At 42.1% G+C, this 72089-nt stretch overlaps 1 protein-coding gene across 1 annotated transcript; it reads left to right on the forward strand.

Annotated features, from left to right (window-relative positions):
* Positions 1–283: 283 nt before the first annotated feature.
* Hpse (heparanase) lies at positions 284–41597 on the forward strand. Its single transcript, XM_048364520.1, has 12 exons — positions 284–582; positions 6547–6692; positions 9299–9424; positions 18207–18380; positions 19701–19869; positions 20408–20455; positions 21217–21310; positions 22022–22128; positions 23787–23901; positions 27067–27185; positions 28566–28712; positions 41242–41597. Exons 1-12 carry the CDS (start codon positions 362–364, stop codon positions 41399–41401), a joined length of 1626 nt encoding a protein of 541 aa, XP_048220477.1. The 5' UTR covers positions 284–361; the 3' UTR covers positions 41402–41597.
* The last annotated feature ends 30492 nt before the right edge of the window (positions 41598–72089 follow it).

Here is a 72089-nt window from a genome sequence, read left to right on the forward strand (position 1 = left end):
GAGACAGGAGGACAGGGGGACAGGCACAGGGGACAGGAGGAGGACAAGGGGACAGGAGCACGGGGGACAGGAGGACAGGGGGACAGGCACAGGGGACAGGGGGAGGACAGGGGGACAGGAGCACGGGGGACAGGAGGACAGGGGGACAGGCACAGGGGACAGGGGGAGGACAGGGGGACAGGCACAGGGGACAGGGGGAGGACAGGGGGACAAGGGGCCAGGAGGAGCCCGGGGGGGGGGGCAGGAGCACAGGCGTTCAGGTGGACAGGGGCTGAGCAGGACGGGCCCCGCGCGGCGTCCCGGCGGGGGAGGCCGGAGCTCTCGGTGCGCGGCCGGCGGGCGGAGCCGCAGGTGAGCCGGGATGCGCGCGCGCGCCCCGCCGGCGCTGCGGCTGCTGCTGCTGCTGGGCCCCCTGGGTCCCCTGTGCGCCCCGGGCGCCCCGGCGGGACCCGCGCAGGCTGAGGACGTGGCGGAGCTGCTCTTCTCCACCGCACGGCCGCTGCACCTGCTGAGTCCCGCGTTCCTGTCCTTCACCATCGACGCCAACCTGGCCACCGACCCGCGGTTCCTCGCCTTCCTGGGGTAAGCGCGGCCCCGGGCCCGTCCCCTCGCCGGTCCCCGCGGCGCTCCGAGGTAACTTTACACCGGCCTTGGGACCCAGAGCGCGCCCGCTGCAGCTGCAGGACCAGGCTGGGACTTGCCCCAAATCGTGGGCCCGGAGGAAGACTTCAGTGAGGTTTCTCTTGCTTGTTGTGTATGTTGTGAGTTAGGAGACTACAGCAGTGACTCACAGAACCCTAATAGAAAGATGTCTCTCCACTAGATTATAAAATGTGTAAACTCGGCTCTGTGTGTGTGTGTGTGTGTGTGTGTGTGTGTGTGTGTGTGTGTTAGAGAGACCCTAAGACTGACAAGGGGCTTCAGCTAACAATCCCAGGTCATCTAGACCACTAAAACTTCCACAGAGGACCACATACTTTGTTGTTGTTTTCCTCCTGCTTCAGCACTCCCGTGCTGAGTGCTGGTATTACAGATGTGTGTCCTCATGCCCGACTGCTGACCACATCTGCACCGAGCCATTATCCAATGTCAAAGACCAGAACACCATCACGGTCCCTCACCAATGACACAGGTAGCTTTATGGTGAAAAGAGAGGCAGGCAGACCACCCTGGCTGGACTCCAAACAGTGGTAAACCTCGTGAGTTGGTTTTCACAGGCCGTCTGGACACTCCAAGCCCTGGTGGAATAGGCTTCCTAGGATGGGATAATAAATACTTAGACAAATACCCATCTTAGAATGTCTGAGCTGTTTTTTTTTCTTCCTAGGAAATGGTGCTTGCCAGTTTCCTATTTCTTTCATTCTCTTGTCTCCAGCCAGTGGCTGTAAAGACCTCACTGGTAGAGAGAAGTCCTGCTTTTGCCTTTCCCCTTAGGAAGCTGAACCCAGGCTGCTGCTGGTTGGGGTAGGGGAAGGCGTGACTTGTTGAACCACAGACCTCGAGATTGAACCACAGACCTTCAAATCTGAGAAGCCAGGGGTAGTGCTGGGGGATAAGGGAAGTGCCCCACTAGAACCAGAAGGTTGTAGGAGATGAGCTGAGAGGCCTCCAGTCCTCGGCTTCAGCCAGCTGAGGCACACCACCCCTTCCCCCCAAGGGCTGGTGGAGTTTGCTCCCTAGAAAGACAGCTCTCACAGAAACCTTGTGGGGTGAGCTTCAGGGTCCAGACCTGATCCCTGAGCAGTCATGCTCACCTCACTTAACTGGCACTTCCACCCTGAAGACACCGCCCTTCCTCTTTGCTCTTCCTACATATCTTGCAGCTTTCCATGGGGCTTCCGGTTATTTGTCCTTGCCAGTGGCAATGCGATGGATACAATGAGTTTGATGAGGCTGGGGTTTTGGAATTTGTCTTGTTGTTGCTGTTCATTTGTTCTCTGGTTTACAAAGCAGTTCATTCTTTTACATACTGTTCAACCCCCGCCCCCCAACACACACACTTCTGGTCCCTTCTGTAGAATAGGCCGGATCATCCTTTTCTGAGTTCAGACTTCACTCCCTTCTTAGCGGCTGAGGGTCCTTGTCCCCAGCATGGTTAGCGTTCTGCTCCGCAGAGCCCAGCCATCTTGGACAATGAGGTTAAATAAAGTGAATGCCTGTCCACAGTAGAGAAGGGTGAGATGGGAGTTCATCCCAGTTCCTCATTCCAGGGCTGAGCTGTGTAGCCAGGTGGTCAGGATGGTACAAACAGCTGGACCTTACAGCCATGTCGTCGCCAGCCCTGTCCCAAGCTCCTTCTGGGTGCTGATTCCTCCAGGCCTTGCCTCTCTACACTATGAAGCAATTACCATGATCACCCTCATTTTAAGAGTGAAAAAAAGCCAGGTGCTGGTGGCTCCCACCTGTAATCCTAGCTACTCAGGAGGCTGAGATCTGAGGATCGAGGTTTGAAGCCAGCCAAAGCAGGAAAGTGAAAGGATATGTCCCAGCCATCCCAGGGGACCATGCAGAGATAATCACAGACAGGAGAAGAAGGTTCATAAGGAGGTTTATTAGTGGGGCCATAGCTCCCACGGGAGAGGGAGCTACGGGGGGGGGGGGGGGGGTCTGCACCTTATCCAGGTGGCAGCTTCTCTCTCTCTAGGGATGAAAGGGGAAGTAGGTAGGTCTTAATAGTGAGTAGGAGTGGCTCATTAGGTATGGGTGGATCTGGGGCTAATGGGAGGAGCTGAGGACCTGAGGCTAGGGAAATGCTAACAGAAGGTCCTTGAGACTTATCTCCAAGTAACAACAACAAAATCCTGAAGTGAAGCTAAGACTCAAGTGATAGAGTTCTAATCTTGGGGGAGGGGGAGGGCTGGGAAGGGCTCAAAGGCAGTGCCCAGGCCCATGGACTGGCCCCAGGACAAAGAAGGAAAAAGAGTGAAAAAGCCCAAATCTCCATGCAACGGAATAACTTGGCATTGGCCATAGTCAACCAGAAGCAGTCCAAAACTAAATTTTGATTACAAAGAAAAATGTACACAAAAAAGAAAACTAGTTTTTTTTAAGAAAATGCGGGAAAGTATATTAAGAAAGATTATTGGGGAGCAAATTAAGAGACTTGATATAAGCCGGGTGCCAGTGGCTCCCACCTGTAATCCTAGCTACTCAGGAGGCTGAGATCTGAGGATCTCTGTTCAAAGCCAGTCCAAGCAGGACAGTCCATGAGACTCTTATTTCCAATTAATCACAAGAAAATTGGAAGTGCTGCTATAGTTCAAGTGGTAGAGTGCTAGCTTTGAGCAGAAGAGCACAGGGACAGTGCTCAGGCCCAGAGTTCAAGCCCCACAACCAACCAGAGAGAGAGAGAGCAAGAGTGAGAGGCTGATAGGGTGAAAAGAACCATTCAATTGAGGCAGGGGAACACAGCCCAAACCTATACAATACTTCAAAGGAAGCTAAAGCAAATTTAATCAGATGCTATGGCTTTGGCTTCCCAGAATGACAAACAGATTTATCATGTGTTTGCACATACACAAATCTTAAATGCTACTGACAGGACATTCTAGAACTGGAAAAAGCATTATTTAAATTTTTCTTCTCAGAGGACTTAGCAAACCAGTCAAAATACATCTTTAGCCTGGCTTTGTACAGGACATCAAAGAGGCCCAAGTCCTAGAAATATGACATTAAAAAAAAAAGAAAAAAGATGTGAGCTTTATATGCAAGGCACATGAATGTCCTAGGAGCCATATTTTTAAATTAAAAAAGCTAAACCAAAATGAATGACATCTTAAGTATTTTTAGCTCCATTTATCCAAAATATTACTTCAACTTGTAATCACCATAAAAGTGTTAAGATATTTAATGTTTCTTTTCTTAAACCATGCCTCCAGAATCTGGTGTTTGGGATGCTTTTAGAAGTTCTCAATTCAGGGCTGGCAATATGGCCTAGTGGCAAGAGAGCTTGCCTCATATACATGAAGCCTGGGGTTCAATTCCTCAGCACCACATATATAGAAAATGGCCAGAAGTGGTACTGTGGCTAGCCTTGAGCAAAAAGAAGCCAGGGACAGTGCTCAGGCCCTGAGTCCAAAGCCCAGGACTGGCAAAAAAAAAAAAGATATATTCTAAAAAAAAAAAAAGAAGTTCTCAATTCAGACCGATTACTTCTCACCTAATCTGCCCTGGAATTAAGGCACAAATACACACACAACCATAATTCATTCATACGAAGAATGAGAGTTGGTGGAGACATCATAAGGACTAAGAGCAAAAATAGAGCCAGGCACCAATGGTTCACCAATGGCCTGTAATCCTAGCTACTCAGGAGGCTGAGGTCTGAGGATCACAGTTCAAAGTGAGCCCAAGCAGACAAATCCATGAGACTCTTGTCTCCAATTAGCTATCCAATAGCCAGAAGTAGAGCTGTAGTTCAAAGGGTAGAGTTCTAACCTTGAGCAGGAAAGTGCCCAGGTCTTGAGTTCAAGCCCCAGTACTGGCACGCACATGCTCTCTTCTCACTCCTTTTCTCTCCTTTTCCTTAATCATCTTTAAGTAGTGGTACAAAAGGTTTCTGTTAACAAATAATAAATCAACTTATATCACCCCTTCCGTTGCTCTCCCCCACCTTTCCTAACTCTACACATCTCTTTGAGTTTCTTGATTCCATTTTATGAGTATATTGACTGCATTTACCAACCCTTGCTTGCTCAATTTGTCTGCACCCCTCCCCCCGCCTTGGCCCCCAACTCTCTTCATGACAACTAACCTTTCAATATCTGAAAACTTAAATTCAATCCTTCCATTCTCAGAGCACAACTTGCCCTCGAAGCTCCTTCATTTCATGGTAAAACCAAGCTCTCATCATAGCTCTTGTCTTAAGGCTCTCCACCATGGGCCCTCATCCTCTTTCCTCCTCTTCTCTATCTTGTGGATTTATCACCCTCCTCTCTCCCTTTCCAAGCCTCTGCCCCATTGTCATTCAAACTCCAACCCATAGTTTAGCTATACTTTCTCCCTGTCCCCCACATGGAAATATTACCTCATGTTTACTGAAATTAATACACCACCCCTGCCTTTGTGTGAAAGATAAGCAACTTACTTTTACACACACACAAAAATGAAAACACCTGTAGACTTCTTTCTTTTCTTTTTTTTCCGAACAAACTGGAAATCGTTTTGCTGCATCTGCTTTTATGCATTCCTTTTGTGGCTGTGGGTGTTTGCCCCTTTCTTCTTTCTGTGTCTGATTGAAATACTGTGCCTTTGATCAATGTTGTTTTTATGGAAAGTTTTACAACTTCTTAAATCTGGCCTTATCAGAGGAGATCAATATTTTAGCCTTACAACACAAAAATATTCCACTGCAAAAGACACAAACAAAAAGGTCCTTAATACCAAAACTGTGAAACATGTGATTGCTTTTATGTGGCAACAACCATAGCATGAAGTCTTAATTTGATTTTGTTCACAGAACAGTTCTTGTCTGACCTCCACTTGCCCTTTTATCAAGCTGGCCTCCCTAGGCATTCACTTAACAAATATTCATTACAAACTAGCTGCATGCCAGGCATTTGTCTAAAGTACTGGGAAGAGTCCTATAAATCATGCAAGATTTGGATCTTGGGGAGTGACATCAGGGGTGATGGCTGGGACAGATAAACCAAGGAAGCTGACTTCAGGGAGGAGTGAATGCTCTATAGGAAATGAATCAGGTATTTGGAAGTGATGGAGCCACAGGAGGTGATAGTCTGTCTCTCTAGGACCAGCCTGTTGTCCGCAGGTACCTGGCTCAGGCCCTCTTTCAATTCTATAGCAACTTTTCCAGGTGAGATTCCCTTTTCCTGAGGAACACTAATCTCTTATTCACAGAGACTAGCTACACAAATCTAAACAATATCCCTCTACCATCAAACATAATCAGGATGCGAAGGACCAGAGTAGTGGCTGGCCAAACAAAGGTAGACTGGAACCAGGCCTGAGTGACTCACTGAGGAAGCTCCTCGCAGCTGCTTTGGGGCGAGGTCTTAGGACCCGTGGGCTAACGGTACTACTCACTCACTTTAGGCTCAGGATTCCCTGGCCTAGCTGTGTCTTTTGAGTTCCACATACACACAGGACCAATATCTGGATGGAGACATTGTTTTTGTTATACTACTAGCATCTCAAATTCTACAACACTGATCCCTTTGCCCTCCTCCTTCATCCTTACCTGCAGTGTATCACCTATTCTTCATTGCAGCAAGTGATGTCACCATCTTCTAAGGTACTTCCTAAGTCTAACCCTTGACTCCTCCTCCCCATATAACCAATTACCAACCAATTTTTTTCTACCTATTAGTATATCCTGAATATATCCATCTCCCATCCCTCCTAAGCAAGGTAACAACTGAAAATTAAGAAATATGTTTATCAAGGGAGAAGGTACATGCCCATAACCATATCCCTTGAAAAGAGCTTGCCAGTTCAAGACCAGTCTAAACTATAAGATGAAACCCTGTTTCAAAAAACTGAAAATCAATAACAGTTATAGTTGCACCTTCTGTCTCATCTTCCAAACAGTTCTCCGAAGCTTCGTACTTTGGCCAGAGGTTTGTCTCCTGCATATTTGAGATTTGGTGGCACCAAAACAGACTTTCTTATTTTTGATCCTAAGAAAGAACCAACCTTCGAAGAGAGAAGTTACTGGGAATCCCAAGTCAACCAGGGTAAAACTTTTTAAAGATTATATGCTTTAGTTCATTGTGTCAATCTTAAATGTTATAGTTCATGCACACAATTAAAAGAGGTAAAGGATACCCCCCACCCCAACCCCCAAGTTGACTTGCGGCGGTGACCAAACAAGAAGCAGCAGCTGTGGGCAGGTTTATGACTGTGAGACTTTATAGACAAGCATGCTTGGCAGAAGTGGAGTTCTAAGTAAATACACCAGGGGTTGGTGCTGAAGGACAGAGCGGCCAGGATGAAGCATGTGGGTGGAAAGACATCAAACTGAAGGAAGTATTTCTAGCCTGCAGTAGTATTTGGAACAACTCTTAATTAGATATTGGGCCAACAATAGATTGAAACATATTTATTCTGGAAGATCCAAGGAAGGCTGTAGAAATCCACTCTGCTTCTAAGAATTGAACTCGACCTGATTTAGTGGCTGATGTTTCTCAGATGTCCATGATTATACACATCTCCTGAGGGAAGTTTGGACTCACCTTGCATTCAAGCAAGCGTGTCAGATGATTTGGATATTGGAAGTCTACCAAGGACTGGGAGTGTGGCTCAAGTTGGCCCAATTGTGAGGGCCTGAGTTCAAGTTCTAAGGCTCCAAGGTCAAATTTCCATACCACCAAAAAAAAACCTGTTCTTGGGTGTCATGAGGATTTGTCCTAAGACTTTCAAGAGTGCTAACAGACATTAAATAGTTAAATCAATACCTGAACAATTGTTAAATACATTGTAATGTTGACCTGTAATGACGATTGCATAATATGCATATTAGTGCATGGGAATGATTTCCTCTATTATGTGTTTTCTTATTATTTATTTCCTTCAGTTAGAAAGCACAACAGTTACTCAGGTGTTGGGCTAGAATTGGCAGAGTAGTAGTTAGGACATCCAGAAACAGGCAGGAAGGGTCTCTTTGAATAATACTTGGAATAGTTCATTACTACTTGGTACTTTCTAACCTATCATATACTTCAAAATGCTCCTGAGTTCTGATAGGAAATGGTCCTTTCCACATCTTTATTCTTTATCCCAGTGTGGGGGGGGGGGGGGAACGGAGGGACATGGTGATTAGCCCAGCTGCTCTGAAACATCCCTTGTGAACACAGGGATGGATGAGGTATTCTTGCTTCCCAGGAAGGAAGTCATTGGCCAGTCAGCGGGCTCTGACAGCCAGGGCCTGGATTCCCTGCTGCCTCGTGATAAGGAAACGCACAGTTCCTGACAGGATGGCGGTGGGGTTTTCTTAGTGCACATTCTGTGGTCCTTAAGCCCTGGATGCTATTAAATTTAAATAGAGAAAAGCCAGTCAGGTGTGAGGGCTCACCTATTCAGGAAGTGAAGACTTGCAGGAAGAAGGCCTTGAACCTGTTCAAGGCCAACCCAGGCAAAAAGTTCCTGAAACTCCATCTCAACCAGTAAGAAAGCTTTGCACAATGGTATCCCATCGTCCCAGTGATGCTGGAACAGAAACTCAAGGACCAGTCTGGGCCCACTTGACAGAAGTGCAAGACCCTGTTTACAAAAAAAAATCCTTGAATCCTACTACTAGTAAGGAATTGGGCTAAAGCGGGAGATGAATGAGGATGAGTAGGGTACAAGTAGTTTGTGTGTATGAAAATAGAACCTATTGAAATCGTTTTACGAAAGGAGAGAAATTGTTTTAGGTGAGGGAAAGTGATGCGGGGGTTGAGGTTGCTCTAGATACACCATATACATGTGTGGAAATGTCACAGTGAACCCCCCATTGTACAACTAATGTATATTAATAAAATGTTTTGAATAAAAAGAAAGAAAAATAGCAAGCAAATGGGCTAAGGGCATGGCTAAGGACAGCTACCTAGCAAATATAGGGCCCCCAGTTCAAATCCCAGTACCATAAAAAATAATAAAAACAGAAGAAAAGGAGAAGAGGAGGAGGAAAAGATTCTTGCCCTCTGCTCGTTTTAGAGAGAGAAAATCACGACAAGGCAGATATGTTCTGTCACAAATGTGTTGGTATTTAGGGATATTGTTTTGTTTGCTAAATAGCCAAATTAAACCTTGAATACACAGTCTTCCTGCCTCATCCTCCCTCCCAAGTGCTGGGATTACAGGAAGGCACCCCTAGACCCAGCTATATTTTGAAAATAGACCATACAAGACCCCAACTGTTTGTTTTTGTTTTTGTTTTTGCTTTTTTCTAGGTTACTAAATAAATAAAAGTCACAGGGAAGGAAACTGGGAGAAAACAAGGAAGGGGGTAACAGTGTTCAACAAGAAATGTACTCATTTTCTTACTTACGTAACTGTAACCCTTCTTTACATCACTTTTACAATAAAATTTTAAAATAAATAAATGACCTATCTGATGTCGTACATCTGATGTATGGCCAGTGTTTCTTAGGAAAGCTGTCTGCCCTTTGATTTGGGGGGTGACTGGTTAGCTAGGCAAGCTTAGCACATGTGACAGAATATATCTTGCGCTGACTTCTTACTTAATAACCAGAAGCTTACATATTCTGCTTCAACCACGTAGTAACTAAGTAAATATGTGTACAGGATTTCAACTCCCTCACTGTAAAAAAACATTTTCACTTCTCTTTTCCCCTTGCAGATATTTGTAAATCTGGATCCCTCCCTTATGAGGTGGAGAAAAGGCTTCAGTTGGAATGGCTCTTCCAGGAGCAGTGGCTGCTCAGAGAACAGTATCGGAAAGAGTTCAAGAACAGCACGTACTCAAGTAAGGAACGCGGCTGCCACGGGCCTTCCAGTCACGAAAAGCAGCTGGCTCAGCTGCACGTGGAGCATTCCTAAGGCACCCGTGGCAGTTGTGCAAAGCCCTCCAGTGCAATCCTGTCAAGAGTTCACAGGGTGCCTGTGGAAGGCTGAAGTGCAACTCAGTGGTAGAACACACACTTAGGGTGTGCGAGGCCCTGGGTTCAATAACCAGCACAGAAAAAAAGAAGAGTGAATAGGAAATCTTGAGCTCAGATCTTCTAGACTTTTCCATGTTTTCTAACTTTGCCTATCTATCAGTTCCAGAATGAGCATCTCCTGACTTGGCCTCTTAGATTCAGAGTAAGCTGCAGCAATTTATGAAGTAGTGCTGGCCTTTCCTACTCTCAGGAGCTAGAGTCAAGCAGGAGTAAGAGCAAACCATGAAAGGGAAAATGTAAAAGCTCATTGTTCTTTGTCTATCTCCCCTCCCAGAAGTAACCCCTATAGGTTGGAAATCCCTAATCAGAAAATCCCAAATTCGAAATCCTACCAAATCCAATTATGTGTTAGGGATGTTTAGTTGGTAAAGTTTATGTAAATATTCCAAAGTTTAAAAAAACAACAACTCTGAAATCTGATCCTAAGCATTTTCAGATAAGGACTAGTCACATTGTGAGTTGACAGACAGCCTTGGTCAGAGCCAAGTCATGCCTGACAATTAGGAGGTGGAAACTAGGTCAGTTCATAACCTTGCAGTAACCTCTAAAAAGTCACATCTTGCCCACCAGGCACCTTCCTTCCTTCCTTCCTTCCTTCCTCCCTCCCTCCCTCCCTCCCTCCCTCCCTCCCTCCCTCCCTCCCTCTTTTCTTTCTTTTTCTTTCCTCTTTGGTTTTACCAATGCAGGACTCACTCAAGCAACTAGGCATTTATTCTCATTCACTGAAATATTTCCAGTCCTCAAAACAGAATGACATGTCCTACGGGGATTTAACACAAATGAAACAAGCATTCTGGAACTTTGAATTACACTTTTATCTGAATGTTGATATTTTATGACATTGCTCTGGACCTCTGTTAAGGGAAACTCTAAAACTGTCTCATATTCTAGAAAAGACATCTTGACTTGACTTATTTGGGTTAGGGTGTGTGTGTGTGTGTGTGTGTGTGTGTGTGTGTGTGTGTGTGTGTGTGTATGTCTGTATGTGCTAGTACTGGGGTTTGATGTCAGGGCAAAGCTCTGTCCCTTAGCTTTTCGTCTCAGAGTTGGAACTCTACCCCTAGAGCAACAGCTCCACTTCCAGATATTTGGTGGTTAATTAGAGATCAGAATCTCATAGACATTTCCTGCTTTAACTGCATTTCTCAGAACTCAGCCCCAAAGTAGCTAGGATTACAAGTGTGAGCCACCAGTCCCTAGCTATAGTCATATATACATACATATTTATACATATATACATATTTGAAGTATTTGCATGCTTTATTTTATCATGCCTTGCTTTATTGAGCTCCACAAGTATCAGTGATTTTTCCAAATTGGAGGTTTATGGCAACTCTTCATCAAACAAATTATTCAGCACCATTTTTCCAACAATGTGTACTATTTGTGTTGGATTTTGGTCATTTTTGTGTGTATGTTCCGATACTAGGGCTTGAACTCAGGACCTTGCTCATTGCTTGACTTTTTCACTCAAGGCCTGCACTCTGCCAATTGAGCCACACACACCTCTACTTCTGACTTTATGCTGGTTAATTGGAGATAAGAATCTCTTGACTATATTTGTCCCAGTTGGCTTTAAGCCACAATTCTCAGATATCAACCTCCTGAGCAGGATTATAGCCAAGAATGAGCTACCAGTGTTCTGCTACAGTTTGGTGATTCCTGAAATATTCCACCTCTTTTATTATTCTACCAGTTGTGGTGATCTGTGATCACTGATCTTTGATGTTACTATCATAATTGCTTCTGGGGTACTATTAAGCTATAAACCATAGCAAACTTGATAAATATTCTGACTGCTCCACTCACCCCCTGATCCCATCTCTCTCCCTCTTCACAGGCATCTAATTTTTTTTTTTTTTTGCCAGTCCTGGGGCCTGAACTCAGAGCCTGAGCACTGTCCCTGGCTTCTTTTTGCTTAAACTTAGCACTCTACCACTTGAGCCACAGCGCCACTTCTGGCCTTTTCTATATATGTGATGCTGAGGAATCGAACCCAGGGCTTCATGTATACGAGGCAAGCACTCTACCACTAGGCCATATTCCCAGCCCTTCATTAGTGGATGAAGAATTGTTCCTATGGAAGAGCAAAGAAAATGATTTCTTGAGATGGAATCTACTCTTAGTGAAGATACTGTAAAGATCATTGACATGACAGGGATAAATTTAGACTATTACATAAACTTAGTTGATCAAACAGCCTCAGGGGTTCAGAGGATGTATTCCAACTATAGAAGAGTAAAGTGCTGTCAAAGAGCATTGCATGCTACAAAGAAATCTGTGGACAGTGGAAGAGACAATTGGTGAGGTCAACTTTATTGTTTTATTTGAAGAAATTACCATAGTCTCCCAACTATATCCTGATTGGTCTACAGACATGAACATCTCAGAAAGACCTCCCACCAGGAAAATAGAAAAAAAATGATGACTTGCTGAAGATTCAGGTGATCGTTAGCATTTCTTTAAGCAAAAAAAAAGTGTTTTTAAATTAAGGGCTGGGAATATGGCTTAGTGGCAAGAGTGCTTGCCTCATAAATTAAGATGGTACACTTTTAGACCTAATGCTATTGCACACTTCTTACAACACAATGTAGTATAAACATAATTCTGTGTGTGTGTGTGTGTATGTATGTGTGTGTGTGTATGGGTGTGTCCTAAGGCTTGAATTCAGGCCCTGGACACTGTCCCTGAGCTTTTTTGCTCAAAGCTCACATCCTACCACTGAGCCACAGCTCCACTTCTGACTTCTTTTTTGGTAGTTTATTGGAAATCAGAGTCACATAGCTTTCCTGCCTGGGCTAGCTTTAAACCTTGATCCTCAGATCTCAGCCTACTGATTAGCTAGGATCACAAGTGTGAGCCACAAGCACCTGGCTAAACATAACTTTTATAAATACTGGAAAGCCAAAAAAAATTGTGTGACTATTTCATTGCAATAATTGCATTTTTGTAGTTGTCTGACACCAAACCTACAATATTTCCAAGGCATGCCTGAACAATGTTTAAAATAAATTATTTGTAAGGTACAGGTGATTCACATCTGTAATCGTAGCTCCTCAGGAAGCTGAGAACTTCAATTCAAAGTCGAATTGATAAGTCCATGAGACTCTTATCTCCAAGTAAACTACAAAAAGCTGCAAGTAGAGTGTGGCTAAAGTAGAAGAGTGCCTTGAGTAGACACGCTAAGGGACAGTGCCCAGGCCCAGTGTTTGAGTCCTAGAAGCATCAAAAAAAAACAAAAATCAGTCAATAAAAATAAAATATTTATCTTTGTAATGTTGATTGTACACCAGCTCACCTAATCAAAATAGCAAAAAAGAGCAACCCTTGCAATTTATTCAGTCAATTCTTTTTTTTTTTTTTTTTTTTTTGCCAGTCCTGGGGCTTGAACTCAGGGCCTGAGCACCGTCCCTGGCTTCTTCCCGCTCAAGGCTAGCACTCTGCCACTTGAGCCACAGCGCCACTTCTGACCATTTTCTGTATATGAGGTACTGGGGAATTGAACCCAGGGCTTCATATATATGAGGCAAACACTCTTGCCACTAGGCCATATTCCCAGCCCCTATTCAGTCAATTCTTTAGGTTCATTAGCCACATTCATTATCCTCACAGTTCTCACTATCCTTGCATTTGAAGTAGCTTTAATTCAAGCATATGCATTTACACTTCCTGTCTTTAGTCACATAATAATACATAATGACACACCAAACCCACATTTTCATATAGTTAATCCAAGTCCATGATCACGTGACAGATGCCTGAATGCCAGGATATTTTTTAGATTTTTTAGTTTTTGCATATTTTTTATTCATAACTTACCAAAAAAACAGTGTGGAACATAAATAATAGAATGGGTTATATGCTAGCAGTTAACATAGTGCTCTATATTTTTTGGTGTTCTTAAGTGAAGAGGAAACAATTCTGACATTTAATAAACATGATTTCTTATTAAATATGGCATCACACATGGCCACCTCAGAGCCCATTTAAAAAAATAACAGGGTTGCACCAGTGACTCACTCCTATAACTGAAATACTTAGGAGACTGAGATTGGGAGTGTATGATTCAAGACCAGCAATAGCTGGAGATACAGGTGCATGCCTGTCATTCCAGCTGTTCAGAAAGCATGGTTCAAGCTGCCCTGGGCAAAAAGCAAGACCCTATCTCATATATAACCAGAACAAGAAGGGCTGGAAGCATGACTCAAGCCGCAGGACACCTATCTAGCAAAGCATGATGTCCTGAGTTCAAATCCAATACCACCAAATGAAATAAAATAAAAATAACGAAATGACAGAAAGTATGAGAGAGCTATAGTAGTAAGTTTTTATTTGTAATAATCTGTTAGGAGAAGGTCCCCTGATATTAGATAATCAATGAATTCCTGATTCTTTGGGGAGGAGGTTAAGAGTAAACATTTTACCAGTTTATCTTCAGTTTTTAGAAAGGTTTGCTACCTTATATGATCTTCCTGTTACCCGGATAGTAGGTTTCCAACATCTTTACTAGTGTCTGCTACTCCGACCTTCCTAGTTCCTACGGCAAGTGGTGATCTTCCTTTGCCAACTGTGCCCCTAAGCTATTGAATAACTCCAGTCACTCCACTGGCAATGCTACAATGTGTAACAAATACAGACATTTTCTTTGCATTGGGAAACATTTGATCTCTTGTTTTTGAAGTTTTCAGTTTTAATTTGTCAAGGAAACATAGTTAGAAATCTACCATGTTCAACCTGGGCATTTATTCATTATAGATGACAAATGCTTAAGAAGTTAATAAGTGCTTCCCCTCATTGTTTTGATCTGTGGCTGAAGCTGTGTGTCTTGGGGGAGTATCATTCAATGCATTCAATGGAAGAGAGAGAGAGAGAGAGAGAGAGAGAGAGAGAGAGAGAGAGAATCTTCTGTAACAAGAACTGTAGTGTTCAGTGCTTGGTTAATGGCCTGTCCCCCTTCACACAGTCTTCTGGAAGGCAAGTTTTCTAACCCCAAGTCTTGTTGGGTGGTATGTTCTGCTTCAGCAGAAGATGACAAAACCAGTTGTCTTGAGAACATACATCATAAACCTGTTGGGGCAGGAAACAAAGTAAAATTACAGGTGACATTCTGGATGTCACCATGAAAAGGAGTGCTCCCTTATTAAACTAATCATATGTAATGAGCTATTGCTATGCTTTACTTTACTTCTACCTATTTCTTAGCACTCCACCCCAACGCAGCCTTCTGGATGCAAGAGCCATTCTGAAATTCCATGCAAGGAAAGGGGTCACTTCTATTTTATAAATGTGCTATCTGGATTATTTCATTCCAGGGATCTTTCCTAGTAAGAATTCAGAAAATAATTAAGAATAGGATACTTGTGAATTTCCTTAATTTCTCCTTCTTGGAGGAGAAAGTAGGCCGGGTAGGTTTTCTTAGTAATTTTGTTTTATTTTGTGCCAGTGCTGGAGCTTGAAACCAGGCCTTGGGCACTATCCCTTAATATTTTGCTCAGGACTGGCACTCTACCAAACTGAGCCACAGCTCCACTTCTGACTTTTTGCTAGTTAATTGGAGATGAGAGTCTTACAGACTGTCCTGCCCAAGTTTCTGGGTAACATGGTACACAGCTACAATATCAGCTTTTTGGGAGGCAGAGATACAGGGATAATGGCTTGAAGCCAGTCCAAGTCAAACTTAGAGACCTTATCTTAAAAAAAAAACAAAAAACAGGGAGTTTGGAAAAGATGGGGGAGAATGTTGAAAGAGGTGACATTGATCAAGATGCCTTGTATTCATAATCCTACTTGTTGAATTTGAAACTTCTTTGGATAACACTTGAAATATTTTTTTAAAAGTATATTTGAACTCAGAAATACTTAGTTTTTATTCTTGGAGACTTCATTGTTTATATTGTGTTATAGGGTATGGATAATAGAATCTCAAGGTATGTAAGTTCCAGTGTATTTGGAAGAGTAAAAAACAGAGGACTAGTGGAAGTGGAATGGACTACATCATCTAAAACCCAAGCTTTCTCGGCTTTCTGAAAGTGCCACTGTCTTTCCAAGAGGCGGTGCATTACATCTGGAAGGGTTTTCATGGTGTACAACTGGTTTTCCCCCATGTCCTTTCTGCCTCAGTTTTCTGGGGTAGATTAGTGCTAGTGCTCCTTCAACACTTCATCCGTGTGACCAGGTAGCTGAGGCACCACTTTTTAATCAGCTCTGCTGATGACACTCTCTCTGATCAGAAAGCTGTGGCCTTCGTTGAAGCCCTTGCCTTGCTGGGAATCAGTTTCCTCACAGGAGAATGGGGGTGAAGGTCTGCGGTAGGGTCAAGGATCCCCCAAGGCCGTGTTGTTCTAAATTGTAGTTCTAAGACCCAAGGGACTCCCAAGCTTCAGACCCGGATGTGTGTCACTCCTGATGCCTGGCCACAGCTCTGTGGAAGTGGGTGACACACAACACCTGGGTGGCACCGGTTCAGCAGGCTCTGTTGGTTGTACTGTGTCTGCCCTTCACTGCTGATCCTCCCAGGAATTCAGGCCAAAGTTAGAAACAAAACTGGAGCAAGCTTTCCAGATGAGTAGAGGTTTTGGGTTACTTTGTACCTAGAAGCATTCAGGAGTGAATCCTGGTCTCACAAGTGACTCTGAAATACACATGAAAATCACAAATCGCAAGGACTTCCTAAGCACACAATTAGTGATTTAAACATCACACTTAAAATTCTGTTGTTGCCACTGTAATCATAGACCAGCTAATGATTCAAAATCTGGATACAAGAGTTCCCAAACTTGTATGGCACTTAGCATCACCAATTTGTCTGTTTTTGTTTGTTTGTTTTTGTCAGTGGTGGGACTTGAACTCTGGGCTTGGGTGCTATCTGAGTTCTTCAGCTCACGGCTAGCGCTCTACCATTTGAGCCACCATGATGCTTCTGGTTTTTTGGTGGCTAATTAGAGATAAGAGTTTCATGGACTTTTCTGCCCGGGCTGGCTTTGAACTGTGATCCTCAGAGCTCAGCCTCTTGAGTAGCTGGGATTACAGGTGTGAGCCCCAGCACCTGGCTATTTGTCTGTTTTGTGATAATAATGGGGCTTGTTCTCAGAGCCTGGGCATTATCCCTTATCTTTTTCACTCAAAGCTCATGCTCTACCACATGAGGCACAGCTCCACTTCCAGCTTTTTAGTAGTTAACTGGAGTCCCATTGATTTTCCTGCTCCAGCTGGCTTCAAACTGCTTCTTGGATCTGTTTCTTGAGTAACTAGGATTGTAGGAGTGAGCTATCAAAGCCCATCTTGTAATTTTATTTTTCACAGAATACCTGGATTAAAAGAAATATCTGAAACTTGATCATTAAAACATTAGGCTTAAACAAATTAATAGTAATAGTCTGGGCTGGGAATGTAGCTTAGTGGTAGAGTGTTTGCCTAGCATGCATGAAGCTCTGGGTTCAATTCCTCAGTACCACATACACCAAAAAAACTGGAAGTGGCACTGTGGCTCAAGTGGTAGAGTTCTAGCCTTGAGCAAAAGAAGCTCAGGGACAGTGCTCAGGCCCTGAGGTCAAGTCCCAGAACTGGCAAAAAAATAATAGTTTTATCATGTCCAACAGATGCCGATGTTTTCCCTTGGCAAACTTAGAAGGTCTTGAGATGCCCTATGGCTAGTGTGGCCATGGTAGATGTCAAATGAACGACAATTACTTTAACTATGAAGGATATCTCAACTATGAAGTATGCTACCCTGTAAAATACTTTCCTTTAAATGTGTTTATGTCAGTGTGTTTGTGTGTGTGTATGTGTGTGTGTATGTGTGTGTTAGTCAGTTGTGGGGCTTGAATTCAGGGTCTGGGTGCTGTCCTTAAGCTTTTTTTTTTTCTTTTTGCTCAAAGCTAGTGCTATACCACTTTAAGCCAGAGCTCCACTTCCAGTTTTTAAGTGGTTAATTGGAGATAGGAGTCTCACAGACTTTCCCACCCAGGTGACCTCCAAACCATGATCCTCAGATCTCAGACTCCTGAGTAGCTAGGATTACAGGCATGAGCCACCAGCGCCTGGCTTACTCTCCTGTGTTTTTATTTGCTAACCTGACAAGCATGACCAAGAATTCACTGCAGCTCTGCAAGATGCCTTGACAGTAGTTTAGAAACCATTGTTTAAATGTAAGATTGTATTTATTTTAACACCTGATACAGGCAGTTTTTTGTCTTCAATATAATTTGAACTACCTGAATATTTTATAAATGAGCTAGGAAATCTATTTAGATTGTGAAAGGTAGGATTTATGCTAACTAATGACAGTCTGCTTTGAACATTGAACACTGAGCCATAAACTGTGGTTTCCTGATTTACCTTCAGTCACCTGAGTAAAACCTGAGTTCCAGACTGGATTTTCTTGTACTTTGCAAGGAGCTTTCAACAGCTAAAGCAAATGAGGTAAAAAATTAAAAATTTTGCTTATCTAATTTGGTCATCACTTAGACCTACGGACAATGACTGCTTTGATTGAACATAGAACTCGGAAGCCGTCCTGAGAGCGAGGTTGCATTGCTGTTCCGTGTGGTATAGATCCGAGCCCTGAGTGTAACATTTCTCTTCCAGGGAGCTCAGTGGACATGTTGTATGCTTTTGCAAATTGCTCAGGACTGAACTTGATTTTTGGGCTGAATGCTTTATTGAGGAATGCAGATATGCACTGGAACAGCTCAAATGCTAAACTGCTTCTAGACTATTGCTCATCCAAGAGATACAACATTTCCTGGGAATTGGGCAATGGTAAGCACCCCGGGAACATTTCCCTACTAAGGAGATTCCTCACTGGCATGTTTTTTCCTATTTACAATATTGTTTTAAAAATATGTGTAATATATATATTAATTGTACCAAATAAGGGATCTCATTGACATATTGTGACATTCTTTTTAATATTAGTAAACAATTCTTCCATGTGCTCAACAATGAAACTATTGGAATGGCATATGGCAAACCACCTTTGTATGTCTAGAAGCTATTGCTGATTCTAGCTTATTTACTTACTGCTATTCTCATGATTATTGTCATTATTGTCTCAGACCCTTCCCACTTACAAATTTTTTATTTTGAGACATGGTTCCTCATCAAGTTGCCCATACTAGCATTGAACTTGCTTTCTTCCTGTTCAAGTGCTCCAATAGCTAAAATTACAAGTATGTGCCCCCAGGCCAACTTTGTTATTTTTTGAGGTGAGAACAACTGCTGGAGCCAGCAACTTCCTTAGCTCCCAGGTTCCTTTGAGATGTTCAGTCTCTTAAGCCCATTATGTTTGGCAGACTGAGCTCAGGAAAACTGTGGAGTAATTAATTTGATTTTACTCTTCACTTCCTCTCTCTCAAGCTGTCAGTTAACTCAACAGCACCATGTCAACCTAGCTCAAGTTAGTGGAAAGTTTCCAGTTTAGCAGTTTCCCTCTTCACACTTGTTTTGCAAAGAATTAAGCCAGGTTTGTTCAAAATATTTAACGCTGCTTTTGTATACATCAGCCAGTAAAATCGAATATACACGGGAAAATAAGTTGCAGTAATTTGTTGAGTACACACATCATTTGCCAGGTAATGTTCTGAGCATTCTGTGATTAAATATTTTTGTTCTGAGTATATATATATATTTTTTTTGCCAGTCCTGGGGCTTAGACTCAGGGACTGAGCACTGTCACTGGTTTCTTTTTGTTCAAGGCTAGCACTCTACCTCTTGAGCCACAGCACCACTCCTGGCTTGTTCTGTTTATGTGGTGCTGAGGAATTGAACCCAGGGCTTTGTGCATGCTAGGCAAGCACTCTACCGCTAAGCCACATTCCCAGAGCTGAGTATTCTTTTTAAAACAAAATTAGGTTATCAAATACTGGAAATAGGCTTTTTCCCAACAATCCACACCACAGTTACATAATTTTTAAGTTCTAATTTTTTTCTGGAATGTCTTCTTTATAACTGAGGGATCTTTTCCTAATTTGGGGTTACTAAGTTTTTATGATTTGGAAAATGTTTGTAACCTGTTTGCTTTTAAATAATTTTTAAAAATTGTGTAGGTAAATGATGAGTGTGAGAATTACTGTCTTTCAGAACCTAACAGTTTCTGGAAAAAGTCTGGTATTTTCATCGATGGATTACAGTTAGGAGAAGATTTTATTGAGTTGCATAAACTTCTAGGGAAGTCCACTTTCAAAAATGCAAAACTTTATGGTCCTGACGTTGGTCAGCCTCGGGGAAAGACAGTTAAGTTGCTAAGGAGGTAAGAGCTAGAGGATGCAGAACCACATGTCTTGAATGTTTCGAGTTAGGTGCTGGTGGCTTCCTCCTGTAATCCTAAGTCCTTAGGAGAATGAGACCTGGAGAATTGAGATGTGAAGCTAGTTTGAGCAGAAAAGTCTGAGAGACTTCATATCTAAGTAACTAGCAAAATGCTGGACTGGAGGCAAGGCCCAAGTGGTAGAACACCAGTCATGAGCAAGAATGCTGAGCAAGGGCACAATTCCCTGAGTTCAAGCCCCAGTACCAGCACATACATAAACAAACAAACAAATAAATATTTCTCTCTTATGGAGAGTCTCCAACAGTCCACCTGGCTCTAAACACATTGCTGTCTGACTGTGTGGGTTAACAAAGAGGGAGCATAGGCTCAGAAAACTAGGGGCTCTGGGGCTGATTAGTTAGTTTGTGTCTGTCTGATCTTAACACAATGACCAGCCATTTCTAGGGGGAAGCTTTGTGCCAGTGTTGCTCTTGTGCATGAAGATTGCATGATAGCATTAATGGGATTTCTGTTCTAGTTTCCTGAAGGCTGGTGGAGAAGTGATTGATTCAGTCACGTGGCATCAGTAAGTATATCCCCCATTCTTTCACTCTGGGAAAGCAAAGATAGCCTTGTTGCCAGCTTTCAAAAAAAGTATTCCTCTTAACTGCTATTGGATTTATAGTTCAAGTAAGAAATGAGTAGTTTCTCAAGCATCATTATGTTCAGATTTTAATACTAATAGAATAAAAATTTAATGTTATTTTGAGTAATGGGGCAGTTTCAATAAAGATCAAAGTATACTGCCAATTAACTTATGGAACATAAAAGTATATAAAGACAGTTGCTTGCAGATGAGCCAGGAGTGTCTGTACTTAAGGCTGCCTTTTTATTTTTGTGTGTGTGCCAGTACTGGGACTTGAACTCAGGGCCTCAAGCTCTCCTTTAGCTCTGTTGCTCAAGGCTGGTGCTCCACCACTTGAGCCATGCCTCCACTTCCAGCTTTTTGATGATTAATTGGAAGTAAGAATCTCACCGACTTTTCTGCCTGGACTAGCTTCAAACCACAATCCTCAATCAATCCCCCACAATCCTCAGTAGCTAGGATTCCAGTTGTAAGCCACTAGCCCAGCATACTGGCTCTTCTTAAGGCAGAGAATTGCTTTCTAGTTATGTGCGCAGAACTGTCTCTTCACATATCTCTCTGCTGTCATTGGTCCTTCCCTAGTAGCACTTCTGCCTATTATTATTATTCCTAACAAGAGTGAGAAGGTTAAGAAGGAGAACAGAGTTGGCAACTGATTGACAATCAGAAAGTAAATTTGATTTTTTTTCTGAATTACTTAGCTACTATTTGAATGGACGCATTGCTACCAAAGAAGATTTTTTAAACCCTGATGTGCTGGACACTTTTATTTTATCTGTGCAAAAAATTTTCCAGGTAATGATCTTTTTTAAATTGTCATGTAAAATAAGTCTTTGTAGTTTAGTTAGTTCTAACTTTTATATATGTGTGTATAGTTAGTTCTAAGTTTACTTTATAGTTTAGTTCTAAGTTATATATCATATATAATGGGCATATCATATGTAGTATTAATACCATATATATGTCAGATATAGTATATGATATATAATTTTTTTTGCCTGTCCTGGGGCTTGGACTCAGGGCCTGAGCACTGTCCCTGGCTTCTTTGCTCAAGGCTAGCACTCTACCACTTGAGCCACAGCATCACTTCCAGCTTTTTCTATATATGTGGTGCTGAGGAATCGAACCCAGGGCTTCATGCATACAAGGCAAGCTCTCTACCACTAGGCCATATTCCCAGCCCCGTGATATATAATTAAATTTTTTTTATTCTCCCCTGATTTTCTCCTCAACACTGGATATTATCCATGTTTGTTGATTAGAAATTTAAAGTTCTTCCAGTAGAGTTTTGGTACAATTAACTGTCACAAATCGTGATATTGGGTTTATTTACATTCCTTCTGTGCCTTGGCATTTTGATTTGAAATTGAAACCTAAGATCTAAATAATAGTGAAACCCGTCTTTAACTGCAGAAGATGGGAATGGGTGGCTTGAATGCTCTGGGTCTCCCCAGCACAGCAAGTTGGCATGTTTGCAGTTACCGTGGTGACTTTGCTGGTTCACAGGTGGTTGAGGAGACCAGACCCGGCAAGAAGGTCTGGTTAGGAGAAACGAGCTCAGCCTATGGGGGTGGAGCGCCCTTGCTGTCCAACACCTATGCAGCTGGCTTCATGTGAGTCACCGGGCCCAGCTCTGGGCTCAGATACCGTCTTCATCTCTCTGTCAGTCTCACCTTACTCTTAGTATCAAAACATAGATCAATGGCAGTTTCAATGGCTGAGCCCAAAACGTGGCTCCAGGTTTTGCAAGAAAATGATGTTCCAAAGCCTCTTAGACATACTTAAGAAGTTTTTGTTTGGTGATTGTGGCCTGTAAGAATGCCACGTACTCTGTGTTAGTCAGCGTTGTCACTGGGACAGATCTCATGACAAAACATCTCGGGAGGAGGAAGAAACCTATGTGGCTCATGATTCAGGCAGAGGTTGGAGTCCATGGCCACCTGGCCCTGTTGCTTTGGATCTGTAGGGAGGAAGCCTGTGGCAAAGGAAGCTGCTGGTGTCATGAGAGCTGGGCCAGAAAAGAGAGTGAGGAAGAAGCCAGGGGTCCCAATATCCCCTTCAAGGGCATGCCCCCATGAGCTACTGCTTCCACTGGGTCCTGCGTCCTAAGACTTCCCACGCTTCACAAGGGCACTGGGGACACGAGAGCTGGGGACCAAGCCTTCAGCGCAGCCTCTGGGAGACATTTATGATACAAATCATAAAACAGACCTTCCATTGAGGAAGCTCATTGTTTGCCAGGTGTGGTGGTATACACCTATAATCCCCAGGCTTGAGAGACAGAAGCAGAATTTCAGGCCAGCCTAGGATCTCTCTCTCTCTCTCTCTCTCATATAATTATACATACATGGATAATATCTAGATACATAAAAGGGAAATCTATATACCTCTAGGAGAGATCTATCTATTTAGCTTGAGATCTAGCTATCTAGAGATCTTTAGCAGAAATGAGAAGGGAAAGAAGGAAGGAGGAAGGAAAGAAAGGAAGGGAGGGAGGGAAGGAGGGAGGCTTTGGTTCCAAGGATACTTGTGTATGTTATAGATTCCCAAGAAATTTGGAGCCTAAAGAAGATTAGGTCAGATCAGAGTGGCTTACCAGTGAAGTTAAAGATTACTAAATCACTTCATATCCAAGAGCATGAACATATTGCCTTAATCTACTGGTTTACTTAAGTCAGTACCCAAATCTCTTAGTATCTTTAATCCGAAGATTTTTTATTCTCAGTTTGCATGGAGATTATTTCCCCTCACAATCCTTATTGCCATAAGTTTAAAATAAAGCAGAAGTCCTTTATGCTCATGGGGGCATGAGGAATGGATGGTTTACCATTGATTGACATGGCAAAGGGGGAGGGGAAAAGGAAAATGTCCCTAATGGATTAATTGTGGTGCTGTTTAGTTCACATTTTGACTCTCTGCTGACTGCAACCTTCTCTTACATAGTGTATGGTGAGAGGGCGGGGGTGGAAGGCAAGCTGAAGGATTAGGACTTGTCTATAGGGGTGAGGATTTGTCTACTCAGCTTTGTAAAGTTGCCTTGAAAGGGACTCTTAGATTAAGAGTCTTCTGGGACTCCTTCCCTTACCGAAACGTGGGACGATGTAGAGGCAGAGGCATGGTGCACATGCTGCTGTTTCATTTGGATGGCTTATTCGTAATGCACTCTAATTTCCTGTCAAGTCCTCCCATGGAGAGGAAAACGTTGGTGTATGAGTAGAATTGAGTGTTTTTTTTGCTTTCAAACTGAAGAAATGGTGTCGCTGTGTCACAGGTGGCTGGATAAATTGGGCCTGTCGGGCCGAATGGGCATCGAGGTGGTGATGAGACAGGTGCTCTTTGGAGCTGGAAACTACCATTTAGTGGATGAAAACTTCGAACCTCTCCCTGTAAGTGGCATTCTTTTTGTGTTTCTGTGACTAGCCGAAAGCATGCTAAGGCCCCCTTCCACAAGCAGTCAAGCCCCTCTATATAGAGAACTCAATCTTGGGAGTCAAAAGGACCCTTAAAGATCAACGTTTTTGTATCTTAAGAGAAAAAAAATCAAGAGCCAAGGATAACTTTCCAAAATACAGCCCATCTGAGGCAGGCGCTAGGACACTGAGTTCTGAGGATCGTGGTTCAAAGCCAGGTCCCAGCCTAGGCAGGAAACTCTGTTTAACTCATCTCCAGTTAACCACCAGAAAGCTAGAAGTGAAACTGTGGCTAGCCTTGAGCAAAACAAATCTCAGGGACAGTGCCCAGGCTGCCCCAAGACCAACACACACACACACACACCCATATATATGTGTATACACACACATACACACACACATACACACACACACACACACACACACACACACACACACACACACACACACACATATATATATATATTCGTCCATTTGGAGGATGGTGTATTTTTTTGGTTTTTTTTGCCAGTCCTGGGGCTTGAACTCAGGGCCTGAGCACTGTCCCTGGCTTCTTTTTGCTCAAGGCTAGCACTCTGCCACTTGAGCCACAGCGCCACTTCTGGCCATTTTCTGTATATGTGGTGCTGGGGAATTGAACCCAGGGCCTCATGTATATGAGGCAAGCACTCTTGCCACTAGGCCATATCCCCAGCCCATGGTGTATTTTTTAAAGAGATGATTTGATTTGAAATTTTGTGACGCATTTTACAAGATAACGAACAAAAAATGTCCTACAAAGAAAAATCCAAGTTAAAATTGCACCTGGGTACAGTGGTACATGTCTGTAATTGCAGCACTCGGGAATGAAACAGGAAGATGGAAGGTTTAAGGCTCACCTAGACAACGTAGCAAGTTTTGAGACCAGTCTTGGGTACATAGGAAAACCTTGTCTAAAAAACAAAAGCTCTATGGGGCTGGGGATATAGCCTAGTGGCAAGAGTGCCTGCCTCGGATACACGAGGCCCTAGGTTCGATTCCCCAGCACCACATATACAGAAAACGGCCAGAAGTGGCGCTGTGGCTCAAGTGGCAGAGTGCTAGCCTTGAGCGGGAAGAAGCCAGGGACAGTGCTCAGGCCCTGAGTCCAAGGCCCAGGACTGGCCAAAAAAAAAAAAAAAAAAAAAAAAAAAGCTCCAGTTGCTGCTATTATATCTAATGCTTCAACATTTTTATGTCATGAAACCATGATGGTTTTTTTTTTTAAATCAGATCTCACTATGTAGCCCCGGCTGGTCTGGATTTTTTTGTTTAATTTTCCTTGTAACAATATCTCACTATGTAGCCCAGTCTACAGCCTACAGTCAGGATGGCTTTGAACTCTCAGTCCTCGAGCCTCCTCCTTGAGTTCTGAAGTAAGCATATGCCACACTACTAGTTATGAAATTTTCGTTAATTTAACTTTACAACAAGCCAGAACCATGTAGGTTTTTTTTAAATCACCCTAAGAATGGACTATTTTGTCAATACTAAAGATATTTATGAAGACAATCTCATGTATTCCTCCTCTCCAAACTCTGGTACTAAGCCTTTTACTCAAAATGCCAACTGAAAGATACACAAGTCTAGAAAATTAAGGTATTATAGATGGAGACTTAAGAAGTATGACTTTGCTCTTTATAGTCTAAATAGTACTTGAAGCTATCTGTTCAAACAATAACTCTTAAAGGAATCACTTGAACATAGTCAACATTTTGCATTTCCTTATTGTCTGGAATATCATTATAGTTGATCATTGAAATTAAAATTCAAGTAAGGATTGATTGATCTGTCTCCTAAGTATGCTCACTTATAAACGCATCTCCCTTTTTTCCCTGGAAATTTATTCCTTTACGAAAACAGGTATTTTTCTACGTTTCCCATGTTCTAGATTTTGCCGGATTTATTCTTGCTGTATGGTTTGTCATGATCCTCTGTCCACTGTGTTTCTGGTGACTGATTAGTTAGAAGCTTGGGGCGGGGGGTGGGGGTGGGGGGCTGGGAATATGGCCTAGTGGCAAAAATGCTTGCATCATATACATGAAGCCCTGGGTTCGATTCCCCAGCACCACATATATAGAAAACGGCCAGAAGCGGCGCTGTGGCTCAAGTGGCAGAGTGCTAGCCTTGAGCAAAAAGAAGCCAAGGACAGTGCTCAGGCCCTGAGTCCAAGGCCCAGGACTGGCCAAAAAAAAGAAGAAGCTTGGGGGGTTTATCAATAATTTTTCGCAGATGATGTATACTGTGTTCTATCAGAAAATACATAATGAATTTTTATCACCTCTTGCATTATTCTCCTCTCCATTTATCCCAAGCCCACCCAACCCCCTCAAGTTACCTGGCTCCATTTTCAATAAATGTACATTTATTATGACTATATTTTCACACTCTTCTTTTCTCCATTTTTCTGTTTTTGTTTTTTTTTTTTGGCCAGTACTGGGCCTTGGACTCAGGGCCTGAGCACTGTCCCTGGCTTCTTTCCGCTCAAGGCTAGCGCTCTGCCACTTGAGCCACAGTGCCGCTTCTGGCCGTTTTCTGTATATGTGGTGCTGGGGAATCGAACCTAGGGCCTCGTGTATCCGAGGCAGGCACTCTTGCCACTAGGCTATATCCCCAGCCCATTCTTTTCTCCATTTTTCTATCCTTAAGCTCTTCCTTAATTAAGCTCCATCCCCTCAATCTTTTTTTTTTAGTCTTGATAGCTAGTGATAAGTGTTGTCTGGTTTATTACTTTAAGAAAACTGTAAGCTTTTAAAGGAAATTGTTTCTTAGGTAGAAATTTAATTTCAAAAAGTTGTCTTTATGTGTGTGGGTGAGTGAGTACGTGTGTCTGCTTTAAGTTTTGCTTTGAATCCTTGGAATATGTAAACAATCTGAGCAGTTGCATCTTAAAATCTACCATCCAGAGGCTAGGGCCCTCTGAATCCCAGAAAAGGGACCCCCTAGGCATAAAAAGCAGCCAACAAGATAATTTCCTTGGGTTCATGAAGATCACACGCATTTAATTTAATTCCCCTACGAGGGAACAGTCACGCTGTTTGCATGGTCATTATTTACCCAGGTGTGTTAAAATGATAAGGAATAAGTAAAGACTTGTTTTTCTCTCCTCACCCACCACAATAGGATTACTGGCTGTCTCTTTTGTTCAAGCAACTAGTAGGCTCCAAGGTATTCATGGCAAGTGTGAAAGGTACGGACAAGAGCAAACTACGAGTGTACCTTCACTGCACAAATACCAACCAGTAAGTACCATTGCACCTTGGCCAGGCAGCAAACTTTAATCTGGAAGCGCATGGCGTCCTACTCTGAGTGGCCTGATGCACTGCTGCCATCTGTCTATACACTGGGCCTCAGCGGAGCCATTGTGCATTTTCCTTTTTGTGTTCACTTTCATATTTATTATAACATAATGTCAGAATCTAACTGCAAAAAACATTGCTTAGGGCTTGGAATATGGCCTAGTGGCAAGAGTGCTTGCCTCGCATACATGAAGCCCTGAGTTCAATTCCTCAGCGCCATATATATAGAAAAAGCTGGAAGTGGCACTGTGGCTCAAGTGGCAGAGTGCTAGCCTTGAGCAAAAAGAAGCCAGGGACAGTGCTCAGGCCCTGAGTTCAAGCCTCAGGACGGGCAAACCAAAAACCAAAAAAACATTGCTTAAATAATGGCATTTGCAGTCCCAGCAAAATGTTTATATAATGTTGTGGTTGTCATAATCAAGAAAGGAAATATATTCTGAGTTTAGTAAATAAGATGTGTTACCACGTGAAGGAAACAGTTATATTTATATGAGTAGTTAATTCACCAAAGGACTGAGTGGATGTAAAAAGGAATGAGTTACTGTGAATAAACAATTATAAGACTATTCATATCTCCTTGCATCATATGTGATAAATTTACTAAGGGAAAAGAAAAAGAATCTGAGCAGGGAGGACAATAATAACTTTATTTTCAAAAGCTGCAGCATAGTTTCTAGAATGGAAAGACCACTTAGAGTCTTGCAGCTCTGTGCTCTGGCTTTTGGTACCAAAACAATTTCTTACACCTCATAGAGTTTTCTCTCCTTCTTAGTTTGAATTTGTCATTCTTGACACTAAATGACACTAAAGTACTCCTCTTATCTAAAGACACCTAGCAGTCCCTTCCTTTGGGGCCTGAGAACACTGGATAGTGACCCTACCCAAGGGTGGGAGGATGGTTTGAATGGACACATTCTGAAATGTGTCAATACATATTTTTGTTGTTGTTTTAGTCTTTTTATGAAACTAGTAATAGCTCCTGCTTAATGGTTTATAACCCAAATTTCCCTCAACTCACAAAATTTACTTTTCACCATTAAAACTTCTTAAACTTAAAATGAGGTGGTCTAACTGGATTTCTAGGAATTCTGACTGGCAAAGCAGCAAAGTGCTCAGAGCTCTGGCTCTGAGAGCAGTGATGTGAAGAGCAATGTTTTTTATTGTTTTCAAAATATGAGTGCCAAATACATAAAGAGAAAGGTATTAATAGGACCCGATATTATTATTATGGATGTCAACATTTAATATCTATCACTGTACTTGCCTTCAAGTACTTTATTTTTCGAACTGCATAAACAGTTTAATGAACCTCTTTTCTTGTAGCCCAAGGTATCAAGAAGGAGATTTAACTCTCTATGCCCTGAATCTCTACAATGTCACCAAGCGCTTGCGGCTACCAGATCAGTTATTTAACAAACAAGTGGATAAGTATCTTGTCAAACCTTCAGGACCTGACGGACTGCTTTCCAAGTGAGTTGTGAGTGTGTATGTGAGTGTGTGTGTGTATTTTAAACATCCTATAGTTTTATTGGTGTTTTTCATGATAGAGACTTTTGAAAGGGAGGCAAAAAGAACCCACAAACAAAAAAGCAATTATTTCAAGTTCTAGTCCATTTAACATCCAGGAAATGTATTTATAAATACTTACTAATTCAAATATAACAGCTGAGAGCCCAAAGCAGAAGGATATGGCACAACCTATCCATTATCTTAAAAAATAGCCTACATTTTTTAAATAACTTGATACAACAGAGTCCACTTACATTTAGATGGTTTTCTTGGAAAAGACAAGGGTTCTTGGTGATACAGTCACCAAATCAAAGCATCATACGTAATTGCTAATAAGGGCATGGTAATAAAATGCCATGGAAGGTAAGCTAGATGTGCGTCTCTCACAGTAATTCAAATAGTTTTTTTTAAACAGTTTTTTTATTGTTACTTTAGAGGTGATACACAGTGGGGTTACATTTACATATGTCAGGTAGTAAGTACATTTCCTCACTCTAACCCATTCCCTCCGTCTCATCTCCACCCATGAGTTGCACAGTTCACTTTCATCAATATCCAGTGCAATCCACTGCTGCACATCTTCACCCTTTTTCCTCCGATTCTGTGCCCTCCCCCACCCTCCCACAAATGTGGCTGTGAATACAGAGTCATCAGCAAAAGAAAAAACAAATTAAGAAAAAAAAACTCCTTTGTTTCCATATCTTTGGAGTTCATTTCAGTATGTATATTATTTTATATACGTATGGAAAGGTGCTTGGGTATTGCATCTTAGTGATTCTCTCCTAAGACTATTTTCTTTTGGTCTCACTGTACGTGAGTATCTAGAATCCTGTGTAATTTGTCATTTGCCAGAGCATTTTAGATATAACTTCTGCATATCAGGAAGAACATGCATCGTTTGTCTCTCTAATCAAATTACTTAACATGATTTGTTCCAGTTCCATCCATTTCCCTGCAAATGATCTATTTTATTCTTTCTAATGGCTGTGTAAAATTCCATTGTGTATAAGTACCACATTTTTTGGATCCACTCATCTATTGTGGGGCACCTGGGTTGCTTTCATATCTTGGCTATTGTGATAGTGTGTCAGTGTACATGGATGTGCAGGTGTCCTTACCATATCCTGGTTCATGACGCTCAGGGTAAGATGTCTAGGAGTGGTATGGCTGGATCGTAGGGAAGGTCTGCGTTTGGTTTTTCAAGGAACCTTCAGGCCGCTTTGATTTTTATTGCTTTCTTCAGATTGTATACTTCCCTTTAGTATTCTTTGTAATGCTGGTTTAGTGTTCATGAGTTCCTTTAATTTTTGTTTTGTCATGGAAAGTTTTAGTTACACCATCAAATGTAAATGATAGCTTCACTGGGCACACTAGTTTGGGCTGGCAGTTGCTGATCATTAGGGCTTGGATTATACCATTCCAATCTCTCGTTGCATTGAGAATTTTTGTAGCGATATCTGCAGTGATACTGATTTTTTTCCATTGTAATATAGCTCTTCTTTGACTTTGTAGCATTTTAAATCAACCTATTGCTCTTCAAGTCTAATGTTTTTACTATGATGTGTCTCAAAAGTGTTTCTTCTTGGATCCTATCTCCTAGACGTTCTGTATGCTTCTATCAGGTAGGTGAGATTTTCTCTCTTAAGATTGGGGACATTCTCTGTTATTATTTTACTGAATAGGTTCTTGATGCTTTTAGTATTGAATTCTTCCCCTTCATCATCCCAACTAAATTAGATTTCTTGGCTGAGTCTGCCAATTCTTGGATTTCCCTTTGATAGGTTCTGAGTGTTTTTTTTTTTTTTTCATTCCTCTGACTTTTTGTTCTAGGTCCTCTGTCTTATCTTTGACTCTTGATACTTTGTTTCCATTTGCCTATTCTGTTACCTAGGCATTCCATTGTGGTTTTCAATGTGGAAATTGAACTTTTTATGCTCCCAAGATCAGTTCTCATAGTGTTAATTCGTCTTTTAATGTGGTGTTTAGTGTTTCTATTATAGCTCCATATCTTTGGGGGAGTTCTGGATCTTCTTTGGGCTCTTGAAGTTGTTTTTGCGTCTCCTTTTTTATTTTACTGGCCAATTCTGTCACCATTTCTTTAATCGTTTTCTTGTCCTCCATCTTCTTCACTCTCACTGGGGACCTTCCCTGGATTATTGTTTTTGGCTTTTGGATTTGGTTTGTTGTCTTGCTTGTTTTTGAGTCTGGTAGTCTTTCCTTGTGATTTATGCATTTGAGTTCAGGGATTGGCAGGGCCATGGCCAGGGTTTGACAGCTTGCCCTGGACAGCTCACACGGGTGAACTAATCCCTGATCAGCGCTTGTGCCTGCACACTCGGACTCTGGCCAGTGAGCTGGGTCAGGCCTGCAGCCGGAGCTGGGAAGACTGAATTCAAGCCTTTGGGATGGGTGTGGGCCTCGGTAGGAATGGGCTCCCACGGGTGTGCGTCCCCAGTTGGGCCTCTCCTCTTAGGTGGTTGGTTCCACCCTGGACCAGGGAACTCTCCACCAGCAGCTGGGAGGGTGCTTGGTCCAGTCTGGCCAGGGCAGGGAACTCCGAATTTAAGCCTCCGGGATGGGGAATGGGCATGCACTTCAGAGGGGGCCCAGCGTTTGGTCTGTTGTCTTAAAATAGGTCAGGTTTCCCTGCAGAGAGCCAGGGGTGTGGAGGTTACAGGGTCCTAGCGCCCACCCAATATGAGTCTTGGTAGTCTCCCGCTGGAAGCCAAACCTGAAACTGGAGATGTGACTCAAGTGGTTAGTGCAACAGCACGGAGCAAAAAAGCTAAGGAACAGCATCTAGATCCTGAGTGTAAGCTCCAGCACTAGCATGTGCCTGAACATGCATGCACACACAAGAAAAGTGTAAAGTTCTCACCATCTTCCTCCATCTTTTCAAGTGGCATACACTTGATGTTTTTGGTGAGTATTAACATTGACATGTGTGCCAATACAGTAAACACAGGCAAGCATTATTAACATTGAACACTGCATAGCCCAGGCTGACCTCAAACCCTCCGGCCTCAAACCCACCGGCCTCCTGCTTTGGCCTCCTGACAGCTGGCACTTATAAGTATATACTACCACACTTAGCTCAGACAATTTTTTTAATTATAGCTACAATTATGTTACCTCTAATGGGACGAAGAAGAATCTACACATTTTAGCTACTCCCTTTCTACCTTTATAGGTATTTTTGTGTGCATATGTGCCTGTCCTGGGGCTTGAACTGATTGCCTGGATACTGCCACTGAACTTCTTTTGCTTTGGCTAGTAATCTACCACTTGAACCACAGCTTGACTTTGGGCTTTTTGGTAACTTGTTGCAGATAAAAGTTTCATAGACTTTCTTACCTGAGCTGGATTTGAACCACAGTCCCCAAGCTCAGCCTCCTGAGTAGCTAGGATTATAGGCAAAACCCACCATGCCTGGCTCTGTGTAGATACTTTTAATAGGCTACGTATTTTATCAAATATACTGGATTCCTTAACTATTTGCTATTATTTGATTTTTTTATTCCTGCTATAAATAATGCAACTTTGGGTAACATATTTCTCTCTATTTCTAGTATGATCCTTTCTGAAAATGAATATATTTTTAGCATATTCATGTCTGATGCCACTAAGGAAAGAAGTTTTGGGGAAGTAAAAGCATGGCAGTTGTGGAGCTGGAGGTGTCTTTATGCATGCCCGTCCACCTGTCCAAGGCCATTCAGCTGCTCTGGCTCTGTAGGATCTTCATGTCTTAAGGACACTGAACTTTTTGGCAAGGAGCCAGGCTCTTATTTCTGTTCTTTAGTGGAAAGGCCAAAAAAACTATACCTCATGCCTAGAAACAAACTGGTTTGGAGGATTTGCCTCCATGTATTTATTTTTTTGGCAAGGGAGGTTTGTGTGCACTCTATGCTAATTCTTGTGTTAAAATAATCGTAGACATTTACCAATTAACAAGTACATGTCTGAGTTTCTGGCTTCTTTTTATTTTTCAGTGCTAGGGATCAAATTCTTGTGCATGCTATGCACAAGCTCTCCCTTGACCTCTGAACCCTACCCCTAGTCCCTCTCACTAAAGTAGGTACACTCGCAATTGCAGGTCCATGAGTTCCCTTAGCTGGAAGTAGATTGGGGTTTTCTGCTTCAGGGAGGTTGCTGCGCTTTCTAGTTCTGTCCCTTCCTGACCCTGGCATCCTATACCTGCACTGCTGCTTCTGAACATGGCACTCCTTTGTTGTCATTTATGGTCTGAGCACACCATTTTCCCCATTTGAAGGACCATTGGATTGTCTTCTGCCCATCTGGCTGTGCCCAATTATTCTTTTTTATTTCTTGGGCCAGATTCGATTACATTTTGATAATGGGTTTCATTTCTATAATTTCCATAAAATTATAGAAAATGTTTCTTTCCTCTAACTACTCTCTAATAAGCATATGTCAGCTTTACTCTTCTTTCTATATTTTGCAAAAGAAGAATCCCAAATCCATCTGATAGTTACACAGTTTGTACACTTTGCCCCTATTAATAACCTCAAAGAGTTTAGCAATGGTCACTCTAAAAATACTTTTTTGTGCTGGTCCTGGGGCTTGAAGTCAGGGCCTGGATGCTGTCCTTGAGCTTTGTTGCTCAAGGCTAATACTCTACTTCTTGACCCCCAGTTCCACCTCCTGAAAATAAATTTTTTGTTTGTTTTGTTTTTTGCCAGTCCTGGGCCTTGGACTCAGGGCCTGAGCACTGTCCCTGGCTTCTTTTTGCTCAAGTCTAGCACTCTGCCACTTGAGCCACAGCGCCACTTCTGGCCGTTTTCTATATATGTGGTGCTGGGGAATTGAACCCAGGGCTTCATGTATACGAGGCCAGCGCTCTTGCCACTAGGCCATATTCCCAGCCCCTGAAAATAAATTTTTTATTTAATTTATTTATTAATTGAATACAAACTTTTTGACAAGGTGTTGTGCAAAAAGGGTACAGTTACATAGTAGGGCAGTGTGTACATTTCTTGTGATATCTTACGCCCTGTTTTTCTTTCCCTTCTCTAGGTAAGGTAGACATATATACAATACACAATGTATCAAGAACATATACAGTATCCACGTGGCCAAGCCCAAGAAAATTCGCCTAGGGCTTTAAATGTAATGTCAATATTAGATAATATGTCAATAGTAGTCTTATATGAATGTACATACCTAGCTTTTGAGCTATTGTATTCCACTGAGAGGTCAATTTTTGACCTTTATATGTTGAGTAGTTGTTTGGTTTTAGTTACATACTGTTGGGTCGCTGAACCAAACCTGTGGGAAATACCATTTGACAAGCAGTTTTTGGTGAAAATAAATTTTTAAACAACTCTAATATAGTGCCTAAGAGAGTCCTGAGTACTAAGTGCTCAATGAATATTTGAGGGAAATATTTTTAATAGGAAATCAGTAATTTATATTTATCTTAGATAGACAAATGGTGCCTGGTACTCACAAGTCTGCCAAACCCTGTTGTTTATTAATTCCTTAGCACTTTATTTCATCTGAAGTTTGACAAATGTGTCTTCTACTTCCTTATCTTCATGTACTGTCTGCAAAAGCAACTGCATGCAACCATAGCCCCACCCTTATTGCCCAGTTTGCTGTGAAATGCCCAGCATGCGTTGTGTGTGCCCAGCAAACTTGCAGCCACCTGACAATCTGACTGTGTTACCTACCTCACCCACAGCAGTGTTCATTCACAGCCAGCAGACTTACTTTTAAATTAGGGTAGCAAAATACCCTCCCCCAAGGCATTTCTGGAACTTTCATATGTACCTTTACAATGTTTCTAATGTCATGCAAAACACTTCTTGACTACCATGGTGTAGAGATGTTCTCAGGACATATTTTGGTTTGTGGTTTCCTGATGGTGGTCATGATATTTCCTCCCATCCCCCACCTAAAACTTGATTTGATATAGGCAATTAAATAAGAGCTGACACCTGTGGACGGAGTCCTGCTGCAACTCAGGCTTGATTGCCTCCTGCTCAGTCATGGGTGTGTTATTGATATTTTAAGTTACCAGACCCGGAGCTGAGCATCTAACTGAGGTTAAGTAAAAACCAGCTTTTGTTTTCACAGATCCTTAATAAGAACAGGAGTTGGGATCTCTTGCAAAATGAAAAATACATTGTAAGGCTATGTGAAAACAAACTAACAGGAGGATCAAATGAGTAAATGAACATACTCACAGTATGGAATCCTATGTAGCCATTAAAACAACACAGTGGACCAATGTTAAACCATGTGAACAAATAGTAGGATGTGTTAGGGCAAAAGAGTCATGTTGCAAGAGAACATTTACATTATAACTGAAAGAATATGTCCCAGCCATCCCAGGGGACCATATGGAGATAGTCACAGACAGGAGAAGAAGGTTGATAAGGAGGTTTATTAGTGGGGCCATAGCTCCCACGGGAGGGGGAGCAACATGGCGGCTGGCTTCTGCACCTTATCCAGGTGGTAGCTTATATAGCTCTAGGGCTAATGGTGAGTGCGAGTGGCCCATTATAGCTCTAGAGCAGGGAGTTTAGGTTTGGGTGGATCTGGGGGCTAATGGGAGGAGTTGAGGACGAGTCATGGTGATGACAGTACTACCATGGTGCTTACTGGCTGACAGGCACTTAGAAGTGTTCTACATATATGTATTAAATATAAGTGTAACTAACATTAAATCTAAATTTTCAACAATAAAAATTGCTAGCTTTTGTGATACAAAAGGCATCTGAGAAAATGTTAGACATAATCATAATAGAGGACTGAGGAAGTAACTATCAGTAGAATTAAAGCTTTAATTCATAAAGCTCTTCATAGGCTCTTGTCTAAATTGGATTTTTTCCTGAGTAAACATTGATTTTATTTAAATAGTAATGTGTATAAGAAATAAACCTGGTCTTTATTTTTTATTTTTGAACTCAGTTTTGAATTTTCATTCCAGCACTACACAGAAGGCATATTTTTTTCTCTGTGGTTTAGTCAAACAAATTTGTTTCTGTTTCACTGAAACAGAATACAATCTACCAAAGCACTTCACTAATAAAAGGTCACGAGGACTTATGTTTTTGAGAAAGAGGTTAGACAGTTTAGGACATTGTTTCAAATGGAAATTTACATTTTCTAAGTTAGAAAAGTTTACCATATATATATATACATATATATGTATATATGTATATACATATATACATATATATGTATATACATATATATGTATATATATATATGCCTTATAAAATGTTTTCAATTATTTTCCATCAAGTGAAATTTCTACTTCAGAAATCATCATGATTTTCCTTTTTATTTTTTTTTATTAATTGGACATAAATTTTTTTACAAGGTGTTGTGCAAAGAGGGTGCAGTTACATAGTAGGGCAGTGTGTACATTTCTTGTGATATCTTACCACCTGTTTTTCTATCCCTTGTCTAGGTCAGGTTGACATATATGCAATATACAATGTATCAAGAATATATACAGTATTCACAGACTTGGTCTCTACTGTCTCTCCGTCTCCCTTTGTTAACAGTCATATATCAGGGAGATCATGCCCCTTTGTTTTCTGTGTTCTAGGCTTGTCTCGCTCAACATTATTTGTTCGAGTTCTGACCATTTCCCTGCGAATAACAATATTTCACCATTCCTAATCGCTATGTAGTATTCCATTGTGTATAAGTACCATATTTTTTGGATCCATTCGTCTGTGGAGGGGCATCTGGGTTGTTTCCATATTTTGGCTATTGTGAATTGTGCCGCGATAAACATGGAAGTACAAATGTCTTTTTGATATCTTGGATATTGCTGTTTAGGATAGATGCCTAGGAGTGGTATGGCTGGGTCATAGGGTAGGTCTATATTGAGCTTTTTGAGAAACCTCCATACTGTTCTCCAAAGTGGTTGTACTAATTTGCACTCCCACCAACAATGGAGAAGGGTTCCGCTTTCCCCACAGCACCTCCAGCATTTGTTGTTTCCTGAGTTCAGAGTATAGGCCATTCTAACTGGGGTGAGGTGGTATCTCAGGGTTGTTTTTATTTGCATTTCCTTTACTAGCAGGGATGTTGAACATTTCCTCAAATGTTTCTTTGCCATTTTTATATCTTCTCTTGTGAAGTCTCTCTTTAGCTCTTTTGCCCATTTCCTAATAGGTTTATTGGGCTTGGAGGGGCTTAGTTTTTTGAGTTCTCTGTAGATGACCGATATCAGGCCTTTGTCTGTTGCTGTGCTGGTAAATATCCTTTCCCATATCGTTGGCTGTCTTTCTATTTTGGTGGCTATGTCCTTAGCTGTGCAGAAACTTTTTAATTTGTAGTAGTCCCATTTGTCGAGTCTTTCCCCTATTTGTTGTGCCCCTGGGACTCTATTCAGGAAGTTCCTGCCTGTGCCTATAAGTTCTACTGACTTTCCTACTCTGTCCTTCAGTAGTTTCAAGGATTTAGGTCTGATGTTGAGGTCCTTGATCCATTTTGAGTTGATCTTGGTGCATGGTGATAGGCTTGGGTCTACTTTGAGTTTTCTGCATATGGCTGCCCAGTTCTCCCAGCACCAATAGTTGAAGAGGCTATGTTTATTCCATTGTATGTCTTTAGCTCCTTTGTCGAATATCAGTTGGCTGTAAGAGTGCGGTTTTATTTCTGGGTCTTCAGTTCTAATCCATTGGTCTTCCGATCTGTTTTTATACCAATACCATGCTGTTTTTGTTATGATGGCCTTGTAGTAGAGCTTGAATTCTGGTATTGTGATACCTCCTGCACTGCTTTTTTGCCTAGATTTGCTTTGGCTATTCTAGGTTTTTTGCTGTTCCATATGAATTTATGGATTGGTTTCTCTATTTCAGTGAAGAATGTGGCTGGGATTTTGATAGGTATTGCATTGAATTTGTATAACAATTTGGGCAATATGGCCATTTTCACTATATTGATTCTGCCTACCCATGAGCATGGGAGGTCTTTCCATCTCCTTGTGTCTTCTTTGATTTCCCTTATTAGATTTTTGTAGTTTTCATTGAATAGGTCTGTCACGTCCTTGGTTAAGTTAATCCCTAGGTACTTTATTCTTTTTTTGGCTACTGTAAATGGAATTGTTTCCATAATTTCCTTTTCTGTTTGTCTATTGCTGGTGTACAGAAAAGCTGCTGACTTTTGTGGATTGATTTTGTATCCTGCTACTTTGCCAAATTGGTTTATTAGGTGTAGGAGTTTGGGTACTGAGTTTTTTGGGTCCATCAGATATAAGATCATGTTGTCTGCGAATAGGGATAACTTGATTTCTTCTTTGCCGATGTGGATCCCTTTGATGTCCTCTTCTTGCCTTATTGCTATGGCTAGGGATTCCAGCACTATGTTGAACAGAAGTGGGGAGAGTGGGCATCCTTGTCTTGTTCCTGAGTTTAGTGGGAATGATTTAAGTTTCTCTCCATTTAATATGATATTAGCAGTTGGTCTGTTGTATATGGCTTTTATTGTTTTGAGGAATGTTCCATCTATTCATGTTCTCTCCAGAGCTTTTAATAAGTATGGATGTTGTATTTTGTCAAAGGCTTTTTGGTCATCGACTGAGATAACAATGTGATTCTTGATTTTAGTTCTGTTTATGTGGTGAATTACGTTGATTGATTTACGGATGTTGAACCATCCTTGTGACTGAGGGATGAAGCCTACTTGGTCATGATGTATGATTTTCTTGATCCGTTTCTGTATCCTGTTAGCTAATATTTTATTGAGGAGCTTTGCATCTGTGTTCATTAGTGATATTGGTCTGTAGTTCTCTTTTTTTGTTGGATCTTTGCCTGGTTTGGGAATGAGTATGATATTAGCTTCGTAGAATGAGTTTGGGATTTCTCCCTCCGTTTCTATTTCACGGAAGAGTTTGAGGAGTATTGGAATTAGCTCCTCACTAAAGGTTTTGTAGAATTCGTTGGTGAACCCATCTGGGCCTGGGCTTTTCTTAGTAGGGAGGTTCTTGATTACCTCCTGTATCTCACTGTAAGTTATTGGTTTATTTAGTTGATTTATTTCTTCTTGGTTCAGTTTGGGCAGTTTGTACTTCTCTAAGAATTGATCCATTTCTGTAAAATTATTGTTCTGTAAAATTATTGTGCTGAGTAGAGGTTTTGGAAATAGCTCCTTATGATTGTTTGAATATCGTGTGTACTTGTTATAATTTTTCCTGTGGAGTCCCTGATTTTACGAATATGAGTCTCTTCTTTTTTTTGTAAGTCTTGCAAGGGGTCTGTCAATTTTGTTTATTTTCTCAAAGAACCAGCTTTTAGTCTTATTTATTTGTTGACTGGTCTTTCTATTTTCAATCAGATTTATCTCTTCTTTAATCTTTGTGATCTCTCCCCTCCTAGTCGTTTTAGATTCTGTCATTTCTTGTTTCTCCAGTTGTTTTAGTTTCATCGTGAGGGTATTCACCTGCTCTGCTTCCATTCTTTTAATGTGGGTGCTGAGTGCAATGATCTTGCCCCTCAGTACTGCCTTAGCTGTGTCCCATAGGTTTCTTTGTGATGTGTTTTCTTTGTCATTGTGGCTTATGAATTCGTTGATTTCATCTTTAATATGATCTGTGGCCCAAGTGTTGGATAGCAGTGTGGCGTTTAGCCTCCAAGAGTGTGTATAGGCTCTGTGGTATCCTTTGTTGTTGAGGGTTACCTTTAATCCACTGTGATCAGATATAATACATGGAATGACGTCAATACTTTTGTATTTGCTGAGGTTCTTTGTGTGGGCTATGACGTGGTCTATTTTGGAATATGATCCATGGGCTGCTGAAAAGAAGGTGTATTGGTTCTCTGTAGGGTGAAAGGTTCTATATAGGTCTGTTAGATCCATTTGGGAAATGGTGTTTTTTAGGTCCTCAGCTCCCTTACTAATCCTCTGGGTGTTGGATCTGTCTCTTGGAGAGAGAGGAGTATTAAAGTCACCCACTATGATTGTGTTTGCGTCTATCTTGCTCTGTAATTCTTTGAGAATTTGCTTGACATATGTCGGGCCTCTTTTGTTTGGTGAGTATACATTTATCACCGTGATTTCTTGATTCTGGATTTTTCCTTGTATTAATATGTAGTGTCCTTCTTTGTCTTTTTTTTTTTTTTTTTTGCCAGTCCTGGGCCTTGGACTCAGGGCCTGAGCACTGTCCCTGGCTTCTTCCTGCTCAAGGCTAGCACTCTGCCGCTTGAGCCACAGCGCTGGTTCTGGCCGTTTTCTGTATATGTGGTGCTGGGGAATCGAACCTAGGGCCTCGTGTATCCGAGGCAGGCACTCTTGCCACTAGGCCATATCCCCAGCCCCCCTTCTTTGTCTTTTTGAGTGGACTTTAAAGAGAAGTCCAGCTTGTCTGAGATCAGAATGGCTACACCTGCCGTTTTGGTGGGTGCATTTGCTTGGTAGATCTTGCTCCATCCTTTCACTCGAAGCCTGTTTTTGTCCCTTGCTGTAAAGTGGGTCTCTTGTAGACAGCAGATGTCAACTTTTTGTTTGCGAATCCATTCTGCCAGTCTGCTCCTCTTTATCGGGGAGTTTAAACCATTTATATTTAAAGAGATCAAGGATAAGGGTGTTTTTTCTCCTTCCATTTTCTTGGTGGGCTGTTTTTCCTCTTTTTTTTTTTTCTTGTCTTTAGTGAGCTGTTCTTTCTGTTGGACTTTGGCTATTGAAGTTTCTTTCTGATTCTGTCTGTGTGTCTTTTACGATCTCTGTTGGGTAGGGTTCCCCTCTTAATATTCGCTGTAGGGCTGGTTTTTTATTCACATACTCCTTTAGCTCCTCTTTGGTGTGGAAAGATCTGGTTCTCCCTTCGAATGTGAACTCCAATTTCGCTGGATATTTGATCCGAGGTTGTAAATTGTTATTCTGGAGTACTTGGATGGTGTTCTTCCACTCACTTCGAGCTTGGTAAGTTTGTGTGGATAAGTCGGATGTTATTCAAATCCTCTTCCCCTTGAAAAAAGTTTCCTTCCTCGCTTTGGCTGAATTCAGAATGTTTTTCCTTTTTATACCTACATCATTTTGCCTAGTGTAGATCGTGCATGCTCTTTTTTCTGTAACTAGTTTAGGCTTTGGCTGACCACACTGGCTCCTGCCTGTAATCCTTTCCACTCCAGGAAGCACAAATTGGGAGGACAGTGGTTTGTGACGGCAGTTCCCTGTCATGCCAGCTGTGTAGGAGCCCAACGGGATAAGAATCATGGTACAAGGCTGGTCCTCCAGCAAAAATCTTAATCCTATCTGAAGAATGACCTAAAGCAAAGAAGGGCTGAGGTCATGGGTCAAATGTTGGCGCCACTGCCAAACACATGAGAGGCCCTGGCTTCAAACCTAAGTACCCCTAATATATACTTATATAAATTGTTATATATTTTGGTCTTTTCAGGACATATGGTCTCTGGGTTTGTTGGTGGTGGTCTAAGAAACCTTTCACAAGTTGTGTAGAGGTCATAGTCCATGTACTTGACTCACTCCGGTGTATCTTTCACCGTTGCAGATCTGTCCAGCTCAACGGTCAAACTCTGAAGATGGTGGATGATCAAACCCTCCCAACTTTGACAGAAAAACCTCTCCGTCCAGGAAGTTCACTCGGCTTACCAGCTTTCTCTTATGGGTTTTTTGTGATAAAAAATGCCAAGGTGACTGCTTGTGTATGAAGTCCTGCATTAGCCCCAACATTAAATGTTTCAAGTATCTTGTAAAGAGAAAAACAAAATTAAGCTATAGGAAAGCAAGTAGATTTGGCACAAATCAACTAGCAGGAGCTTTAGAGACACTGCAACAGTCAGTGCAGAGTTAGCATGGTATTTTGATCTCTGAAATAAACACTGCTAATAATGACCATAAATAATACCATGTGTTGTGCCTAGCACTTTGCATATGCCATTTTTCAGGCTATTAAAAATAGGCAGGTATGCTCTCAATATGGCCAGAAGACAAATAAGTAAAGGCCAATTTTTAAAAAGCACTTCCTTGCTTTTATTTTTTGAAAATCATTAACCAATTGTCCGATGATTTCCTGCAAGTGCCAGCTACACAGACTCCTATGGGGAAAAATTTCCTGCCACAACCTCAAAATTGGATGTCAAACAGGAACCACCTGTGTGCACTGTAACCGGAGGTAGTGTCTAGATTCGGCAGCTTCTTTCTTGTTTCTTTCAGCCATACTTTCTGAGAGAACAGATGGTTACATGTGATCGTGTTATAAATGGTGAGCGACATTGCAGAGGGAGGCGATGTTGCAAACGTCAAAGGGAGTTTCAAACTCCTGGGGATTGCATTGCTTTACTAAGGGGGGAAATTTCAGAAAACACATCACAACCACCTGCTCATGTTTACTTTTCTCTACCATATTCTCTTACTCTTTTCACATTGGGAAGTGTCGGGCCATGAATAACAGGAAACCTTCATTCAGATGGCTTTAGCCAATGAGGAAATGTACAAGACTTCATTACAGGAGGGTAGTGAAGGGCAGAGTCCAGTGCGTCTGTCACCAGGGGTGCACATTCTTTCCTGCTTTTATTAGTGCTAGCTTTCTTCTTGGGCTGCTATTATGATGACAGGGGCAGTCTACACACCCATTCCAAGCTGGTAGCAACCAGAGGAAGAAGATGGGAACATTTTTCTGTCCCCTGTAGAGACTTGAATTCATTCATAGGTTCTCATTCCAAGCTGGTAGCAACCAGAGGAAGAAGATGGGAACATTTTTCTGTCCCCTGTAGAGACTTGAATTCATTCATAGGTTCTCACTGCAAACCTTTCCTCCTGTCTCCTCGACTCGTATTGGTCAGGAATAGGTCATGTGGCTTATGACTGTGAGATGCCTACATTGTCTTCCAGGAATCCTCCTTTGGAGTAGAGTTTCTGAGGGCCCACATACTGGACATGACAGCTTTGTGCTCTGTCAGCAACAAAAAGAATGACTATTTCCCTTACATTTTAAGGACTATCTATCTGCCTCCTATAAATACTTTCTTAATGTAAGTACATTTTGAAAGCTAGAACCAAGTTGGGATGCTACATGCCCTTAAATTTTATATGTAAGTAGTTTTTATATTCTCACATTTGAAAACATAGTGATTTTCATATGTTTAATATCACATGGTTATTCTTTTAATAAAGCCCACAAGTACTTGGATCTGATAGCCTGGTTTTTCTAGTTTGGGGTTGTGGCTTGGGGGTAGAATGCTTGCCTGTCACGCCATGATTCTGAGTTGGATACTCAGCACTTACAAAACAAAACAAAAAAACCTTGCCATCTGTACCCTCACAATTTCCTTGCTACTTCCCACCATTGTCCTTTCAACAGCTTCTTCAACACCGAAGGACTTGAAGAAAAGGAGCCCACAGTCATAAATGCTTTCTTACCTCATCATATAGATTCAGTGTCAGAGTCCTGTCCTCTCCATTTAATATTTTTCTGTCCCCTTTTCCACTTAAAATAAATGAAGGTCTAATTTTTCACTTGCTCACTGTGACTTTGTTTAAAATTCTTATACTCATAGCCCCGCACCACTTTTCTCTTCTGCCTGGTCCCTGTCACTTTCCCCAATGAATTCTGTCTACCAGTTCATTTACCAATGAATTCTGTTTACACGTGGGCTGGAAAGTCCGAACGTGGGTGACCCCATGCCCTCTGCCTCCATGCCTTCTGCTCCCAGGCCTTTTGTGCTGCTTCTTCAGTCAGCCCAGTGAGCCACTTTAATTCTCCTCCTAAGACAGCAAAGGTTCCCGTTTGTGCAGAGAGCCCAGATAGGAGTTTACATCCTTCCTCTAGGACTTTGCTTCCACAGGACTTGGTATTTAAAATGGCATTTATGATCAATTTTCAGTGTGTCTGCAAATCTGCCTCACTTGAAGTTTACAAGAAACGGGTACAGTATCGTAAATCATTTTTTTTCAGTGCACAGCATATTGTCTGGCACACAATAACCAATCAGATGATCGTATTCATGACACAGAAGAGTATTCAAATTGAAGCTAGGCTGATGTATTTTGATTTCGAATATTCAGGGTTGGGGTTTTTTTGCTTTCAAAAAATAGGGCCTCCAACTTGCTTTACTTGCTTAGGGTTGATGCTCTACCACTTGACCCATGCATCCAGGTGGCTTTTAGCTGATTGCTTTGCAGATGGTGTTATGCCCAAGTCATGAGACATCCACCAAGAAGACCAAGAAGAAATGCAAAAGCAAGGCTTTATTCAGGCGGGCTGCAGCTCGGGCCTTGTCCTGCACTCTGACGCAGCAGAGATTAGGAGGAAAGCCCCGAGCTGAAATCTTACAGGGTTTATAAAGGCAAAAACCACACACAGGTGGCTGCAGGGTATGTTCTAGTTCCTAAGCAGTATAGAGAAAAATAATCTAAATTCTAGTAGTCTTAACCTTCAAGTAAGAATAACATTTCCATAGCAGGATGCAGATAGCAATACTGAGACAGAACTTAGCCTTGAGTCACAGATGCAACACAACATTTTCCAGGTCAGCCGGGCCCCGTACTTTCCATATCAAGACTAGTTAGAAATAAAGCATTGTCCCAGACCTTGAGCAGGCCTGCTTCTTTCAGGCTAGCATAGCCCTTCCCTGGAATTTAGTACAAAGTGGAGCCTGACTCCAAAATGGCTTTGTTCTGTCCCCAGTGAGTTATGGTTTAGCAGTTTCAGCACAAACAAGTCAGCAGTCCTTGGAATTGAGGTGGGCTTTGGGTTACTCATAGTTTAAACAGTCAACAAAATGGCTACTGCCTGAAAATGGAGTCATTTTGGCTTTTCAATGGAATCTCAAAGACCTTTCTGTCTGGGCCTCAAACTATGATTGTCTGCATCTCAGCCTTCTGCGTAGCTGGGATTACAGAAGTATGTCACCAGTGCCCAGCCAAAAAAAGGTCAGATTAGACAAGGTATTGTCTGCTATCTACCTAAAAATCTTTTTAGAGTTATTGTCAGCATTTTTAGTGGTAGATGGTGGTGTGAAAAAGTGAGAGTATGCTTTTGTGAAGGAATGCTTTTTTATATATTAATGAATACTAGGTGCAGTAGTATTAGGTGGGTGTTTTGTTACATAGCACCCAGAAGGCTAAGACAGGAGGAGCGCAAATGTGAGGCTAGCCTGGGCTATCAAATGAATTCAAGGCCAACCCGGACCACATAGTAAGACCCTGTCTTACACCAAAATCTGTAGTAACATTGAAGTTAGCTTGAACTTCCTTAGTGCGAACTCTTCCCTGTCATGTCTTGGAGACTCTGTGTCCACATTTTTGTGTGTGTGCCCATAGCTTTCTACTACTAGGCCATCTCTCTTCCCTTTCAACTCTTCCAGTTGATTCAGTTGGCCCAGGTGGATAAAATCCAACAGAGACTGACTGGCTGACAGGCTCCCTTTTATAGCTTCTTCAGAGCTTAGATGGGGATGTCTTTCTACGGTTGTTTTCTGTGGTAGATTTCCTACAATTTGAACTGAAATCCTCCCTTGAGGTATAAAAGTTTGAATTCAGCTTCAAGATCTACTGAAAATTGGGAATATTTAAAATTATAGTGAAAATGGAGTTTTCAGATATTAGAAAGGGAGTTGTTTGTATATGTATATGTATATATGAAAATATGTACGAAAAATATGTATGTTCATCTTGTGAGAAAATTTGTCTTTATTTTTAATATAATTTTTATTGTCAAGGATATGTACAGAGGGGTTACAGTTACATACATAAGGCAGTAAGTAAGGTAGTAAGTCAAACTTGTTACCCCCTCCCTTGTTTTTTCTCCCACTTTCCCTACTCCCTACCGCTCCACGCCCCCCAAGTTGTAAAGTTCATTTCCAACATATTGTCTTGCAGGTGTCACTGTTGCATTAGTTCCCCCTTTGTCCTTTGTATTACCATTTTCTTATTCCCCCTTCCCCTTCCCTAATTCAGATAAACCTATATAGGAAACACAGGGTACCAAAATTTTTATTTTTCTACCAAAGTGTGTTGCCTAAAAGTTCCTGCTTTGGCCTGGTAGTTTGGCTCTTGATAAAGAAAAGTGGACCGCTCTGGGATAAGGCATAATCTTTGAAATGTAAGCTTTTGTCTTAAATTGGTTTCAAGATAGGCTTAAGACACACCTCATATTGTTCAAGAAATGGCTGAGGGGGCTGGGGATATAGCCTAGTGGCAAGAGTGCCTGCCTCGTATACACGAGGCCCTAGGTTCGATTCCCCAGCACCACATATACAGAAAATGGCCAGAAGCGGCGCTGTGGCTCAAGTGGCAGAGTGCTAGCCTTGAGCGGGAAGAAGCCAGGGACAGTGCTCAGGCCCTGAGTCCAAGGCCCGGGACTGGCCAAAAAAAAAAAAAAAAAAGAAAAAAAAAAAGAAATGGCTGAGGGTCTGGATATCTCTTGAGAATATTTGTGTACTGTTAACCTTATTTCAACTTAACCTTATGTAAATACATTGAACTCTATCTACCCAAACTATCCAGGAACCTGAGCTAAACCAATCTGAGCAAAGCAAGGGAGTCTGCAGCATTAAGGGCTAATAGCAAAGAAGGGAGGGCAGCTGCCTGCTCTGTGTCTTTGTGTGCTGCTTGTCAGATAATTGGCTAATGGAGCACCCTTTTGCAGAAGTAAATTTTGCCTTGCTGAAACTGTTCTTTATTTTCTTGTCTATCATTATGACTCCAGTGGTTCTTGGAAAGCATATTTATGACATGTATGTAAGGACATTTGCTTTCCTAACTATATTACAGTCTTATACATCAGGTCATTGATATTAATATTCAAATCCCAATAAGTATTGCCTAATTGTGTCAATATTCTCTTTTAGAGCAAAGTAATCCATTTTAGAATCAACTGTTGCTTATAGTTTTCATGCTATTTAAATATCTCTCAACCAGAAATAGCAGGATAGTCACTTGTAGTCTTTAATGCCTTTGACACTTTAAAAAATTACACACTACTTACTTTTGTAGAATGTCTCTTGAGCTTAATTTTCTTTCTCCCCCCCCCCCCCACTGCCTATCTTGGGGTCTGAACTCAGTGCCTAGGCACTATCCTTGAGCTTTTGGGCTCAGGGCTACCACTCGACCACCTGAACCACACCTCTACCTCCATTTTTTTTTTTTTTTTTTTGCCAGTCCTGGGCCTTGGACTCAGGGCCTAAGCACTGTCCCTGGCTTCTTTTTGCTCAAGGCTAGCACTCTGCCACTTGAGCCACAGCACCACTTCTGGCCTTTTTCTATATATGTGATGCTGGGGAGTTGAACCCAGGGCTTCACGTATACGAGGCAAGCACTCTTGCCATATTCCCAGCCCTCTACTCCCATATTTTTGATGGAGATAAGAGTCTCAGACCTTCCTGCTCAGGCTGACTTTGAACTGCAGTCCTCAGAACTTAGCCTCCTGATTAGCTACGACTGTAGGAGTAGCTACTGGTGCATGGTTGCCTTTGGGCTTTTTTAAACCAAGTTTCTAGATGAGAATTAAACTCAACTCTTCAAGGAATATTCATTAGTAAAGCTTCTCCAAAAAGAGGAATCCACATATTTGTCTAGAAAGGTATTTATTATGCGGTATTGACTCAACCTGTGGAAGCTGAGAACACCCATGGTGTGTTATCTACAAACTATAGGTCAGGAAATCTAGAGAAGCAGTAGCTCTAAGAGATTCTAGTGCCACCTCAATCAGACACAGTAAATCCCCTTCCGCTGTCCTTTTTTTCTTTCTCAGCTCACAGCAGACAGCATTAATGTTTACCCTTACTGGGGAAGGCAATCCACGTTACTCAGTCCACTAATCCAAATGCTCATTTCTTCCAGACACACCTTTGTATACACAGTGAGAAATAACATCCAAGTAGATAGCTGAACAACTTGTTCAGACATCAGTTCAGATCAAGCAGACAGACTGATGCATGAAATTAATTATTATAAGCCTGTGCCAACACCTCATGCCTGCAATCCCTGCTACTCAGGAGGCTGAGATCTGAGGATTGCTGTTCAAAGCCAGTCTAAGCAGGAAGGTCTGTGAGACTCTTATCTCCAATTAACCACAAAAAGTCTATGCTAGCATAATGTTTCCTGATTTTATTTATTAGTATATTGTTGGAAGATATTCACATCTAGATTCATGAAGAGATTTTTTTTCTATACTTCTCCTTTTTTGTGATATTTTTACCTGACTTGTGTATCAAATAGTATGTTGAGAGGTATTCTCATCTATTTTGTAATATTTTATAAACTATTGATGTATCAATGCTTACTTTTCCTTAAGTGTTTGATTGAATTCTAAAGAGTACTTTAGCCTTCCGTGCTTTAAAGGTACCCATAGTAAAAATAAGCAAAAACATAGCTCAACTCCTGAGTATTTTTCTACATTACCATTGTTACGGGGTTCGAGGGAGGAGATTCAACGTCCCTCCAAGAGTCCACCAGTCAGAGACAGCCTCAAGCAAAGATGGATTTATTGGGGAAGCAAAAAGTGAACTGACCAGCCAGGGACACAGCACAGACTCAGAAGCTGAAACTGCAACCATAAAAAAGCAGGCTGACGGGCTGGGGATATAGCCTAGTGGCAAGAGTGCCTGCCTCGGATACACGAGGCCCTAGGTTCGATTCCCCAGCACCACATATACAGAAAACGGCCAGAAGCGGCGCTGTGGCTCAAGTGGCAGAGTGCTAGCCTTGAGCGGGAAGAAGCCAGGGACAGTGCTCAGGCCCTGAGTCCAAGGCCCAGGACTGGCCAAAAAAAAAGCAGGCTGACCAGCCAAGAAAACAGTGCAGACTCGGGAACTGACACGGTGACAGTACAGCAGTGGGCTGTTCAGACTCGGGAATTAGCACTGTGATCCCAAGCAGTCATCAAATTGGGGTTTATAAAGGTAAAAGCATAGCACAAATGTAGGGGGATTTTCAGGGGGTAGAGCAAGCAACAAATAAGTTAAGCAAGCCATTTACGGAAGCAGAATTTTGCGGTCAGGTTGATCTAATATTTAACTTCATTTTAACAATTGCTACCATGTTTCCCTAATCAAGATGGAGTCAGTTCTATTCCCTACAACAACCATGAGGATGACTGCAGAAGTGTGTCCACTGCCAGGTGGAAATACTGCTTGATCGAGTCTGTACTGTTCTCTCCCATTTATCTAAGTATCACAATATGCAGGCAAAATTTAAAAAGCAAGAAAATGCAACTGAATGTTAAGCTAAAAAGCAACCCAGAGAACTAGATCCAGATATAACGGAGGTTGCAACTGTCAGGCAGTAACTTACAAATAAAAACTATAGTAAATACGGGGCTGGGGATATGGCCTAGTGGCAAGAGCGTTTGCCTCGCATACATGAAGCCCTGGGTTCAATTCCCCAGCACCACATATATAGAAAACAGCCAGAAGTGGCGCTGTGGCTCAGGTGGCAGAGTGCTAGCCTTGAGCGGGAAGAAGCCAGGGACAGTGCTTAGGCCCTGAGTCCAAGGCCCAGGACTGGCCAAAAAAAAAAAAAAAAAAAAAAAAAAATACTATAGTAAACACATAATGAAGAAATATGTAAAATATGCCTAAGTAGATGGTTAATTTCAGCACATAAAAAAGCTACAAGATGAAGTAAAATAGAATTTCTATTAGTTAAAAAAAAAACAACAAAGAAAGCCAGCAACTAATAGGCCATAAGTCTAATCCTAGCTACTCAGGAGGCTGCACTCTGAGGATGGTTAAGTAGCAAAAAGGCAGAAGTGGAGGCATAGCCCAAGTGGTTGAGTTACCTCCTGTGAGTTAGAAAGCAGAGCCTGAGCTCAAGGCCCTGAGCACAATCCTTCATACTATCAAAAAAAGAAGGAAGGGGGGGGGGGCGGGAAGAGATGAGGAAGGGACAAAGTTTAAGGTCCTGAGTTCAACTGCCAGTACAGAAAATAACTAACTAAATAAATAGATGAACACATGTCTAACAAAGAATGAATGACCTAGGAGATAATAGCAGTGTCTTCCTACATAGGCCTAGACTCCTACCTCAGCCTCTCAAGGGCAGAGATTACAAATATGTACTGCCATAATCAACATGAAAATAATGTTAAGGAAGAAATATTTAAAATATAAGTCAAGTGTTTTCCCAAATCCATACATTTGCAAAAGACAGGTCCAAGGAGATTAGAAAGTTCAATCAAATTGAATATTTTTTCAACACTAGCCAGGTTTATCATATTCAAATCTTGACAATTATGAAACCATCTAATTTGGAGGGGTGAAGAGAAATGGGGGAGAATGATGTAAGGGTTAACATTTCTCAAGATGCTTCATACTCATAAATGGACATGTTCAATTGAAACAGTTTGCACAACTAAAAAGAGATGTTTTTTAAAGTCCTAGTCTGAAAAAAGTATTATTTCCTCTTTTTCAGAGAAAAAAATGTTATCTACATACAAGCAGGAGGCAAAGATCTAAGTAGAATTTTATGCAAAGAAAAGTATTATTAGTCTAGTTTAATGTAAAAAATGACCAAAATGTTAGTAAAATTTATGTTAATTTCTGTGCTTATGTAAAATAAACTACATAAAAATCTACAGATTAAAATGATATATACTATATATAAAGGAAAGAATTTCATGTGAAAGTCACCATGGAAATGAGGAAGTAATAAATTAACATCCTATGAGAATGAAACTACAATGAAAACTATAAAATATTGAAGAAATCACACAGAATGGAAAGATTACATGTATCCATGAATCAATGGAGCTAATGATGTGAAAATAGATGTATTATTGACACTATACATTAAATGCAATTTACATTGAAATCTTCTCTACAGTAGAAAAATAACACTCCTAAAATTCCTATGAAAGCACAGAAGACCTCTAAGAGCCAATGCAGTGATAATGAAAAACAGGGCTATAGAAAATAATACAGTATCATATTGTCACTACATGTATATATGTATGTTGTAGGGAGTACAGATGACACCATCTTGATCAGGGAAACATGGTAGAAAATGTTGGGGAGAATAGATTAGGTCAGCCTGGCCCCAAAATTCTGCTTCTGTAAATGGCTTGAACAACTACTGGAAAACACTGAGATACAGAGATACACAAGAATATCCTACATAGAGCTCAGTAGCTCAACAAATTCCTGTTGCCAGCCCCCCCCCCCCCACCTCCCCATTCTAGGCCCATTGTTCCCAGAATTCTCTGTGCTCAGATCCTAGGGAGAGAGTGCAGGCCTGTGCCAGAGCTCGTATAGCTAGGATACTGTGACTGTGATTTGTGAAGGTTTTTGAGTTAGAAAAGTTTTCCATAGAGCCCGTCAGCGCCTACCATCGCCAAGACCAAGGCTCAGGAACAGCAACTCCCTGGTCCCCCAAGGGGGAGCAGGGCAATGGGGCCCAAAGGGCAAGGCAAGCGCGCCTCCAGAACCACCAGGAGAATGCCAGAGCCCAGTGCCCGCAGACGTGAAGGCCAGGCCACCAGGCCTCCTGCGGGGCCTCCCTCCATCCCTCAGGAGGGGACCCTGCGCCCCACCTCCTCCTGCATCACCGCCCACAGGGAGCGTTTCTCCATGGGCTCCCCAGTCGTGGGGGGCAGGCTCCCCAGACCACCATCCTCTGCGGGGCCCTCCGCTACTCAGGAGGAGGTGCAAGCGCGCAGGCCCTCCTCAGCGAGCACCCAGAGCCCCGGTGCTGTGGAGGGCGGGGACCCCCAGACTCCATCTCGTGGGGTCCCCTGCACTGCCGAGGAGGTGAAACAGCCCAGGGCCTCCAGTTCCACCCGCAGTGCAGATCGCAGCTCCTCCGCCGAGGTGCTGGAGCGGGAAGCCCTCCCAAGACCCCCGCCCAGAGCGGCGTCCACTGCCCCGGAAGAGGAGGGAGCCGCGGGCCGGATCTCCTCCAACACCAACAGGAGTGAGCCTCCCCGAGCCCTCGACCCGCAGGCCGCCCAGGGCCGGGTGGCCAGGCGGCCCTCCTCCAGGCCTCGGCCCACCATTGACCAGGGGCCAGGGGTGCCCTGGGTCTCCCCACCCATGACCCAAATGATGCAATTACCTGCGATCCCCCAAAAGGGAGAACCCCTCAGCCCACCACCTACTGGGGCGACCTCCAAGTTGGAGGAAGTCAACCAGACCATCTCGTTGACTCTCATAAATCGGGGTCTCCCCACTGGTCATGGGGGAGAAGATAGTACCACCCCTAAACTCCAGGCTGCCAGGCCCAATCTGGCAGCAAATGACAGGAGAGAACGCAGGGTCACCGGCAGGGCGTTCACCACACTCAGCCCCCTAAAACTGGGGACTGGAGTTATCGGCCAGGCTCCCAGGGCGAAGGCCGAAGCCCTGCAAGTCCAGCTGCCCAGAATTCCCTCTCGCTCGGAGAGTGTCCACGCCGGGCACCCGGAGGGAAGCGCCCGGGCGGCAGGCCATTCCGCGGGGGGCAGTTCCAAAAGGGACGACAAAGGGGACAGGGCCGCCATGAAGACGTCCACCAGTGCGCAAGGCAGCGTGCACGCACGCGCCATCCACGGGCAGCTCGTTAAGCAAATCGCTGCCTTGGCCAAACTGGCAGCCGACAAGGCCAAGCAACGCAGGGAGGACTTGGTCAAGGCGGAGGCCACCTGCGACTTTACAGTGGTCGGGGTCAGTCCCAGCAACACCCAGAGAGAGACAGGGAAAGCGCAAGGCCTTCCCCAACTTGATTGTGTTCCACATCTGCAGCAACGCAGGCAGGACCTGGCCACGGCGCCGGACACTCCCCACCTGGGCGTTGGCCAGGTCCACCCCACCGTCCTCCTGGAAGCAACAGGGAATCCGCAAGATCTCCCCCAACTTGACTTCACCCGACATCAGAGCCCTGCTGGGTGCCACCTCTCGGGGCTTTTTACCTTCACTAAACTGTGCCCATCATCCGATGGACGCGTGTGCGCTGGGGACGGCCACAGCAGTGTCCCACCACCGTCGCCAGATTCGGCCATTGAATGTGTACTACTGCAACCAGACATGTTACCAAAACCAGAACCCAGTGTCAGGGCAAAAGCAGTCATGGCGCTAAGGAAGTCAGGCCAGCACATGAGGAAAATGCCAGTGCACCATGTGGACAAGGAAATGTTATTTGTAAGGGGAGAAAACAAAGGGATGGGGGGACTCAGCAACAAAATAATTGAGGAGGAGAAGTGTGATGAGGAAGAGGGCAGAGAGCTGAAGAAGCAAGTCCCAGCCCCCACCAAGCCCAAACAAAGTGTGGCCCAGGAACACCAGCCACTGACAGCCAGGAAAGTTCAGTTCCAAGAAGCTAGCCCACCGCTGTCTCTGCGGGCGAAGCTGTCTAGGGAATGGCAGGCCTCACAGGCCAAGAGGAGCGTGGACCTGGCCAAAACAGCCAGGGAATGGAAGGCACACAGCCACTTCATCCGGCAAAAGTCATTTTTGGAAAGACAAATCCCTAAGCTGGACATCGTTAAAACAGGAAACAGCAAAGCAAGGGAACTTGCCTTGCAGATGCAGCCCAGTGACAGGAGCACCAAGGCCCACATTGACCTGTGCCTCAGCACTGAAATGGAAGATCAGCGCCTGCGGGACCAACTCGATAAGCTGACAAAGCAGTACGAAAAGCTACAGATAACCAAAAAGGAATTTCTAAGGAGAAAAGAGCATTTAGAAAAGAAGTGGAACTCACTGATTTTATCCTCAGAGATGCAATATTAGCTTAACAGCATTCTGAGGGCAAGACAAAGGATTCAAACTTTCAGTGGATGCCAGAGATGCAAAGTCATCTTTAAACGACAGTTCATGAAGAATGAACTCAAGGAGGCATAAGAACCTGTAAATATATGAAAAAGCGTTCTGTTTCTACATGATTTTGGAACATTTCTGTCTTATGGAGGATAATTTTCAAGTGTATCATCTCCATTTCTGGAATACATATGGCTAATATAGTTCCTCTTAGAGGAGCAATGTGAAGTGTGGCTCCCACCTCTACACTAGTTTATACATTTTAGAAAATGGAAAAATCTAGGAAACTATTTTGAATGTTTTTTTATTACTTGAAATGTCTGGAACAGTTACAGTTAATTAACTTTCCCATCTCAGAAAGTTTCTGAAATGTTCTTATTTCCAGAGGAGAGTTCCCAGTCTCAAAATGACTAATTATGTGGTCTCTGTCATGAATGCCAAAAATGTCATGACAGGTGTAGGCCAAAATAGTCACTTGTGGGACCCATAACCTCTGCTTTAAATATATAGTAATAAAAATGATTTCTAACCTACCTGTGAGTCTAATTTAGAAATGTAAGGTTGCCTTAGAGTGAGCGTGAATGAAGGGCTTGTGTAGAATGATATGCAGGAGGGATGGGATGCAGGGGTGAGGAGAGACGGCCTCCTGAAGGACCAACTGAGCATGCGTCTAGAAGGACTAGAGCAACTTGCACCAAATGAAGCACAATAAGGGCTGTTGGGGAATCCAGGCTTTCACGAGGTAATGAAAGTCATAGAAGTAGGCTCAGAAATTTGTGTGGTGGGAGGCAGTATAGAACCTGTGCTAATCAGTATTTCATTGCTAGGACAAGTATCTGAGAAAGCTACTTGAGGGAAGTAAAGTTTAATCTGTCTCACAGGTTTAGTCCACTACAGTAGAGATGGAAAGCCAGAGCAGAGAGGAGAGAAGAGAGAGAAGATGGTAAAAAGAAGAAAAAAGGAGAGGTGGAAGAAGAAAAAAAAAACAAGAGAAGAGAGAGGACAGAGGAGAAAAGACAAATGAGAAAAGAGAGAAGGGAACACAAAAACAGTAGAATATGGGGAAAGGAGGTAGAGGAGGAAAGAGGGAATAAAGAGTAGAGAAAGAGGATCACAAGAACATTCCTCCTACTGGCTTTTCCCCTTTACATTCATCTATGGGATGGTGTCACCCCATTTGGGACAGGCCTTCCCTGCTAAATTAGTCCTCATTGGAAAGAAATGTCATACACACACATGTGCTGTCCTAATGTAGCCACTTCTCAATCCAGTCAACTTGAGCAGATGACCAATCACATTCCACCCCTTGTCAGCTCTGTACCAGAACACATTTAACCTTCCAGTGTTGAGTTTCTTCTGAGACTCAAGGCAAACTCTAACCATTGAGCCTCTGTAGAAATAACAAGTAAATTATGCATGACAACATATGAATGACAAGTACACATAGTAAAAATGGCCACGTTTCACTAAGAATTGTGATACAAGAGGAAGAATAAAATGTAGGAGGGCAAACATCAAATAACATTGCCTCATAACCATTATCCATTTGTGGTAGTAGTCTGTTCCCCTGGACTTGCTTGCTGTAGCCTATGTGGCCTTGCTGTTCAGTGTGTGCCACTTAAGGCCCATGGCTGTCCTTGACACAGATTCCTCATTCGTAGCGTCATTAGGGGCTGAGAGTCCACGGAAACTTCCACTGTCCCCTCACAGTCAACCACTGGCGCACGCCTGCTGGTTTTCTGATTCTTCCACACATTGCCTGGGCTCCAGGATTTCCTTTAAAATATAAACGGAACTGGGCACTGGTGGCTCGTGCCTGTAACCCTAGCTATTCAGCAGACTGATATGTGATGATCATAGATCAAAGTCAGCCCAAAGGAGAAGCGACTAGGCTCCAAAAGGTGGGGGTCCCTCTGGCATGGCATCATGTTGAGAGAAAGAGAGAGACAGAGGGCCCATAGGAAGTCACTCACCAGACATAGAGGGGTGGGGGGAGTGGTGTGGTGTGGATGCAGGGTCAACAAAGGTAAAGGTATGAAATCTGGTGGGGAGTTCCTTTGGCAGTTTGGGTCCATGGATGGGGGGCGAGGAGGCAAACTGACCCTCAGAAAGAGAGGAGGGGATCCAGCAACTCCTGACATTACCCCCCCAATAATTAACTGTATCTCTTCCAGACATTTTAAGTAATGAAACATTGTTCTTATTTCCTGATGAGAGTTCCCAGTCTCAAAATGACTGGCCATGTAGTCCTCTGTCGTGAATGCCCAAAACGTTGTTTCATGACAGGTTGAGACCACAACAGTCACTGTGGGATCCATAACCCCTGCTTTAAATATATACTGTATATATTTATAAAAGTAATATATAAATGAAAATAATTTTAAACCTATATGATCAATCTCTGTGATTAGGCCCCCCTTCTCCTTCTTCCCTTCCCTTCTCTCTCCTCCCCTTTCCTCACCCTCTCCCTTCCTCCATTTCCTCTTCCTTCTCTCTGCACACTTCCATTTGGTGCAGCCTCTGCACACTATTCTGCATACTATGTCTTGTGCGAGGCAGGAGGGTTCAGTTCTTACAATAAACTCTCCTCTGCCTAAACAACCAAGTGGCAGTCTCCTTTCACCACCACCCCACCAACCCGGGTTTCAGCACCATTATGTAAGGGTAGCCGAAATTTAAACCTACCTGTGATTCTAATTTGGAAATGAAAAGTTTGCCTAAGAGTGAGAGTGAATGAAGGCTTTGTGTGAGAGAACATGCACGACCTCAGAGGAAGAGGGAGTGACTTCAGAGCCTGGGGCCCCGCCCACTGCCCCCAGGTATGCCGTTATGTGGGCTACAGATGCTGGGTGGAGACTTCTAGGGAAGGGGCCACATTTGTGCAGAGGGAAAACAGAAGGGAAGTGGCCAATTTTCCAGACTAGACCTAACACTAACCACAAAAAGAAAAATGGAGCTCAAGTGATAGAGCACTAGCCTTAAGCAGAAAGCTCAGGGACAGAACTCAAGGCCTGACTTCAAGCTCCAAGATTGGCGCGTGCGCGCGCGCACACACACACACACCACATACTACAAAAAAAATCAAAGTGCAGGATTACACTTGCATTCTGGGTGCAAATCCAGCATCACATGGGCAATGGCAAAGTGGGCTGCATGACTTGAATGGGGCTCTTGGAATCAAACCTTTCCTGTGACTCTCTTTGGCTCCCTGTTTGTGACTTAGCAGCTTTCACACACTCCATCATAAGCTACCTCATCACAGACCTACAAGCAATGTGTCTACCCAGTCATGAACCAGAACCTGCTAAACCACGAGCCAATAGAAACCTTTACTTTTTCTAAGTGAATTGTCTTGAGCATTTTGTTATAGTATAGTATAGTGACTGAACACTATAGTATATATAGTATATATAGTATATATAGTATATATAGTATAGTGACTGAACACTAGCTCATACACTGTAATTAACTTGAAGGAACAAGGCAAAAGCCAATTAGGACATGGAAGGTAAAATTCTCCCCACATGGAAGTGCTCAACATACAGTTAATATATTTATATGCTTAATGACCAATTCAGAACAATGTGAGGATGATTTCCCAAAAGAGAGTTCAGTGTTAAAATCACCACAGGTATAGAGCACAGACTCATGTACTTGAAAGAAAGAACAAGGCTAGAAAGTGTTGCTTGCTGGAAATCAATTAAAGTGGCAGTGAAACAGCACATTAAACACTGCTGCAATCGACTAACCCTCGTAGAATAAATGTGTTGATTTATCTTGGCTCGGGTGCATCTATTTTTCAGGGCATTTTTATTTTGAGACAATTTTGAACCAGGTACCAATGTTTCTCACCAGTGTTTGCTTGCTACTCCTTTATATCAAGGATTGTGTGTAAATGAAGTCCCCAATAAACATTTAACAAATTATTGAGCAAATGAAAGAATGAACAATATAGATTCAATCATATTTTATATGAGGGATACATTAGTAGGCATTGCTGTTTAAAAAAAAATGGCTTGTGCTTTGTTTTCCAATACTAGTTATCACAGTGAGGAACAACTTCATGTGCACTCCAAACAGTATCACAAGGGTAAACACCAAAAGCACCTTGCTGTAGGCCTGAGCCATGGGCCCCTCCCCCACTTCCCTCAGGAGTCCCTGGACAGTTTGGAAACATTTCACATCTAAAGACTGCTCTGTACACATGGGTGTGTAACAGGAAGTAGAAGGAGTCACTACCCATGGGACAAATCTTGGACCAATAGGAAGCAGGAACTAGCTTATATATTTGTTTTTCAGTCTCCTGTAGTGGAACATTCAATGACTTAAGGACAAGAAAGTCAGCAATACACAAAAGCTGTTTTTACTTTAAAAAAAAGAATTTGGGACTGGGTTAAAGTAGCAGAATATTGCAGGGAGTTGTAAGGCACTTTCATGAATCATCTTAAATATTTTAAAATATTTTCTTCCTTTTTACATTTTAGAAACACTAAAATAATCTTTCAAATGAGAATATCAGCAAATGGCATAGAATCTACCCAGAATATTGTAAGCCAGGATACCATAAAGACACTGGCACATCTATCTTCATTGCCACACTATTCACAATACCCAAGATATGGAAACAGCCCAAATACCCTACAATAATGAACGGATCAAAAAAAAAATGGTACCTATACACAGTGAAATATTACACAGCCATTAGAAAGAATAAAAAGTCATTTTCAGGGAAGTAGGTAGACCTAGAGCAAATTACATTAAGTGAAGTAAACCAAGCTCAGAGGACAAATGGCTCAAGTTTTCTCTCATATGCAGAAGCTAGATCTAAAACACACTGGGATACGATAAATTACCCAGGTCTCTAAGCACTCACACACAGTGAGACCAAAAGAGAATATTCTTAGGGGAGAAATGCAAAGTCACAATGCCTATGTGTCTCTGATCATATAAAGTTATATATGAATTGTACAAAATTGCATATATGTGCATGTATATGAATCTCAAAATGAATGCCAAGAAATGAAAATAAGAATTTTTTTTCTTTGTTGCTTGGGTTTTCTTTTCTTCTGTATGATGTGTTCATCTGTCTGTCGTCGGGAGGGGGTGGCACAAAACTTGAGGGGAAAGGGTGACCAGGTACAGCAGTGTTTACTGGATGCTGAGTGGAAAGTCAGCTATGTAGCCTGCAGGTGGAGATGGGAGGGAGGGAATGGGAGACAGCAAAGGAAGGGATAACATTGCCTGAAAGGAAATGTACTCGTCTGACTTTTAAAACTATAATCCCTCTATAATAACAGTCAAGTAAATTAAAAAAGAAATGGCATGGATTTCATTTGATACTTGCTTGAGAATATCCTCCTATTGACTCGTTCACTCTCTGTTTTCTTTGTCTCTTCCTTTGCTCTTGCCCCTACAGGTTTACTTCTTAATAAACTAGTAGAATATAAGTCTCTGCCTTATAACACTGATATTTTGTCACCTATACTAAGTGACAGGACATATTCATTTATAGCAATGACTTAGTCTGATAAACAGCCAGAAGATCATCTTACTGTGTCCAATGTTAACTGAAATATTTGATGGACAACTATAAATGCAGGCAAATGCCAGGAATAATCACGATATTTTACTGGGAGAAAAAAGTAATGAGATCATAGCATGGAATGACTGCTACAACAGGATCCTACAGAAGATTCAAGCTAATTTGTATCTTACTAGTAAAGCTGACAGCATTTTAGAATGTATCTTAAGTGGGGCTGGGAATGTGGCCTAGTGGTAAAAGTACTCGACTTGTATGAATGAAGCCCTGGGTTCGATTCCTCAGCACCACATATATAGAAAAAGCCAGAAGTGACGTTGTGGCTCAGGTGGTAGAGTGCTAGCCTTGAGCAAAAAAAAGCCAGGGACGGTGCTCAGGCCCTGAGTTCAAGCCCCAGGACTGGAAAAAAAAACAGAATGTATCTTAAGTTCTCAGATATACTTGCTTTTGTTGTTAGAGTTTAGATAATTATCAACATATGCATGCCTTCTGGTTAAGGGCACTTCAGAAGGGATCTGTTATCAATCAAAGATTAGAGGCTAAACAGTGTAGTCACAATGATATAAAGCCTGAAGATTTCTTACAAAAAGGAACAACTATCTCAGTTCTTGGATGTACTCTGTCATGGTTTGTGTCTGAAATCTGTCTCTAGAAATTTTTTTTGGGGGGGAGAGGGCAGTCCTGGGCCTTGGACTCAGGGCCTGAGCACTGTCTCTGGCTTCTTTTTTGCTCAAGGATAGCACTCTGCCACTTGAGCCACAGCGCCATCTCTGGCCTTTTCTATATATGTGGTGCTGAGGAATTGAACCCAGGGCTTCATGTATATGAAGCAAGCTCTCTTGCCACTAGGCCATATTCCCAGCCCCTCTCTCTAGAACTTATGTATTGAAGGCCTCATCTTCAGTACAGCAGCGCTCAGGTGGACTTCGGGGAAGTGACTGGGGCTCTGAACTCTTCAATGTATTGATCCATTGTGGTTTTATAATTTGATAGGCTCCTGCGAGTGATGGAAACCCAGGGAGTGGAACCTACTTGAACAGAGTGCATCCTTGGAACTGTGCCCTTGGAGGCTAGATCCTGTTCCTGAACACTTCTTTTCTCACTCTGTCTCTGTTTGCTGGCCAGCATGTGGTGAGCAGCTTTGTTCTATCACATGCTCCCAGTCATGGGGTTTTGCTTCAACAGGTCCAGAATGAGAAAGTTTATGAGCCCCAGGATAGCACCCAGGTCCTGAGATGAGAAAAAGAACTAAAATTAATTGTAAAAATGTGTCTTCAACTATATGGGGCTGAACTGTTTATTTTTTGTCTTTTTTTCCATTACATATTATAGTTGTATATAGTAATGAAGTTCAAACTTACGTTTGAACACTGTTATGTATGCTACATTCTACAATGTATTCAATTCTATAATGTAGAATATTGAATTAACTATCCGTTCTTGTGGAAAGATTATTTGCAATTTGTTCTTAGATATACCGAAATAACAATGTAAATGATCCTATGTTATAATATATATTTGTTTAAAATACCATTTGGTATATTGAACATTTGGCAATATTATCATTCGGCAATCACATCTCCATTTCTCCAATCCTCAGCCTTTGGTAACCATCATTGAACTTTCTACTTTTTTGAGCTTGATTGTTTCAGATTGTATATATTATTATATAACAATGTTTGTTTTCTTTTGTTATTTCACTTGACATAATGGTTTCCAATCCACCCTTGTTGGTATAAATGACAACATTTCTTTTTTTTTTTTACCAAGAAATGTCTAATTTTTCTTTATTTCAATTTCTATAAATCTAAACTTTGATGATTTATCAAATACACTGTCACGATCTCTTTTAATCATCAAGCTGCTTGACTTAAAGTAGATGTGTGCAGATTCATAAGCAAGAGGTTTCAAAGAACATTTCTTACTTGAAAAAATTAAGTAGTGTTACATTCTATATATTATGTTTCATTTTATCTATTTATCTAGTAATGAAGATGGATCTATTCCATATCCTAGCTGTTTGAAATATTGCTGGAAAAGAACATTAAAAGATCTCTTTACCATACTAATATCAAACTTGACATAAGTATACCCAAAACTAATGAATGGGTAGATAAAAATGTGGTACATATATCCAATGGAATATTACTGAGACAAATAGAAAAATAAAATTGTGTGACTTGAAGAAAAAGGCATGGAACTGGAGATTATTGTATTTAGTGAGATAATCCAAACTCAGAAAGCCAAATATTATGGGTTTGTTCATTTGCAATATTGAGATTTAACAGATATACAGGTAGGTAGACAGATTAGATAGATAGATAGATGGATAGATAGATAGATAGATAGATAGATAGATAGATAGATAGATAGATAGATAGATAGATACAAAGATATCTATACACACACAGGCAAACACAAATATGTACATATACTGTAGGGAGAAAAGGCTAATAAGTTATTATAACAGTTGCCTGATAACTGATTCTTCACTCAAGCTTCCAATATCTAGTTGATTATTAAAATGAAATGAAAAGGCTGGGCATCTCTTTCCTTATAGTTTATCCCTTCTACTGCCTTAACCTTTGGGACAGATTCTACTTAGCGCTGCATGAAGGCATATTCATCATTTAAAATGCTTTGGCCATATACTCTGAACTCAGGAAACAACAAATGCTGGAGGGGGTGCGGGGAAAGAGGAACCCTTCTCCATTGTTGGTGGGAGTGCAAATTAGTACAACCACTTTGGAGAACAGTATGGAGGTTTCTCAAAAAGCTCAATATAGACCTACCCTATGACCCAGCCATACCACTCCTAGGCATCTATCCTAAACAGCAAAACCCAAGATATCAAAAAGACATTTGTACTTCCATGTTTATCGCGGCACAATTCACAATAGCCAAAATATGGAAACAACCCAGATGCCCCTCCACAGACGAATGGATCCAAAAAATATGGTACTTATACACAATGGAATACTACATAGCGATTAGGAATGGTGAAATATTGTTATTCACAGGGAAATGGTCAGAACTCGAACAAATAATGTTGAGCGAGGCAAGCCTAGAACACAGAAAACAAAGGGGCATGATCTCCCTGATATATGACTGTTAACAAAGGGAGACGGAGAGCAGTAGAGACCAAGTCTGTGAATACTGTATATGTTCTTGATACATTGTATATTGTATATATGTCTACCTGACCTAGAGAAGGGATAGAAAAACAGGACGTAAGATATCACAAGAAATGTACACACTGCCCTACTATGTAACTGTACCCTTTTTGCACAACACCTTGTAAAAAAATTTGTGTTCAATTAATAAACAGATAAAATAAAATAAAATAAAATGCTTTGGCCAAGCCTATGAGACAAAGCTAATTTGGACTATTACTCTTTGGAGTTGGTGTGTGCTACTTCTGTTCTACCTTTGTACCAGTTTATTCAGCATTCATGCACTGAAAGTTCTTTAGCTTTATCAAAATGCCTGGGTCAAACCATACGACCAAGTTGATGCATGCAAAAGGATCTCAGGAGCTGTGTAGTGATTGGCAGTTTCTGAGCAAAGTTAACTGGGATGCTTGTGCATAATAAGTAGGACATTTCTGAAACTTTGCCAATGGAAAATCACCAACTAAGGAAAATTCTCTGTGCTCTTCACTCAGAAAGTGGTCATTTGTTTGTTTGGTTTTGTTTTTTTTCTTTTGGCCAGTCCTGGGGCTTGGACTCAGGGCCTGAGCACTGTCCCTGGCTTCTTTTTATGCTCAAGGCTAGCACTCTGCCACTTGAGCTACAGCGCCACTTCTGGCCGTTTTCTATATATGTGGTTCTGGGGAATTGAACCCAGGGCTTCATGTATAGGAGGCAAGCACTCTTGCCACTAGGCCATATCCCCAGCCCCTGGTCATTTGTTTTTTATCTCTGTTGTCTTCCTTTGGCTCAAGCTGAATTCAGCCAGTATGTGCTGAAATTCCAATCAAACTCTGTGTGTCTTGTTTGCAAGATTAGGTTCAGTCTCATTTCTACTGTTTCTACACCCAAAGATCCCTCATCTAGTATCACGTAGTTCAATGTTACTGAATATTCATTCTAGAAATGCACATACACATGTAGGGAAATTTGATTTTTAACACAGATTACAAGAAAATTCGATAAAGAATGTCATTTCAGTCATTTTTTTCTTGAGCAATTAGCTATGCATTTAAAAGAAATTGACACAAATACTTATATTGCATTCATTGAAATTAACTAAAATATGTTACTCTCCTCAATATAAAAACTCCAGATCACATAATTCTTGGAAGAAAACACAGGAGACAAATATTGCAAGTATTAGCAAGGTAATAAATTCTCAGAACAACAACAGACAAATGTGAGCTATTTTTTAAGAAAAGGAGAATGGTTTAGGTGAAATTTATATAAGTAGGAAAAGTAAAATAAGACACAATCTTGGGGAAAATAATTTTGTAACATGCCAGAAAAGTGGACTGGCAATCAGATTGCTTACAAGTCAATTGCAACAAATAAACAATGTCAAAACAAAAAGATAACAGACAAGACAATGAGAAAATGAGTAAAAATGAGGAAAGGGGTGTAATAATTCCATACAGTGATCCTAAATCAATATTCACCAGATAAAAACAAATAAAAACCCAAATGAGAGGACACTGGAGAGGTCACTCACCCCTTACTTGTCACTTGTTTTCAACCAATTCAGACACCTGTGGTCAACAGACATCTAAATATATTACATACAAAACTCCAAATGCAAATACGACATGAACGCATGTCATTATGAGACGCATGATGAAAATTTGCCTGTCCCTGCTGCATCCTGCCAAGGACGTAAAGCATTCCTTTCTTTGACACACTGATACCACACACACTAACTGTCCAGGAGTCAGTACCTCTCTCAGGTATCATATTGATGAACAATATTGCTGTGCTGGTGTTCAGTCAACCCATATTTTACCTAATACTAGCTATCAGATGCAGAAGTAGCGATGCTATCAATGCAGGCGTGCTAAGAGATACCACAATGTTTTTTCTATGGACAAAGGGAAAACTTCTTAATTTGATAATGGAAAAAGTCATATGCTGATGTTGCTTAGATGTATAATAAGAATACACAGGACAAACACAGTATAGTAGATGCAGTAAGGGGCAGGCATCCGTTTTTATAGGGCATGTCTCTTAGGATGTATTCTCCAAGCACAGGGAATGAATGGTTAGTCTAAATACGGATTAGAAAGACTACAGTTAAGATGACTGCCCACGCCATGTGCTGCTATTATCTGGAGCCAGGAGAACTGCAATGTTTCAAATGGCCCTCTCACCTGACTGGAAACGATTTCTTCAGTGTCCTACACTTTCATGTCCTTAGCATGATAGGATTCCATTTTCAGGTACGCAACAAGCCTATCCCACACACAGGTTTAAGCACGAATGCTTGTGGCAGCTTCATTCGAGTGGACTGAAAACAAAAAAAAAACACCAACAGCGCGGGGAGAAGGCGAGGCCGGGCCGCGTTCCCCAACGCGGCCGCCCAGGCCGGAACGAGCCGCCCAGGCCGAGCGCGGAGCCGGCGGCAGGGGCCTTTCCGGCCCGAACGGCCGCGGGCCGCGCGCAGACTTCGGTTGAACGGCTCCGGGCGGCGTCGCCGCAGCCACGGCGTCCGCGCAGGAGGCAGCCGGGTTTCCTGAGTCGTTTCTCGGGAAGAGAAGCCGGAGGAGAACCGAGGAAGCCGCGAGGAGAGGCCGCTGGGAGGCTCTCGGGGAGACTGGGCGCTGTAGGCCGTGGGCGCCACGGCCAGGAGGATGGCCAGGCCCCAGCCCCGGGCCAGGACGGCGGGAATGGCGTCCTGAGCGCACGGCGCCCTCCCGTAGCCCAGGTCGGTTGGCCCGTGCGGAGTGCCGGGTCCGCAGGGCCCCAAGCCAGGCCCTGCTGTGTCCACACTGGGAGAACACAGGAGTGCTGGCCGCTCCCCGTCCCTTCTCCCAGGACCCCCACGACCCCACCACGGCTGCCTTGCCAGCCTCTGAGCTCCGGCTCAGTGCCCCAGCTGCACGATGTGCTGTCCATAGTGCACAGTGCATGATATATAGAGTCCATAGTGCATAATGTCCAGGATTGTGAATTTCTCTCAAAATCCCTTAACTTCATGCACGAAATGCTGAGTATAACCCTAAGCAGTGTGCCGCTGTAATGATTAGAATCAGAGAATGAGAGAGAGACAGAGTCAGAGACAGACAGACAGACCGACAGACACACACACACACACACACACACACACACACACACACACACACAGGGCTGTTTGTCACTTCAGGGAAATATGTAAAAAGCTGCACCCAAGAGCCAGGGTGAAGATCACACGGCTGGTGGCTCTTGCTGTGCTGTCTTTGGGCCACATTGCCCACTTATCTGTATTTTAAGACTCTGCTGTGGACAACTAGGCTGCTTTAGTGTACAGAGCTTCACATCTTCAAAACGCCTGTACAGGGCTGGGGATATGGCCTAGTGGCAAGAGTGCTTGCCTCGTGTACATGAGGCCCTGGGTTCAATTCCCCAGAACCACATATACAGAAAATGGAAAAAAAAAAAAAAAAAGAAAAAGAAAAAGAAAATGGCCAGAAGTGGTGCTGTGGCTCAAGTGGTAGAGTACTAGCCTCAAGCAAAACAGAAGCCAGGGACAGTGCTCAGGCCCTGAGTCCAAGCCCCAGAACTGGCAAAAAAAAAAAAAAAAAAAAAAACAAAAAAAAAACCACTCAAAACGCCTGTACAATTGATGTGTTTAATGGTTTTCCCCACATACCACCGTTTTTATATTTCTAAGAGGAATGTGAGAATCTTTTTTAAATGTGTTTTTGTAATTTGTAACTTTTAGGAATCATTTTGTGTGCCAGACACATCTTTCCAGAATTACAGGACAAAATAGCTCTTTTAATGAAAACAAACAATTGCATATATTTTTCTTCAGAGTACTCTGCATAAAAGATGCACTTGATAAATGTCTTCAGATGGTTCTTATAAAGTGTCTTGTCGGGCTGGGGATATAGCCTAGTGGCAAGAGTGCCTGCCTCGGATACACGGAGGCCCTAGGTTCGATTCCCCAGCACCACATATACAGAAAACGGCCAGAAGCGGCGCTGTGGCTCAAGTGGCAGAGTGCTAGCCTTGAGCGGGAAGAAGCCAGGGACAGTGCTCAAGCCCTGAGTCCAAGGCCCAGGACTGGCCAAAAAAAAAAAAAAAAAGTGTCTTGTCAATATACTGTTAAATTATATTTTAGATGTAATAAAATCATATCTTAGACATAAATACATAGTTATACATTAAATACCTTACTTTAGGTCCAAACCTTCCTCTAGTAATACCCCAAATGTCCATTAACAGTAAACAGATAAAAATATTATAGTATATCAGTACAATGAAATATTAGTTAAAGGCAGAGTATTTTAAAATTATAAACATAATATATAGATGGATATTTTCACAAACACTTCATGTTAAGTGCAATAAGGTATAATTTTTTAAAAATCTGTGTGTTGTCGTATGTAAAGCTTGGGTTGTTTAAAGTTAAGGACATGTGCCACAAGGAGTTTTGAAATGATGGTAATATTGCTATTAATCTTCTGGTGATCTCTTAAAAGATATGTGTACACTAGAAGTGAATCTTAGTAGAATAATAAAAATGACATTAAGAACATAGAAAAAGGGAACATATTTTGATGGGAAAGGATGGATTTCTAGATAAGACAGTATGTTTATCATCAGTTTCACAACCACAGTAGTTTTAGAAAAACCACAGATTTTAAAAAATGAAAAGAAAAATCACAGATTGTTTTCTGAGGTTTTGTCCATTGTATATTTGTTTGTTTTGGTGTATCAGGGATTGAACTCAGGGGCTTGTGATTACTGGGTTTGAGTTTGATTGGTCAGCTGACACTGTACCACTTGGTTCATGCTTCCAGTCTTACCTTTTCCTGGTTAATTGGAGATGGAATCTCGGGACCTTTTCTGCCTCAGGTTGACATAGAACCTCTACCCCAATTCTGCAGATGTCAGCCTTCTGAGTAGCTAACAGGTATGAGACACTGTGTTCCACTTCATGAGATGTCTTCATGATACGTTTGGCATTTTTCTGCCATACTTTTGAAGCATCGAGGCGCAAGAGCAGATGACATCTATGTTGGGTACTCATCTCTAAGTCAACCAGTTTAAAGGAATGATTTCAGCTTGTTTCCTCTTTCAGATATTAGGGTACTTCATGACAGAAGGCCCCTGTGGTGCACCTGTGTTCCGGTAGAGGCACTAAAATGGCTTCTTGCTGGAAAGTTCAGTGAAGCAAGAGAATAACTCCTCGGGATGCTGGAGTGGGTAAGCACATCTGGACATCTCCACACATGATGAGTTTTTCAACATTCATCCTCAAGATTTTAAATACATCTCAGAAATTTATAATAACAATAGGAATACATTTCTTTTTAATTAATATTCTTTTAAAGTTTTGAACAGAGGTATATTTCCCCAATTATATTTATAAATTATTGATAGTTTTTTTATACATTTGAATATGGCATCCTTTTAAAAATTATCTCTAAGTAGTGGTCCCAGTGAGTTGCCTTTGAACAACAGTTTAGGAATACAATGCATCTTGCTCAATGTCAGCCCTTACATGCTCTTCAGCTAGTCTCCCCTCACGCAGTAAAAAAATAAATATCTATTCTGTTCTTTCTGGATGCTTACAGAAAAGTAAAAAATATTCACTAAGAAATGTCTTAGTACTGAAAAAAAAAATCCCAAACATAGTTTGAATGATTTTTTTTTATTAAGCATTTCAATTGCAACTTCATGAAGATTAGGATAGTGTTGGAGCATGCTTTGGTCAGAAGATGATCAGGACAGACTTTACATGCCATCTTCCAGGACAGTGCTTAGGAATCATCATGCGATTTACAGTTTCTTCTTTTAGTGGTTTGCTCGTCATAACAGTGCGTAGATGGAGCCTGTAGCACTTAAGCCATGAATACGGACAGCAGAGCAGAGCTCTCCAGATTTTATATATGGGCAAGAAGTTACTCTTTACGTGGTGGGCATTATTTTTTTTCTTCCATCACTTTGGCTATGTCACCTTTCATGATCATACATAATTACCAATACAGACAGATAGATCTTGAGTAGACAGTAAGAGGCATACCTGTCTATCCCATTAAGTACCAAATGGTTTTGAGGGCTTTCTACCCTGGGCCAGATAATTCCAACCTTGTAAGCCATTGAAGTTTAGAGGTGATTTTTTTTTTTTTTACTCCGGTATAACTATTCTATGACTGATAGAGAATATGAATATTTTAATCTTTTTATTTGAAAAGTAGTCAAGCTAAAAAAGAATTCATTGCTATTATTATTACTATCAAGCCTGTTAGTAGATGTTTGTCCACAGAAAAATCTAATCAGAATTCTCATTCATGTCTAAAATCTTGTATATTTCCTTTACACTTTCTTTATACTTTCTCACTGGATTAATATGGTTTTTCTCGAGTTAGTCCTCTAGATCACAGACATATTTGTTTGTTTACTTACTAATATTATTTAAGAAATATTAATTAAACAGACTTTTCCTAATTGCCATGAGTGAGATTTTCTTTTATGAAAGATACTTGGGATGTAATTTTTAGGAAGAAATAATTAGCACTCATAGATATTATCCAAATGTCTTCAAGACAGTTCAATTTATAATATCTCTGAGAATTCATGAAGACCAATTCTGGAAGGTTTTAAACAATTTTAGATATAGGGGCTGGGAATATAGCCTAGTGGCGAGAGTGCTTGCCTCGTATACATGTAGCCCTGGGTTTGATTCCCCAGCACCATATATCTAGAAAACGGCCAGAAGTGGCGCTGTGGCTCAAGTGGCAGAGTGCTATCCTTGAGCAAAAAGAAGCCAGGGACAGTGCTCAGGCCCTGAGTTCAAGCCCCAGGACTGGCAAAAAAAAAAAAAATAGATACGACCTTTTTCAGTTTAGTCCAACTTACATGAAAGATTCTGATTGTATATTTTTCTCTAGTGATATTAGTTTGTATTTCTACTTCCAACCTGATTTGTGAAGGTTTAGAGTTCCTGTATAGATTTTCTTTAATATGTAAGTCAAGTTTCAGGATTTTAGGGAACTTCTTCCACTCTTAGCTCTCCTCCCTGTTCTGTTCTCTTGTGTGCTCATCTGAGTCAATGGAAGCAGCGTCTGATGGAGCTAGTCTGGTGCTGGGGCTGGAGCAGAGAGCTTGACACTCATGACCTCTGGAGTGACATCAGGGCTAGAGTTCAGAGGGCACCATCTGACCTTTGAGTGCTCCTAGAGCCTGAGTCTGCAGGGAACATCCTGGAATCTGGAACCTGAGAGGCGAGTTGGTTGGCAGGGTTCCCTGAATCAGCCAATTGCTGTGTCCATTGCTAAATGAGGTGTCCACTTCTTTTTCTTGCTCCATATGGAAGTGCCCTTCCTGTACTCTGCTGCCTGAGGTTGACACTGCTAAAGTGAGCCTGTGCTTCCTGTTTGGCTTCAGTGCATCTTTTCTTTGGTGCTCATCTAACTGTAGTAACCTCATACTACAATTCTTTTCTTTTTTTTTGGCCAGTCCTGGGCCTTGAACTCAGGGCCTGAGCACTGTCCCTGGCTTCCTTTTGCTCAAGGCTAACACTCTGCCACTTGAGCCACAGCACGACTTCTGGCCATTTTCTGTATATGTGGTGCTGGGGAATTGAACCCAGGGCCTCATGTATACGAGGCAAGCTCTCTTGCCACTAGGCCATATCTCCAGCCCTCATACTACAATTCTTAACTCTTGTGAAGATGTTTCTGAGTGTAGATAGCTTATCAAACGGATAACTTTGTATGACGGTAAGCACTAAAAATTTTTATTTTGTCATCTTGAGAACTTTACGTCTAGAGCTAAGACCTTAACATTCCTTTGTGCTTTTATCATGTATGGTATTTATTTTAAAATATAGTTGCAGAGTTATCCATTCAAAATATATGTAATTTTTCAAGGTGCCTTTCAAATGCACCAATTTATAAAATTTATTGTAAAGTTGATGTACAGAGGGGTTACAGTTACATATGTCAGGTAATGAGTACATTTTTTTTTTTTGCCAGTCCTGGAGCTTGAACTCAGGACCTGGCCACTTTCCCTGGCTTCGTTTTGTTCAATGCTAGCACTCTACCACTTGAGCCACAGTGCCACTTCTGGCTTTTTTCTGTATATGTGGTGCTGAGGAATCGAACCCAGGACCTCATGTATATGAGGCAAGCACTCTACCACTAGGCCATATTCTCAGACCCAGTACATTTCTTTTTGAACAGTGTCACCCCTTCCCTCATTTTTTCCAGTCTTCCCCCTCCTGATCCCCCTCCTCCCCAAGTTGTATAGTTCATTTCCAAAATAGTATTTATCCTTTGTCCCATCATTTCTGTGCTCCCCGTTCACCCCCCAAATCAGATAAACTTATATACAAGACAAAGCATACAGAAATAAAAAACAAACAAAAGGAAACAAATCAAAGGGGAAAAAAGGTATCAAAAACAGTACAATACAAAACTTCTGGCTTCCATTTTTTGGAGTTCATTTCATAAACATCATTTTTTTTTCAAGTAAAAAGATGGATTTATTGGGGAAGTAAAAAGTATACTGACCAGCCAGGGCCACGGCCCAAACTTGGGAGCTGGGACTGCCACCATAAAAAGCAGGCTGGCCAGTCAGGGCCACAGCCCAGGCTCAGGAGCTGGGACCGCGTGTCCGGGGCCACACTCAGGGTTGGGTTATAAGGGCAAATACCACATGGTCAAGCTTGCCACACGCAGGTGGCCAATGAGGTTACAACACTTACAGAGCATGCCAGGTCACACGCAGGTGGCCAATGGAGTTACAGTCTGTCTCATAGTAACTGTTTGAACCAACCTATCATTTTAGTTAGGCTTGGCATTTGGTGGGGCTCACATGGTGTAAGTGGATGCACCTACTCATGGGAAGGCATAGGCTTAACCTTAAATGTTCCACTACACAGGTTTAATCTTGAACGGTCCACTACTCAGGTGGTCCAGCAGTTTACACAATCTTATCACAGTGAAGGGGCACCTCCCTGGATAGGGTGGGGGAGATCTTAGTGAAGATGGAGTTGGTTTCTGCTCTCTTTAACTAATCTGAGATGGAGTCAATCTGACACCCCTCAATAGCCAATGATGGCGCTGGCCAGATCTGACCTCCATATTACATTCCCCCCTTTTTTTTCTTGTACATAAAAATCAAATCATTGATTTCTCTTTTGGAGAGCTTAATCTTGCCTGGACTGTAAAGTGATTCCACCCACAGGCTGCTGGGGAGAGAAAGGATGAGACCAGAGCCAGTCCGATGGGACTGCTGCTCTTAAGCTTGCACCCAGAAAGAAACAGGTTATCTGTGAGGTCCATCCCCAGGAGGGCTGCAGGTATTCTCACCTGTTTAAGTCTGCATCGAGTTACCTAGGTCACTGGCACCCCTGGAAGCAGTTACCTCCCTCCTTTCTCTGAGGTCACACCCTAATCCATCTGGACACACTCTAATACACTTGGACACAGCTCCCACCCCAAGCATTGCCTGAGAGTGACTCTCTAACCTGCCACGCATGCTTTTCTTAAGAGAGCTTGTCAATTCCAGTCAACACAGAGGAGTGAGGTTACCACAGAAAGAATGTCCCCCCAAAATCTTAGTTTCAGCAGATCCAAGGTGGTCTTCCAGCAGGAATCAGCTGCATGTGATGGAGCCCCATCTGCCACAAGCATCATTTTATATGCCCATATGCACATAGATATTGTGGTCTTCTAAGAATATCCTGCTCTGTTCTCACTGAGTGTTAGAGTGCTGTTTAATCATGTCCAAGTGTAATTGTCTTTTACTATCCATTGGGTTTGCTTGTTGATTTATAGGCACATTCTAATTATTACAAATGAGGGAAATCATGAAGCCTGTGTTTCTTTGGGTCTGACATACTTAGCTTATTTTTTTTCCAAGTCTTTCCTTATGAATGGGGCAATGCCATTCTTTCTGATGGAAGCATAAAACGCCACTGTGTCTATATACCACATTTTCTTGATCCATT

The sequence above is a fragment of the Perognathus longimembris genome, chromosome 16 (assembly GCF_023159225.1).
Source record: "Perognathus longimembris pacificus isolate PPM17 chromosome 16, ASM2315922v1, whole genome shotgun sequence".
NCBI lineage: Eukaryota > Metazoa > Chordata > Mammalia > Rodentia > Heteromyidae > Perognathus > Perognathus longimembris.

Coding starts and splice junctions, on each gene's coding strand:
- Hpse (XM_048364520.1), top strand. CDS start 362: ATGCGCGCGCGCGCCCCGCCGGCGCTGCGGCTGCTGCTGCTGCTGGGC. Junction 18,381..19,700: donor TTCCTGGGAATTGGGCAATG/GTAAGCACCCCG, acceptor ACTGTCTTTCAG/AACCTAACAGTTTCTGGAAA. Junction 21,311..22,021: donor CTGTGCAAAAAATTTTCCAG/GTAATGATCTTT, acceptor GCTGGTTCACAG/GTGGTTGAGGAGACCAGACC.